This window comes from Amblyomma americanum, chromosome 1, assembly GCF_052857255.1.
Source record: "Amblyomma americanum isolate KBUSLIRL-KWMA chromosome 1, ASM5285725v1, whole genome shotgun sequence".
Taxonomy (NCBI): Eukaryota; Metazoa; Arthropoda; class Arachnida; order Ixodida; family Ixodidae; genus Amblyomma; species Amblyomma americanum.
In genome coordinates, this window is record NC_135497.1 from 89,810,586 (window position 1) to 89,882,674 (window position 72,089).

General features: G+C 46.3%; 1 protein-coding gene, 1 long non-coding RNA gene and 1 pseudogene across 3 annotated transcripts in view; 2 read left to right on the top strand and 1 right to left on the bottom strand.

The window, feature by feature from the left end:
- LOC144110965 (uncharacterized) overlaps nt 1-3,797 on the bottom strand; it is a 5,720-nt gene extending 1,923 nt beyond the window's left edge. The window contains exons 1-4 of the mRNA XM_077644075.1: nt 3,756-3,797; nt 1,536-1,616; nt 1,278-1,460; nt 844-898 (exon numbers count right to left, since the gene is read on the bottom strand). Of these exons, the coding sequence (XP_077500201.1) occupies nt 844-898; nt 1,278-1,460; nt 1,536-1,616; nt 3,756-3,797 (361 nt within the window). The remainder of the gene's footprint in view (nt 1-843; nt 899-1,277; nt 1,461-1,535; nt 1,617-3,755) is intronic.
- A 12,007-nt stretch (nt 3,798-15,804) lies between these two features.
- LOC144111046 (uncharacterized) lies at nt 15,805-17,268 on the top strand (annotated as a pseudogene).
- Nucleotides 17,269-38,362: 21,094 nt separating this feature from the next.
- Nucleotides 38,363-53,380, top strand: LOC144113204 (uncharacterized). Of its 2 annotated transcripts, none has more exons than XR_013310694.1 (3): nt 38,363-38,593; nt 40,246-40,397; nt 53,211-53,380. It is a non-coding gene; the product is annotated as an uncharacterized LOC144113204 (long non-coding RNA). The 2 variants fall into 2 exon arrangements; XR_013310693.1 differs by having other exon boundaries at nt 38,368-38,593; nt 53,194-53,380.
- Nucleotides 53,381-72,089: the final 18,709 nt, after the last annotated feature.

Genomic DNA, 72,089 nt, shown 5'->3' on the forward strand with positions numbered 1-72,089 from the left:
CCTGGCGTTGTAGGTCTGCCACTTTCTGAAGCATCAAAATCCAAACAAATGTTATGAGTACATCAGTATTAAAGCAAAAATCGGCAATAAAGTACCACTTTAGCCAAGCATAGACTGAAAACCCATACGTCGAAGGACAAACGCGGCCATTATTGTATGCATGCACAAGGCTCAAACAAGCTTTTATATAACTATCCTCCAAAAAGTGGTCTCATTAGTGGTTGTTTTAATGGCGTGTGGCTTGTAAATGCCTGAGAATGGGCAAAGTGCCGACGTAAGGACTGAGAAGATTATTTATTCCGCTGACTATTTTCTTTCTGGAAGTCAAAAATTCTAGCAAATAAACATGCAATAACCATTTCCAGACCAATTATATTGATGCCAGCCCAGTTAATTTCATGTTCATTCAGGCATTCTTCTAGTATTTTAAGTGTGTGGTCAGTCAAATCATTGCCACCGTGCCTGTACCTTTGATTATAGTTCCCTTATTATTTATGTATGGTGAACTCCACTCCCAGCATGGGGCTCTCTATACTACACCACGAAAAGTGGTCTGCTTGCTGTGGTCATCCACTCTAGACGGTAGCAGATCACACTGCTTAAGAACACGAGGCTAACATGCACATTGCGCTTGCTAACCATTTTTATAGGTCATTTACAGCGATCAAACTCAAGCGACAACATAAATAAGTGGAAGAAAGTGATAGAAATGTAAATGTGAATGCAAGCTACAGTGGCTTACCTTTCTAGGTGAGATCTGTTATGGTAGGATCAATGAAGGCTCATGGGATCTAGTGGATGTGCTTGCTTTGGAATTGGTTTCTTTGAATTGGTTTCTTGAACAAGTGCCCAATGACTCACTGGATGTAGCAGATGCTCTTAGCATCAAATTGGCTGCCTGAAGGTCAGAAAAAGCGCCAACAGTCACTATACGACATGACAGCTTGAATAATTTGTACAGAGACAAGAACACACAACTGTCAGCAGGGCTACATAGTTTCATGAGCACAGAATCGGCAGGAGAGGTCGTTGGGCTTGAATCAACCTGAAGTGTGTAGAGTAGGCTTGTGAGTATATCCCACAGTCAAACAACTGATACTAGAGGAAATCATGCAGAAGGCTCAGATGATGTGGCTACTGTGGAACCGAAAAGGCTGTGGGAGGAAGCTAGGCTTCAGATGCATCTGGAGTACCCTGCTGAATTTAAAAAGCATGAACTAAATACCACAAAGGCAGACAAAAACAACCTTTCGTGATAATAAGCCACAGTAGCTTACCTCTTCAAATAAGGACTGCTTTGGCAAAGCATCCATTATAAGAGGCACTGTAGCAGATGACTTCGGCACTGCATGGCAAGTAGCATTTGTGGAGTCCCTTGATTCTCCAGATGGGCACTGTTGAAGTGAAGTGGCCTCGGGCATGGAGGCAGAATCAGAATTGGGAAGCAGCGAACTGCCCGGCTGAAATGCGCAGTATACCTATTAGAACGTGCAACTGCGAAATGATTCAAACAAGAAAAAAATCAGGTAGCTCACCTGCTGTAATGGACAAGTTCGAGACGAAGCAGATTCAGGCAGAGGCATGGCTGCATAGGTGCACATCATCGAAGTTCTTGTCTATAACAGAGAGTAAATGCTGCAGCATGAGTACATGCCACAGGAAAACCAAATAGGCCCTCAGAGAGAACCAAAAGCCACACGTAATCTAAATAGGTGTGGCATCTTACATTTTTAAGCAGGCACTGCTCCAAATCAGCTCCTACAGGCACAGTGCTTCGAACTGAGATGCTCACTGTGAAAGTACTCTGCTGGAGTAAATACACAGACAAAGGTAGCTGAATGAATACTGAACAAATTAAATATCCAGACAACTTAGCAGAAAACATTACTGAAAACCTAAGATGTAAACAGCAGCAAACGTGTTTAACTCTTAATTGCAATAATAAACAGCACAAAACTGACCGGCACCTCGAAGGCTGTGTTGCCAATATTTAGTGTATTTCCTAAAGGAGGCGAAGGCAGTCTCGCAAAACAGGCGTAAGCCTAGCAGTAGCATTATAAATGACAGAAGGCTAGCTGCTCATTTAAATAGTAGAGCAAGGAATAAAACTCCCAAAACAGCAAATACATCTCATTTGCCATCAGTCGCCATATCAGTGGGTGTAATATGTGAAGAGGACCGCTTTGGATACCGCAATTAAAAACAAAAAGGTGACTGAAAAAAATGTCCAAATTTGACGCCGTAACCGCAAATCAGTTGCTACTTGCACCAAGAGCTTTAAATTCTTACTGCGTTGTCATTAGGCCTTAGACATTGTAAAAACAGAGAGAAAAAATCTGCGACCAAAACAATAAATCCAGGGCCGGAATGGTTAAACGCAAGAACTCTTGAGTCATAAGCGGCAAAGCCATATCACTATAACTGAGTCCACTGAGTTACTGCAACAAGCATGCCCTGCGAAGAGTGTTTGCTTATCAAGCAAGATGCAATCACTGCTGTAAACAAGCTGCGATAACGACGGCACATCATATTTACCTATCTCTTTTTTGGCGGTTTCCGCTTCTGCTTGCCAGAGCAATGCGAAATAAGCGTCGGTACTGCGGTGGACTTCAGCTTTTTCGGTCCTTTGCGAAGTGGCTCAAACTGCTCTGGCTCGAAGTGTACGTGCATGTAACAGGTGTGCACACAAGTACGCAATGGATGCGGGCATAATTACACCGACTAAATTTCACACTTACCTCGCAAAGGTGTGAGTTATCATTGGCTTTCCATTTATCCCGCTTCGTTCGCACTTCCGAAACGCGGCGCCGTGCTCGGTTCTTGTCGCCTTGAGGGAAACAGTAAAGTGCGAACCCTTTCTTCTGCGAGTTCGAGCAGCCCACTGCGCTGCAGGCTCCCATTGCGATCTCCGTGCTGGTCCGCGAAGTGTTACATGGTAGATAAGCGCACGAATAAGAGCAAAGATGCAGCAGGTCGGTCACAAGAAAAGCACAACTGCTGACAGAACCGTCGCAAGCACAGCCATGGCACAGCACACCGGGGAACCTCGGCACAAACTGGCGTTGGCGGGGCGGAAGTGATGGCAGTGATGGGTTGCCAGACACGAATGCAGCAGTTGCCAGACTGGCGGCGAGATCAAAAAATCTCCAAACTCTCCCATAGGGAATACACGGCTCTGCCACCAGTGATACAAAGGGTACAAGCTTTCCCCAGGACTGCTGCTCGGCTTCCCTTGGGTGAGGTGCTTGGGAAAATTCGTCTTTGACCCCAATCCCTAGTGCGGACAAAAAACACACTGTGCCATGGCGCGTTTTGGCCAAAGTGCCCTTACGCAATTAAAATTCATCGTCATCGTTATCAAGCTAATGCACGCTCTGTGGCTCCGCGTCTGCTCTTCACCTGCCACGCTCGATTTCCGCCGTTCGCCATATTCCAGGCTTCAGCGCGAGTGCTTTCTGGCCATCGCTGCATCTTTCAAAGCGAAGACGGCGAATTTCCGCCCCTGCGCCATGGATCAACTGCAGCCGTGGGGAGAGCAGCGGCTGGAGGCCGATGGCACGGGATTCGTAGGCGTCAGCATGACGTACTTGGAACGCGGCCGCAGCCGCCCCTCGGCCGCGACCGCGGGCAGAATCGACCCGGAGTTCCTCACCCTGACATTGGGCCAAAGCTGCTCTGAAGCCTACTTGCGCCTGGTGTTGCTGGGATATTGGCACCAGCCGCTGAGACTCTAGACGGAATGTCCCGCCACTTACCTGGAGTCCTGCCTGCCGCTGGAGCTGATCGTCGCTACCCATCGTTAGCATCTGACACTTCGAGCATTGCTTGTGTACAGTCGCAAGCTTCAGGACCAGGTCGGTGGCCGTTCATCAGCGTCGCTGCCTGAATTTGTTTTTTTTTTCACTTGAACGTTTCTTTGTTCTATACCGCGCTGAGCAAGACAGTTCAGCACTCAGAGAGACTTCGATCAGGCTTCTGTGTAACGCATGTAAAAAGTGGTCTGTGTGTCTTCTTCGTATTCCGGCGACGGAGTGGACAAACTTGCTTGTGTGAAGTAGAATACCGAGTCAAGTCTATGCGTTGATGTCTCGCCGTCTGTGAACTTTGATTTCTTCTCTTCAGTGTGCACCTGTGTGTTTTAATCTGCTCTCTTGTGCAAATTAAAGTTTTTTTTACCAGGCACTGCTGTGCGGTTTTCGAGTGTTTTGTATCTTTCCTTTATAAAAAAAAAACTGTCCCCGGCATTGCATACAAGAGCGTGAAATCACGTTTTAATGCGGCGGATAGTAATCGGAGCTGGTTTCAGACAGAGAGGTCTGTCCGCAAACTTGAGAGGAGCGATAAGAAATGCATCGTCGTTAAAAAAAATGCAAATATGTGACTGCAACACAAATATCGACGCTAAATCTGGTCATCGTGCTGGCTGATCAGAACCATCCGCGTTCAGTCGCGGCCGCAATAATATAAAAGCACGCTTCGGTGCTCTATGCCACCTCACGCATTACGAAAAAGAACGAAAGGTTCTTACCGTACATGCGCGGCAGCAACAGCGGAGTTTGTTTGCTTTCGTTTTTGTGAATTTGAACGTAACGTGCAGTACTTGAAAAAAAATTGGAGTAGGAACGCGAAAGCGTGCTGCAGCACAGTCAGGGTCTCCACGGAACGCCATCGCCCGTTCGGCGCGACGCCTTGCCCGTTAGAAAAATCGCTCTGTTATACCTACTGCGAAACGGACGCGCGGACCGGCAGAGCACTTAAGAAGCGCTGCCAGACGCCTTGCCGAAACGTGCGGGACTCAAGTTGCAGTTGTAGTTCGTCGGCACGTCGTTCTCGACAAACCCGATGCCACGAACGCCAGCATAGCTTCCGCGCCGAACGAACGGGCAGCAAGCCGCAAGCTTCGTGGTGAACGCGCTTTGGATGTGCGCTGCGTTGTTCGCTGCTCAGCGCGTGATTCCTGCGTGCCCGAACGAAAGACATGTCAGACGCGTCACTTCCTTTCCTTAAAATCAATTTTCTTTCAAGTTACCTTCCCTTGCAGCGCGGTCCGGGTTGTCCACCGAAATATGCGACAGACGTCCCTTCCTTTCCTTGCGTTGCCACCGCGCGCTATCTGTTGGGACAGTGGCGTACATTGCGAGAAGGAGGAGGGATTTTTCGCTCACGGCCGACGCCGACGACACCGGCTTTTCTGCGACACGAGCTAAGGGCTCATTCACACTTGAGAGTCGCAGAGGTCGCGCGACCAGCAGTCGCCTGCGATTACACTGCAGTTCGACAACACCGATGTTCACACTTCCAAGGGCGACGACCTGCGGGTCGCCTTCTCGTTTGAAATGAGAACTCTTGGGAATGACGCCGTTCGCGCGCTTTCGAGAGTTTCGTCTGCTTTGGCCGCGTCTCCTGCGCTCGCGCTTGGCCCTCGAAAGTCCTTTGGTCCCTCGTTATTAGCAATGTGCTGTGAGCGAAGAGGAAGATACAGTGACAATGTGCACCGCGGCCGTACAAGCGTCCTGCCAGCCAGCCGCCAGCATCAGAAAAATGCGCTAGTATGTTGTTTGTTCACGTTCATACCATGCTCTGGGAAGTCGAAATTAAAAAAAAATGAATGAATTTTGAGGGTCGCTGGCCCATACCGAGCTGCTGGATACAAGCAAATTTCTTCTCATAGCCGCTTTGCTGCTGTTGCCCAAAGCGGCTCGATCGCCTGGCGCCTGCTTTCTCCGCTGCTGAAGGCGTCGCGGAAATCGAGCATATTTTTATATTATCATGAGACGGGGTTCACAATAAAGCCGTGGCGAAAGTAGAACCTTGGTTACAGCGCTGGTCAGTTCCGAAACGCCCTCATCGATGTGAAACCGGCTAGGCTTAGCGATGAACGGCGCACCCGCGAGCGGCGTCGTTGCCGAAAGCTTGGCTCGCTCGCTGATTGGTTCAGCGGTTTGCGACTCGCAGTCGCGGGGCTGCAAAATGGAGCAGCGAGCGACTGGCCCGCGACTGTCGCTTTTCAACAAACGCGACCGTTTGCGACTGTCGCTTTTCGACCAAAACAGTCGCGCGACCTCTGCGACTCTAAAGTGTGAATGGGCCCTTACGCTGTCGCGTTCATACTTTTTCGCGGCCGCTATTGATGTTTGTGGCATTGAGTATGCGGCGGCGTGAGCTGGAGGTTGCGGTGACATTTACCAACGATAGCCTTCTTTCATTTTTGTTTTTGTAGCGAAAGCTACATTGGCCACGAACTCGCAGTTTCGCCGTGCTCGCGTTTCCACCAAGGTAGATGTACACTGGTAGCGAAGGCTCCATAGACGCCCATTGGTCCAAAAAATGGCGGCTCGTGGGCACTCCAGCGCCCCCTGGATTTTGGGGGGCAAACTACGCAAACGTGACGTAGAATGACGTCACGCATACGTATGCTTTTGGCGCGAATTATAAAGCGGTCTTTCTGTAGAACCCGCGTTTTCGAGCCCCTCTCGAAGGTTGCTGCCTTTCAGCGCGCCCCAACCTTTGCCAGTCAAATGTGCTCGCCTTGTGTGCTCGAGTTCCTGCTAGTTATGGCCTTGTTAATGTGCAATTGGGAACGCAATGAAAGTGACTGGTAAAGGAGGGGCAGCATAGAAAGGCAGCAACACTTCCAGACACTGGCGTGGCCGGGTTAGCCGGGTATCGAAAGAAGGCCTGCAAAGACGCGCTGTAATGCACCGCACACTCATGAATAGGGGGCAGGTCAAGAGTGTTGCAAAAATACAAAATTTGCCAGGTTTTAATAAAATGACTTACCTCTTTCATAAAACAAGGTGCTAATATATTTTTTTCTTTTCTATTGGTAGATTACATTCCAATTTTGTAGCTTTATCATTTCTTTATATGAGTGTTTTGCCCCCCATCCTCTGGTTGTGCTGCAGTCGCGCTAAACCACTTTTCGGCCCAGCCTTCGCCACCACTTTAAATCCGCCTTGTTTCCACCGTGGTCGCACCGCACCACGTGACAAACCACGTGATGGTAACGTGACCAACCGCGTGACGAAGCACGTGACAACAACTAGCCAGACAATCAGACTAACCTGGACTTGATAACAGAAAAAGAGGAGCACTCGCCAAAAAAAGAAAAAAGGAAAAACAAATACGTTTCGGGGCCCGTACGGGTCCCTTGTTCACAATGGCAGCGGATGGGCGAAGGTGGTTACTTATGTACAGTGCAGGTGACGTAATGAGCATGCGTAGATCTCAGGAAGATTACCCCTCGTTCGGTTTAATACATGTGGTGTCGTTTGGATGTGAAGTGATTCTTGAAGTAAACGGGACGATAAATACTTCTCCGTCGCGATGACTGAGGCGTTGTTCCAATCGATGGCATGGGATGCAACTTGATAGTGTTCAGCCAAGGCATTTTCTTTCGTGCGGCCTTTGACGACGTCATTTTGATGTTGTTTTAAGCGCCTGATAAAGTTGCCTGATTCGCCGATGTATGCAGCTTTGCAGTCCTTGCAGGGGATCTTGTACACCACTCCGGGGAATCTGTTTCTTTCAACCCGGTCTTTAACTCTGACAAGTTTTTGCTTCAGCTTACTTGGTGGAACGTGGGCGATATGGACATTGTAGTCCTTGAAGACCCTGGCTAAGGCCTCGCTCATTCCTGGAGCGTAGGGGATGTTTGCTCGCTTGCTTTTCTCGGTGGCCGTTGTTTCCGCGTTTCGACGTGAACAGCGGCGTTCTGCAGTGATTATCATATTTTTCGGGTACCCGTTGTTGGCAAGACCCTTCCTCACAATTTTTAGTTCGGATCTGAGTGTCCTCGCTAGACGGGATTCCGTCAAACGCTCGACTACCAACCTGGACTTGCAATCAAGATTAACCAAGGCTGACCAAGCGATGCCTTGTCTTTCGCTATGTATATCCTGGCATAGCCGGGCTAAGGCACTGCCAATTTTTTACTTTAAAGAAATAATGCTTCTGCATCTTTATTTATTTACATATACCTTACAGGCCTCCGGAGAGGGGTTGTGTAAGGGGGTTAAATACAGAAGTTTGTGCAAAATAGGTTAGAAATCATAAAAACATAGTAAAGTACAGCAAAACACAAAAAGCAGGTGAGTTGAAAATTTATTTCTCCACACACATTACAGTGGAAAAAGGGGACACTGGGCAAAGAGCTGCATAATGCAGCTTGAAGTAGCACCCAGTGCCCCATGAATACAACGACAGCAGTGTGTTTCGCGAACATCAGGCTGAAGTTGAGCTGAATATCCCCATCAAAACAAACAAAGAAAAAGGACAACAATAGACTAACCCTGACCGTGTACACAACGGAGATGCACATAAACAATAGGAACAATAGACAATATAATACACCAAACCTATTTACATTGATGACACAATAGATACGAAAATGCACATGACAGATAATAACTGTTTCTTTGAGATGTCTTCTATACAAACATTATTCTCTGCCAATGTGCTGAGGTAATTTCCTAGGTTATAGGATAAGGACTGTTTACGGTATAAGGTACGGCAAAAGGGTAGAAGCCAAGGTAAAAGACATCGGGTATTGTACACTGGTGTGTATTGATGTAGATTAAAGGCTGCAAGGAACAGTTGATTGTTTTAACTGCATTTTTGTATGCACATAACAATATGAACGGGTGCAATACATCAACAGACAAAATACCATATTGTTTAAAGTAAGGAAACGCATGGGAATGCCATGGTACATTTGCAATCAATCCGACAGCACACTTCTGTGCAACTAAGATCTTGTGTTTGTTATATTTCGTTGTGGTACTCCAGACACTTATACAGTAGGTAATGATTGGAAGTAAGTATGCATAATATATAAGAATCTTTATCTTTGTTGGAAGTGTGTATCTATGGCGACACAGGGCACCATTGACTCGGTTCATTTTCTTGCGGATAGTGTTTATATGTTTGTCCCAACTCAGGGTTTCCGTGAGCACCACACCAAGACATTTTATAGTGTCTACAATTTCAATTCTAGTGTCACCCAGCATGAGGTCAAAACTCATTGAGATAGGCTTGTTCTTTGGACGGAAGAAAATGGCATTAGTTTTCTTAGCATTTACTCTTAAGCAATTCTTTCTCGACCATTCGCACAAATAATCTAAATATTGGTTTCCATACAGTAATAGATTTCTTTCATTATCACCGGGCAAAAGCATTGTGAGATCATCGGCGTAAGCTATTAAAGTCACAGGTAAGGGCATGTAAAATATATCATTAATATAGATATTTAAGAGTAAGGGGCCTAAAATGCTGCCCTGTGGGACTCCAGAAAAAAATAGGTTTTAATGTTGACGATGTGCGGTCATTGACAACCATTTGCATGCGGTTTTCTAGGTAGGATTCCATTAAGGATAAACCTATTCCTCTGATTCCATAATGGAGTAGCTTATGCAGTAGTAGACGATGGTGGACTAAGTCAAACGCCTTTCAGATACGATATCGCAATTCACAAAGAGATAACAGTTAAACACAACTATGCGTCATGTAACAAAAATAGGGGAAATGCACAAAAAGTTATACAAAAGCAAAAGAGTATATCAGGCATACATGAGGAAAATTGCGCATCAACGGAACCAAAGAGGCAATAGTCTCAAGCAGCTGAAAACGAAGTTATATGCATCTTGAGTAAAAAAAAATGACGTGCTAAGCGTTATCAATGAAGTGCTCGAGCAGATATTGCGAAAGGTGTCAGGATTAGCCTGCTGGGCGATGCAGTCCGGAAGATCGTTCCATGAGACGGATGGCACGCGGGAGTGATGAGAAGTTGAAAGCATGAGTGCTGCCATAAATGCGGGCATAGCTGTAGTTATTATGTAATCTATGTGATAAGTAGGAGGGACGTTGTAGATGTGCTGGCGGTGAATCAGAGGCATGGACGTATTTGTGAAAGATAGATAAAAGGGCAATGTCACGACGAAATTGCAACGGATGGAGCGAAATTTCGATCTTTAGTTGGGATACACTGGAAAGATAATTGTAATTTTGCGAAATGAAACGACAAGCCCTATTCTGGACAGCTTCCAACTTCTCTATTAGATATTTCTGATGAGGTGACCAGATGGATGAAGCGTACTCTAGCTGCGGTCTGACAAAAGCAATGTAGGCTTGTTTACGCACGTGAGCGGTAGTGCATTTCAGATCACGGCGAAGGAAACCTAGTGACCTGGAAGCATTAGCGAAAATGGTGTTTATGTGTTCAGCCCAAGAAAGGTTTGGTGAAAGATGGACGCCTAGATACTTATACTGCGTAGTCCGAGCCAATGTATCGTTATTAATGTGGTAGGGAAAATCCTAATTGACTGATTTTCGGCTAAAAGAAATTATCTTACACTTAGAGATGTTTGAGGTCATTAGCCACGTTTTACACCAGTCGTTAATGCGATCGAGATCACTTTGAAGTGCAAGGTGGTCGTTAGTACTTTTCATTGGTCCATAAATAATGCAGTCGTCAGCAAATATGCGTATCCAAGATGAGATGCTTACTGGCAGGTCATTAATGTAAATTAAGAAGAGCAATGAACCAAGGACGCTTCCTTGCGGCACGCCCGATGTAACGTCGGAGAGAGGAGAGGAATAATTATTAACGGTGAACTGCTGGCGATTAGAAAGAAAATTACGGACCCATGACAGAGTTAAAGAATCTAATTTGAGCGCAGAAAGTTTAGATATTAGTCGGCAATGTGCTACCCGATCAAATGCTTTGGCAAAGTCCAAAAAGATGCAATCAGTTTGTAAGTTACTGTTCATGTTGAAGTGTAGGTCGGTTGTAAACTCAAATAACTGCGTCTCACACGAAAAGCCTTTTCTGAAACCATGCTGCTTAGTGAAAAAAAAAATGATTAGATTCAAGGTGATTGTAGATGTGCGATGCGAAAATGTGTTCAAGTATCTTGCAACAGATGCAGGTAAGTGAGATGGGCCGGTAGTTTTCGTGCGAGTGTTTGTTGCCACTTTTGAAAACCGGTACCTTTCCTATTTTCCAATTGGAGGGCAGCTCACCTGTAGATATTGACTTCGTTCTATCAACATAAACATTCGCAAAGGCTACATATATGACGTGCATATGTCTTAATTGAGACAATGCAGCAGAAAAAGAAAAACATTATTTATCCAGGGCAATTAGGTTTTACCTTTACAGATTTTTATATTGAAAACCGTGATACGCACAACAGTGTATCACGCCCCTAGCCGCTCGCGCGCAAGCCCCAGCGCGCGGCAGCTCTTGCTCTCATCACTGGGCTGTCGTGAACTTCGTAGCTACGGATTCATGGCAGCATTCCCGCGCACCTCGGCGTGCCCACATAATTCCTTTTGGAACTGATGCAGCGGCGCGCGGCGCATCGCAATTTTTTCAGCGCAGCTTCACGGCCCTAGACCATAATGGCGCTCTTACAGGCGTCGTTCGCGGCAGCGGATTTCAAGGCAATGGGCGACTCCTAGCGCGCACTCTGCATCCCGCAGCGCCTCCGACGACTGTGGCGTGTTGTTGGGGGCAGCGTGGCCGTCCACTGCGGTTATAGGCGGAAGAGATCTTCGGAAGCCCACCAGACTCTTGCTGCGAGTGCCCATGGATTAACCTGCTCTACCTACATTGCCGTCCTGTCGCAGCGGTATAGTTTGTGTTGTGTTCGCGTCGCTGACTCCCAACCCACCCCCACCGGATTACTTGTGCCTTGATCTCGAATCCCACGCCGTATTGTGCCGCACGCGCGGCCTCCTATACCATGGGTGCGGCGCGCCAGGGCTCCTACCTCAAGACGTCCCCCTTTCCATCCGGCTCTGAGCAGCCATATCTCCACACTAAGTCACAAAAAAATAAAACGGGGGTGTAACGAGGATGTAAGGCGTGTGTTTGAGCGTTCGATGTGCCGTGAGAAGGCGCAGGACAGAAGGCTGCGTTGAATTCATGCATATATAGTTGCAGCATTTTATTTCATCCCCGGGTTTCCGTTGGCAACGTCGTCAAGGTATGTTGGTTTATGCTCGTTTTTTTATTTTCGCATCGTAAATTTTTTCCTTTTTTGATAACACGCTCAAGCTTTCTCCGAGGCTCATGCGAGAGCCAAAGCCAGAGGGAGGCTTCACCCTGCAGAATATCCGTGACCTGAAACCGCGTATCTGTATCGTACGCCCATATCGTCTTTTCTTTTGGCGCCCAGGTTGCTCTTTACATGCATTTGCTTTTGCGTGTGCATATATGCTTTTGTACCCTTTAGAATGTTTGCTTAAGGTGCATCAACTTTCAGCCTGTATTATGTTTTATTGCTTTATTTTTTAGATTTCTCAGAGCTAGAGAAAAATTTGGCGATTATTATATGATGGTGCTGTAGTGCTCCGTACATTGTGTGTTAAATGGTGCATACATATGCGTCTCCTGTTTGTATTCATTTAAATGCAAAGAGCACATCTAATAAACTGAAATTACATCTGTATTGCGCTGCTATTTCCTCTTATATGGGCGGGATCGGGCGACTTTTTGAATTAATATTTTCTTTGTGTGTAAAATTCTAGCACATTTCATGTTCTTGTGGCGGGAATCAACGCTGACTAACAGCCAGATTTTTAATACACGTTTGATCGAATATATACATCTTGCTCGTGCAATAAGGAAAGAACAGAAGCATGACAAACGCATAAGATGTACACGTGGTAAAAGATTAAGACAACGCACGCAGATAATCAATTTCGCTGTCACGAAACGCTATCGAAAGTATGCTGACGCATATACGTCGCTCTTTTGTCGATTGTTGAAGGCTTCTTCAATCTCCCTGGTCCGTTGATCAAAATGTGACGTGATGGCCATTGTGTTGCTAAGCTGCAGGTCACATTCATGCTCTCTGCAATGTTTTGCTAATTCGCTGCTGATGGCGCCTTTTAGGGATCTTTTGTGCACTCGAAGTCGTTCATTAATTCAAACAGAGCCCTGTTTGACTAATGTAGGTGTGTCCGCATGACAAAGGTATTTTACAAACCCTCTTTTCACACATTTCACATGTTTTTTTCCGGTGCTTTTTCTTTCATTGATTTTTCTTTGCTCGCTGTTGACTTTGGCGCACAGGCTTCTTAATTGGTTGGGTGTTGACATGAGCACTTTTACACCAGCTCTTGCGCCTACCTTTTTGAGACTGAGGGAAATGTCATTAATGTAAGGAATGACCGCGTACGGCTTCCTTTCTTCTGATGTGGTTCTGACATATTTTCTGCCTCTGTGCTTGCAGAATCCCTTCTGCGACACTGGATAGCAGTCTCGTCGGGTAACCTGCTGCTTTCAGCCGACTTTTCTGGGCGTCAAAACTGCCTTGAACTTCATGATGACAGGATTTCGTCAATGCGGCTCTCATTGCTACTTTTGCTAAGGACTAGAAGAACTAGGACTAGAAATAACAAGTGAACTCCCAGAAAAAAACGTTATGCGATTTCTTGACTTGACGCTAGCCTTTCTAGGCGCTCACATATGCTGGCGGTACGGACCACGAAGCTAGAAGGGACTGCTCCCCTACACATCTGCGCACTCCAAGATCATCAAGCGGGGGTAGAAAAAAACAGCAATGAGAGCCGAATTAACGAGATCCTGTCATCATGAAGTTCAAGGCACGGTTTTGACACCCTGAACCGTCGGCTGAAAACAGCAGGTTGCCCGACGAGACTGCTATCCAGTGTTGCAGAGGGGATTCTGCAAGCACTTGGAGGCAGAAAATGTCACAACCAAATCAGAATAAAGGAAGCCGTACGCGGTCATGCCTTGCATTAATGGCATTTCCCACAGTCTCAAAATGGTAAGAGCAAAAGCTGGTGTAAAAGTGCTCATGTCAGCACCCAACAAGTTAAGAAGCCTGTGCGCCAAAGTCAACAGCGAGCAAAGGAAAAAATCAATGCAAGAAAAAACACCGGAAAAAACATGTGCAATGTGTGAAAAGCGGGGTTTATGAAATACCTCTGTCATGCGGACGCACCTACATTGGTCAAACAGGGCGCTCTTCGAATAAACGTCTTCGAGAGTACGAAAGATCCCTGAAGGGCGCCATCAGCAGTGAATTAGCAAAACATTGCAGAGAGCATAAATGCGCTCCGCAGCTTATCAACACAATGGTCATCCCGTCATATTTTGATCAACGAATCAGGGAGATTGAAGAAGCCTTCAACATCCGACCAAAGAGCGACATATGCGTCTGCATACCTCCAATAGCGCTTCGTGACAGAGAAATTGATTATCTGCGTGCGATGTATTAATATTTCACCACATGTACATCTTGTGCGTTTTTCATGCTTTTTGCTTTTCCTTCTTATACGAGGGATATGTATATATTCGAAGAACGTGCATTAAAATTCTGGTTGTTATTCAGCGTCGTGTCCCGCCTCTCTTTTTTGTTTCGTGCTGCGCTGTTCCCGTCACAAGATCATGCACCAACCAGACGAAATTTTCACCTTGTTAAAGCGCATTTCATGTAAACAGGTAAGTCTGAATGGCCTAGCCATCAAGCATTCACGCCAGTGGACAGATGTATTACACCACCTGTAACGTAAGCATTTGCCTGAAATTTGGCACATATGTGCGCTTAGATGCCTGAAGTATGCATGAAAAAGAATAATTTTATTGCGCCAGAGCCGAGAAATCTAGCATTAACCTTTTGGGGCCGTCCCTAGGACGCACATTTTGGAAACGGCTAGTTGTAGGGACGTTTTTTGGATGTCTTCGGGAAAAATGAGCACCTCCTGGGGACATTCCAAATGTCCTGATGGGATATTTCTGGGAGATTTGAAGGTTTTGTGTTTGTTGGGCTTAGCTGGGATCGTGCGCAGGGTGGAGCCCGAGATCCCCGCAATCGGGCTGGGCCGAGGCTGTCCGGAATTCGGCTTGCGTGGCGTTATGCTTCTCACCAATCGTCGCCTGCTGTTGCAGGGAGGCTAGACTGCGTGTCCCGCAACGTCCTGGCTGCCGCTGGACTGGATCGCAGCTCCCGGTCAGTGGCAACTGGCATTTCTAGCCTCTTGGAACAACCGGATTCTTCAGGACCAGGTCGGTAGTGGTCAGCCGCGACACAGACGGACTCGTTGACTTTTTTCCTCCAGCTTTTTTTTTTGCATTAAGCAGGTGGTCCGTCCAAGGTGGTCGTGGAACAGTACTCGTGTGGTGTGTGTCAATGTCGGGGTTCCAGCGGGGGAGCCTACCAACTTGCATGTAGAAGTATAGAATGCTATGTCTCGAGACTTCCTCAGTGTGAGAAATTTCAATTCTTCCTTCTCTGGTCAGCGTGCGCCCCTTCCCCTTGTGTGCTCTAAACTCTCTTCGCTCAAAATAAAATGTGCCAGGCAGCCTATAGCTAGAAAAAAGGGTGTGATCCTCGTCTCTTTGGGAGGTGAGTCACTTGTCGCTGAGCTGACATCTTTTTAGTTGTAAGGTTATGCTATTTCTTGGAGACTAAGTATTTATGCTTTTGCACATAGTGTAATGTTACGCTTCTAATATCATAAACTTGCACTGCAATAAGAAGAGTAACTTTAAGCCAGCTAGGTATAACATCACGCCTTCCTAAGAGCGGTTTCCATTGGGCGAACAAGAGCAAGAGCAGCGAGCAGAGCAGCGTGGACGTGGGTTCACGTCTCGCGACTGGAACATTCACGCTGTTTCGAGGGCAACGCAGCGATATAGTGCCTAGAATATTATATTCTAGGCACTATAGCAGCGATGAGGAGGTTGTGACGTCATGAGTCACGTGGCCAAACTTTTCCCGCGCTGCCGCCTGCATCCCGTCTCTTGCGTTCGTCGCTGCGTTTAGCATGACGATGGGTGAAGGAGCACAACGGCTGTTCATGACCACGATAAAGGAGTCACCGCTACCCGCAGCACCAGGTAAGCGCAGTCTCTCCCAGAAATAAGGTGTGAAAGATAGCAGCGTCAATCTCATTTTGTGCTCACCACAGCTGTCGTCGATGCCTTGGCCACTCTTGAGAACGTTGGCGAGATACCCGATGGTAAGCGACAATAACTACTATGCATGGGGACATATTTGAGGATTATTTTCATTGATTTCTTTTATTACTTACCATTTTTTGCGGCGAATGGAGTATTTAGAATAACGGCCGGGTACGTCGCGGCGTGATCCAACAACGGGAGAGAACGCAGCCGTTAATATTCGTACTGTAACATTACTGGTCATGATGCCGCACCTTCTTGCTCTACTGTCATCTGCGGTTTACCGTCACTTCTGTCTGTTGATGCTTTCAGATTACTGTATATGCCTGTTTTACTGTGCAGCATCTGACCAATCAAAGCAAGCCTCTTTATTTTTGCCCACGGCAAGGGCTCGTGACATGCTTCGTCCGTCGCAAACATCAGGCGCTTAGTAACCTGAAGAAAAAATTTCAGGTCGCACAGAGTAGGCACCTCGGTACAGTTTTTATAGTTGCAACTTTTATGTTCACTTGCAGAGAACACCGCTGCGTCGGATGTGGGCGAGGGGACCGCAGCCAGCGCCAGAAGTGAAGAGGCGGCGGAGGTGAGCTTGTAAAACGGAAAGTTGAGCTGTTGGTACATCTTTGAATACAAAAACAGTGCTACAAGAGGAGTGCGACAGCGCTTGTCCTCGTTCATAAAAAAGCGCCTCTCCTCCTCAGTTGTCCCGTCTCAGCGCTATTTTAGTATTTAGTGTCGAACTTCTGCTGCCTGCATTTCTTGACAAATTCGAAGCTTTTAGTAAAGTATCCGCATTTATATTTCAGCTCCCGAATGGACACCAGGAGAAACCAAACTGCTATTAGATTATTATTACAAGTACTTTCCGCAGGTGAGCCCATTCAAAAAGTTAAAAAAATATGCTTTTCAAGCAGGTTTCACAGGATTTGGCTGAGGTTCTTGGATGTAACAAAACACCACAGCAGTGTGAAAATCGCTATAAAACAGTAATGAGGCAGAAGAAAAGGGCAAGTGACAACAAAAAATCAGGTGCTTCACCTCATCCTGTCCCATTTGACGATGATATGCGAAAAATCCAAAGCATTGATGACAGTCTCAAGCCAGAGATTCAAAGGGACTCTTTTGGAGTGACCCACAAGTCAACATCATCAAGCTCTGACAGCTCAGCTGATCTAATTTCCCCTATGCCTGAAATGTCCAGTACTCTGTCGAGCAATTCAGAAAATGGTGAAAGTATGAAAGGGTCAACAGATGTGAGGAAAAGGGAATGCCATGCCAGTACTAGTCGTATGCAGCAGATGCAATTTTTTTTTATGAAATGAGGGCTATAAGCGCAGAGCGAATACCTCACAGGGATAAGCGAGAAGAAAAAGAGAACAGGCATGCTGAGTGGTGAGCTGAGCGCATTCAAGAATGCCAGGAACGTCGCAAGATGCGCAAAGATAAACTTCAGCTCATCCGCGAGGCCTTGGGGCTCAAGCAATAAAACAGTGCACTTTGGATGAACATGTTGTTATGAGTGTTTATTTCGCGCAAGAAAAAACGTTTCTGTGCATAGTCTTCACGAAGCATTGCTTTGAACATATGTTTAGCCCTGTGTTTGCATCACTACAGGCTTTGTGGGTACCTCCTCTTCAGTCCAATCTTGGACTTAATTTTTTCTCGTTTAACTTCTGCAAGTGCCCGTAAGAGGCTCTCTTCTCTAGATGTTCCACAGCAGACTTCATCTGCAGTAGGGCTCTGATCATTGTTAACCTGGGAGCTCAAACGCATGTCCTGAAGTGGACTATGAAATGAATTCCCGTTGTCGATGCAGATGTTGTGAAGGACACGAGAGAATAAATTTTGACATGTTGTCTATAGTCATGAGGTCCAAGCGCTGTAGCTGCCTAAATCTACCCTTTAATTCCCCAAATGCATTTTCAATTAGCACACGGGTAGCTGAAAGTTCGGTGTTAAATGTCTTGTCAGAGGCATCCAGGCTTCCATAGTATCGAATGGGAGTCATCAAAAACTCTCAAGATGGGTATGCAGCATCCCCAAGAATTTGGTATTTTCCAGCACAAAGTTGAGGCAATTTCTTTGAAATGTTTGAGAGCCGAAAGATCCTAGAGCCGTGAATTTTACCAGGTGCACCAGCGCTGGCATCAAGGAACCTCTTCCGGTTATCACATATCCCCTGCAGCATCAAGGATGGGTAATAGTGCCTATTCACGTACACTGACCGCACCTTACCAGCAGGGCACCTAACAGGAATATAGCTCCCGTCAATGCAGCCAATGGTGTCTGGAAACCCTGAAACCTGGAAGTTGAAAAAAAAAAAATGTTACGAGAAGACGGATATTGATAGCCGTCATAATAGCACAATTCATGTACAACACATGCATAATGTGGAGGTTGTGGCCTCAGCTCTCATCGGTGGCAAGTTACTTTTCCATTCGCCTTCCTCCCTTCTCTTTCTCCTCCTTTTTTTCTCATTTCAGCTTCAAACACGGCTCATGTCCCTATGCTTTCCTTGGCCGTTGGCTTTATATGGTTGTAACAGTCTGCTAACAGTTGTTAACCTGGGAGCTCAGACGCATGTCCTGAAGTGGACTATGAAATGAATTCCCGTTGTCGATGCAGATGTGAAGGACACAAGAGAGAATAAATTTTGACATGTTGTCTACAGTCATGAGGTCCAAGCGCTGTAGCTGCAAATGATGATGGCCTGCAAGTTGCCCAGCATAACCGACAAGCCCAATGTTCACTCAGTTATATTAAAACAATGGCCCTCACCAATACGGAAGCATTGTTTGCCAGAACCTTACTGACATACACATGCATGCCGCAAAGCAATCTTGGCATTAGGGCAATATGTGAAGAGACTGCAGCTAATGGTCAGTGACAGGAGGTCAGAACATAGACACCCAAATTATAAGTAGTATATAGATGTTTTTATTTAGTTAGGTATGTTAAGTCCCCTCGAAGCAACATACATCCATTGACATTGTTACATGTATAGGAAGGCATGAAATGCATCCACAGTTCATACATTCAGGCTTTTTATTCATACACAAGGGCGTACGTACAAAAGGCCAAGGAAAAAGCCATTCTAGGACGGCTTGAGGAGCCCCTGGCCCCCAACAATACATTAGCAGCAGAACACACAAAAAGATAGTGAAAAAAAATTATAGCATAGTGACAACAAAGATCAAATTATTAGTGCGTAAGCATGCACAAGTAGAACAAAAAACATTCAGAGTTGGAAGTGTTTCGTGAAGGAAAAGACAGCTTTAGAGGGTAATATAGATGGCAAGTGACATGCTGGTTTGATTAACGTCAAAGCCTATGCACGGCGCAAATTAGAAGTAGAAAATTTTTGGTCACCTGCACAAATGCATTAGCAAGCTTTTGCAAGTCATCTGGGAAGGTCACGATGCGGGGTGCGATGTCCAGAACAAACGCCATGACGCGGTACATCATCCTGTGATGCGTGCTTTCCCCAACCTCAAATCGCCCTGCAACATCCCGTATGCAGGATTTATTGGCAGCATACCTGCAAGAAATGGGATCATTTTTTAATAATGCAAAATTGTTAAACTAGCACCTCCTGTTACCATCAAGCAGTGCAGCGAAGTATAGGAAAAATTTACATCTGCCCAGTTCTCTGAAAAAGCTTCACGTGTGTTCATCAGGCACCCTTGGTACAGCCATGCGGTATTTTCCCCCTGAAATACCTTTAAAAACCATAGGCAAGAACAGAAATAAAAAAAACTGGGCACACTGAATTAAAAGTGTGATGAAACCCATTTATATTCACAGGTGGGAAGATTGAGCCCTTGAGCCCTTCGCATGCAGAAGAGCAGTGACCTGTAAAAGCTATTTCCAGCCATCATAAGCATTTGAGAAATCGGTTGGTAAACCCTCGTGCAGTGTATTAGTGCATTCAATTTCATGCTTCGCACCAGGTTAGATGTGCTGTGACGCTTTTGTCATCAGATGCCTCTAATCACTCATCCTAAATCACAACTCTTCTCTCTTCATTAGCAAATAATTTCGATGTTATCACTTAAAACCGGCAGCAGAGAGGAACCAGACACAAGAAACACACAAACGTGAACGAGCAGCTTCGTCCACGTCTGTGTGTTTCTTCCGTGTGTCTGGTTCTTCTCTAATGCCGGTTTTAAGTGATTGATGCACCAATTAGCTCAACAATATACCTTATTAACGTTTATTTCGATATCTTACCACAAAAAGGACAGCACATGCTCTTGAGGCGACTTTGAGGGCAGGCCTCCGCGATCAGTTCTTGAAGGGTAGTGCGGCGATTTCGCGAACTCAGCAGCAAGGGAATCTGCAGCCGGCCGTGACAGTCGGAAATTTCTGCGAAACTAGTGAGGTAAAAAGAAAAAAACAGGTCAGTTATTGATTACAGGTTCTAACTAGGATGCAACAACTCACCTCTTCGTCCGAATAAGCGGCGACCGTCTTTTCCACATAAGACTCAACCTTCGGTCGCTTCTCCAGTGGGGTAAAAAGCTGCTCGAACATCTGCTCATACAATACTAAATCCTCGTCGTCGCCGCTGCTGCTGTCCGAAGAGGAGCTTGTGCTCGAATCTGTGCTACAGCTGCTGTCTTCATCAAACAGCAACAACTCTTCATCCTGACGGCAGCGCTTAGCTACTGCCATTCCGCTTGCTGGCACCGGCCGACTGTCACCGCTACCGCTGTTCGCCATTTTTTTGCAGCTTTCCCGGAGATGAAACCAGAAGTGACATCAAAAAGTCGTGTGACTTTCTTCATTTTCCCATCTACTCTGCCGTTGACGACGGAGCACCGAAGAATGCTCTTGGCTGCTCTCGGCGCCACCAAAGCGCGCCTCCTCTGCCAATGGAACATGACGCTCACGCTCCTGTTCTACCAATGGCAGGCACTGGAACTCGCGAGAGCACTTTGAGTGCAGTTTCGAGTGCTCCTGTTCGCCCAATGGAAACCGGTATAAGAGGGGCAAGTGCTAAAGACAGCATAAACACATCCTAGCATGACGGGTGCAGGTTTGCACCTTCAGCAGGTAAATTTATGCTACGTCTAGAAGTGCAAAGCTACTTTGTCAAAGACTAAACTTACACTGACATAAACAGAGCAAAGTTTGCACCCCTGTGGTGCAAGCGTATACCCTCAAAAGGTGGATGTTACCCTTCTAGGGGTGTAAAGTAATGCCCAATTGCAGAAGGTATCTATGCACTATCCGGTGGTGTGTGTGTGTGTGTGTGTGTGTGTGTGTGTGTGTGTGTGTGTGTGTGTGTGTGTGTATAGACATCCTATACACAAGAGCCCTATTACCCTTTACCCTTCTGTAGCGTAAACCAGCCCACTGAATGCAGGACTAAAGCTGACCCATAGGGTGTAAGCCGTAGTCATTCTGGAAGTGCAGGCAGTGTTGAAATCTTGAGACAAATCTTTCATCTGAGATAAGCTATGTCATCTTGTGTTCAGGTGCAGGTACTACTGCAGAATACACATGCTGCACCATAATACAGCAATGGCCCCGGCAGTCTTCTCCATACAGGTGGGGGCAGTACGCACCATGTAATTGACCTGCACAGAGAAGAAAACGTGTAGTAAATTTTCCAACTACAAAGCTTAGTACGACGTGACCATGGGCTTAGTTCATGTCTAAAAATGTAAACTGCACAAAAGGCAGGAATAAAGGAGGATGCATGAAAACAATGCCACAAGTGCAGGCTTCTAACTGCTTATTAATGAGAACCTTAATCAGAAAACATGCATAAAAAACAAAAAGACGTCCCAAATGACAACTACTTAATTGCTCGCATATGCTCACATAATCGCAAGTACACTGGCTTCTCAGGAAAAAAATTCATGCTGTGGCCAACAAAACAAAAAACCACTAAGAAATCACAAAAATCCAGAATATTGTTCCCAGCTGTAGGGTCAAACTGTGGGCATCCCGATCGACGGACTACTGGGAGGGTTGTGTCAAGAAAAAGACATGTATAAAATGGAAATTAGTAAAAGGTGAGAAAATAAAATGCAATTGAGCAAATCCTTCTTTCCATTCTCATGCATTTAGTTCTCCATATTTTCATTTGTTTTCATTGTTAAGTAACTCTTATTCTCTCACCTGCACTTCTGCTCGTTTGCTGCTTTTACATTCCATCATCTACGAATTTTCAATTCTGCTTTGAGAATTTGCCTTCCCAGTGGTCTGATTTCTAGAGTGGCTAAGGTTTTATGCAGCCCCTGATAACAATATGGCTCTGGTCTCTCATGCCACTATATGTTTTGTAGCACATGGTGTGAATCAAAAGAGAAGTGTAGGTGATTAGCTAAGTGTCAGTGATATCGCCAGCTGTAATTATCAGTATGTTCTGCTTTCCCTGCATACATTACCTGCAAATTCATTTCCTATTAGTAAACAGCAGGAAGCTTGTGCCTGTGATGGCATTTCTGGGTGCATCCCATTGTCGCTACCTTTTGAAACAGATTAAATTCCTGGAGAAAGGCTTGGACATGACAAAAAGGCTATGCACTATAAACTATAATAAGGAAGGGGGCACACTCCTTTGTCAAGCCAATCAAATACCCCTGTCACATGGAAATCCTCAAAGGAGCGAAAGCTTAAAGGAGCTGTGACGCAGCTACACGGTGCAGCTCAAAGGTGAAACTCGTTCAGGCTTAGCACCCGCTGCTGTGCTTGAGGCGACTGAAGTGAGTGCTTTAAAATTAAAGTGGTGTATTCTGTTCATTCGTTGAGCTCGGACAATTTTTTTCATTCTAACTGCTTCCTTAAAAGAACTGCAGCAGCTACTCTCATCAGCAGCAGCAGGTTTTGTGTATTGCCTTGGCCACCAGGGGCACTCGGTGTTGCTGCAACTTTCACTCTCTTAAAATCTAGGCATAAAATATAAACACCCGTAGAAAAAGCAAAGCCAGACACACCTTTCGTACTTAAAAAAAGATGTTTCGAACATTGTTGGCTGTATCTATTTTTTTTATTGCTTTTACTTTTCGACGTTGGGTGGCACTGCGATCGCAGATTCCCGAAGGCTGTGCATTTGGGCTCCAGAGGTCTCTGAGGGGCGCCTTCGCCTCAAAGGCCCTTGGCGGCAAAGGTGCAACATTTGTGCTGTGTAGCTGCACTCCTTACGCCTTTGGATACAAGGACCTCATTCTCAAAAGCCTTTGCGGTGCCCGTGAGACAGGAGGCTTTTTGGGTGCACCTCCTAACATCACCTAATGTTGAAATAAAGGCATTTGTATCTGTTTGTATTTTAGGGTACCGCTCCTGGAAAACAAGGAAAAGCTTCGGGCTAAAAGCGAAATAATTGCAAGTCCAGCTTACACATCTAAAGTCGTCTCCACTCATGTAGTAATGAGGTGACATCATACACACAAAATTATAGGGATTATTATAATAAATGTAGCTTTAGTTCAGGTTCATAGCTGCATGGCTTTATACTACACCTCTAAATTATGCCTGTGCAAAAAGCTTTGCTTACTCAACCAGCCTTCACTGAAACACTACATTAATTACACGTGCAGCATAAAATATTCTCCTTCTAAAGCACTATTTTTGCCTGAGCAAATTATGCACCTCAACTTTTTATATACATAGTGCTGCTTTATCCAATGCTTGCAGCATATGCAGCAGCAGTAATTCTCATGAATTACATTTTGCCAGAACAGTAGAATGCAACCTCTATATAACATTTTTTCAGATGCTTAGCATAATGAAATTGCAAATTTTGACTGACAGCATGAGAGAATGGCTATTAAAACAGTTACGTTCCATATGTGCTGTCACATGCAGGCCACCTGAGCTTAATTAATTTTTAAGTTCACTCCATTGTGAAAATGCAAAAATAATATGGGTTCATGTCAGCTATTGGAAATTATTCACATCAGTAAACATCACATTCCTGCTGAAGAAGGAAGTGTTCACTGTGCAAAGAAGACAAACAGTCTCACACAGCTGCACATCACATTTGGCTTTATATACATAAACGGTGCTAGTCATATGTGCTTGGTAGCATGCCAGCCTGCCAAGGATTCTGTGCGTCATTTTTTTCTGACTTTTCCCGAACATGAATTGCAGGCAGCGCCCCTCATAATTCAATATGAAACCTTTGCTGAAGCCCAGCCAGTTTTTCAAAAAAAGAACTGCATTGATACTTCACACAACAAAAAAAGATCACAATTATTCAAACCATTATTCAAAAATTCCTTCACAACTAAGTCCTCCAAAATTTTGAATGGCTCCAAAATCTGTGTAATAGAATGTCTGTAGCTGCACAAAATAATATACTACGTTCACTGATGGACATCAAGCAATGATGAACTTGCTACAATATCATAATTACATAATAAATTACATACCACACAAATCTAGTCGACTACTTGTGCTGTTTTAAAGAAGCCAGGTTGAACTTCAGTGCCAGGAGTGACAGTCCTTGTGTGCCTTTGCATCCCTTCTACTGCCAGGAGCACTGCAAGAAAGGCACCATAGATAGCATTAGTCTAACGGTTGGTCATAACTTGTATAATCATTAAACCACATAATGGCAGCACACATGCTCAAGAAACAGCAGGAATATTTTGACAGTGAGAAACTACAACATTTGAATCCAAATCTTTGTCCATTCGAGCACTTGTCACGTATTTATGAGACGTAATTGACGCAGTGCACTAGTTTATACCAAACAGCTGCTCGCACAGTAAGCATAGACAAACTTCTACACCACAAATCGCTCACTACCAGTGAATTGTCACTAAGTGCCTAACATAATTAACTTATTGTCTAACAACAGCAAGTGCAGAAGAAAGAAAGAACTATATTGTTAAGCGGTAACCGCATGAGGCGAAAATTCACGGCGACACGTCGTGCGATGGCATTGCGCGGTGGGCTGAGGGCCGCCGAAGCGCTGTCGCTGATCGCGTCGCCAAGGTTCTGGGTTTGTAGAAAATTTTGCCCATCGCCCGGAAGTGCTGTGCGAGATTAGCCAATGACGGTAGGCCTTGCGGGTGCGTAACTTCCGATTTGTTTTGCACGCAAAAGTGTTTTTTTTTCTTCCGGCGGGCTTTCAGCGGATCAGCAGCCGACGCATCCCTCACCATGACAGGTATGCAAGAGTTCAATGAAAGGCTTATTAATGAAGTCCAAGAGGAAAGGGTGCTGTGGGATATGTCCTACACGCACTATAAATCGCAGCAGCACAGGAATGTCGCCTGGCGCCGCATCGCAGCGACCCTTGGGTCCACAGGTGAGTCGCAAACCTTCCGCTGTTATTGTTGCTTCTTGCACGTGTGCTTCACGCGCTGGCTTTTTTTTTTATCCTGCGTAATTACGTGTCTATACTTATATTCATAACTGGAACGTTGTCAGTGTGTTTGGTTCATGATGCTCAGTGGAATGCAAATATATGGAGTATTTCAGCTGCTGGCATTTCGTTTAAATGTCAATGGTATGCAAGTGCTTTTTCAGCGAGTAGCGTGCTTATCGCCCGCGGTCACGGCATTGAACTTGACAGCCTGGAGTTTAGTTTGTGGATTGTGAACATGACTGAGAACAGCGCGTGGATGCCGGACAAGCGCGTTAATTACGGCACCGAACCACAAGAAACGTCTGACTTGTACTGTAATCATTGCTTAACTAATTAATCCTTGAAGCATTCTCTGCTTAGCGCACACTTGCGAGGTTATAAGTATAATCTACACTTTGCAGTTCCTGATGTGAAGGCCCTCTGGAAGAACCTACGATACGTTCCGGAGGTTGTATAAGGCCCGCAACCCCACACCCAGGAGTAGTGCTCCTGCAGAAGACGACGACGAAGACTGCTTTGATGGCGATGACGCTGCTACGAAATGTTTTTTTTATGACCGACTGCTGTTTCTAAGAGACACAGTCACTGGCCGTCCGTAAGTACGCTGTTTTACTTTTCAGTGTACAAGATGCTGGGCAGTGATGTAAACATTTTGTCGTCACTAATCTGTAAGCTGCTTTTATCACTCACAGCCTTTATGTGCATTTTCCTACCTGTTCCTTTTTCATTGCAGTCATCAAGAAGTGGCACCTATATTGCATGATCAGCTATAGCTATAGATTTGGGACAGTTATCACTCCACTGTGATCAAGAAGCTGTTCGGTTGGTCTGAAGCCGCTGCCAGCTGACGACTGTGCCAATGGCAGTGAAACACCACAGCAGATTTTTGCAAGCATGTATGCAGACAATGCAACATGCACGGACACTGGTGCTGGAAACAGTGATGCAGGCTCCACAACAGTGATGCAGACTCCACAGCCGTTAGTTATGAAATTGGAATGTGCTTCTGGTCCTAGCGGCATCGCAAAAAGAAAGCGAAAAAAGGTTTATGACGATGAAATTAATGCCCTTTCAAAAATAATAACTAAGGAAGCTGATGAGGTTGAGCATTATGGAATGCTGATTGCTTCCTATGCCAGGCAGTGCCCAAAAAGACTGCATGTACAAATGCATGCCGATGTGCTTGCGACAGCAGAAAAGTATGTGCAGTTCTCAGACTGACTTTTTTTTATCACTGTCTCCGTGTACATGCAAACATAACTGCTGGTGGAATTTTTGCTGATGAAGTCGACTTCAAAATTTCAGCAAACACGCTGCAGTTTTGTGTGCTGACTACAAATATACCATTTGATTTCTTGTAAAAGAGGATTTTGTTCACTGTGCAATATATTATGTAAATATTTGTCGACAGCATTTAGATATATTCAAGGAATGGTTTTGCTTATGTCGGTTTAACGTCTCAAAGCAACTCGGACCATGAGGGACGCCGTAGTGAAGGGCTCCGGAAATTTCGATCGCCTGGGGTTCCTTAACGTGCACTGACATCGCACAGTACACGGGTGTCTAGAATTTCGCCTCCATTGAAATTCGACCGCCGCGGTTGGGATCGAACCCGCATCTTTCGGGCCAGCAGCCAAGCACCATAACCACTTAGCCACAGCGGCGGCTGTGTCAAGGAATGCAATAAAGGTGAAATTATCATACTGCTTACCAAAGAACTAGAGTTATAGGGCTTTGAAGTTGCCACTTCAGAAACGTGAAGTATATTTTTTATTCCCATTTCTGAAATAGCAAATTAAAAACCTTGTCAATCAGGTTTTATGATAGGTAGGATGGTAATTGCATTCCTTGATGTTCCAAAAACTAATGGCATGAATATTGGCGAGTTATCTGTAGCAAAATTCTTATCAGCTGTTCACAAAAAAATTATATACCATGTCTCATAAGTGCACAAGGACTTGTTACACGTGAAATCAAATGGCATATTTGGAATCGGCACAGAAAAATACATGTTCCCTGAAGGTTTCATCATTGTTACTTTACGAGACCGTCTTCCATCCCTACACGTTTCATCTCATCTGTCCATATCTTGTATACATTCTCCCGAGACCTGGCTATGGTAATTTTGTCCAATATATTGGACACTGGAATCACAGGTGTGGCAGCCACTGAAGCCATAGACTGTTTAATGAAGTGTAACAAAAGGCTGTGGCTGATTTTGTTTACTGCTGTGGTTGGTTAGCAGAGCAGTACAGTACTGTGGACCATGGGCTGTTGTTGACAACTGCTGCTTATTTTTAAACTCATGCTTTTAGTCAGGTAGACTGACATCGTGGCGAGTTTTCGAGTGCGCTGTGCAATATAGGAATGTGAAATGAGTGGAACTAACTGATGTCCATGACAGTACTATACTTTTTGTCACGAATTCTACAGGCAGAACAATGTTTTCTATTTAAGTATTACATGCTTGTACTAATTTACAGAGGCCTCCACTACGGCGTCCCTCATAGCCTGAGTCGCTTTAGGACGTTAAACCCTCACAAATCAAATAAAATCTATATTGTATACTCTTTCATGGCAGTGATGAGCACTGTCAAAATGGTCCTAATTATAAACCAGTCAGTGCTGAACATGTTTGTATAACTGCAGCTTATTTCCTATTTATAATTCATGATTATGCTGTACTGTACAACAAAACCAGTGGGCTTCAAGTACCTACAGGTACAAATATGCAAGTAGAAAGCTTTTCATGACTTGTGACTGTTGTATAAATGTTTTTAGTCAAGTTGTACCAAAGTGATATGTGCATTTTTACTTCATGTGATATTTACTCGACTTTCTGCATTCTGGTTTTTAATGCAATACATATGTGATGTTAACTCAAGAAAAGCTTGCAAGTTTTGCATTTTTCATTTCTGTTATGAGATGTTAAAGTAATGTGTACCTTTTAGTTTCTCTCGCATGTGATTTGCTCAGGACAGGCATAAGTTACTTCTGCATTAAATTTGCCCTGTACGAGGCAGGAAGAGTTTTTTTTTTATTTCTGTACTCAAAGCAGCAGGTAATTTGTTTCTGGAAAGAGACTTTTTCCCACCGTGCTGCATCTTCATGCTCTGTGATATTAAAATGAGTGATTTTTTTTCCACCATGCTGTATCTTCATGTTCTGTGATATATTAAAATGAAAGTGATTTTTTTCCACTGTGCTGTATCTTCATGTTCTGTGACATATGAAAATGAAAGTGATTTTTTTTTCCACGATGCTGTATCTTCATGTTCTGTGATATATCAAAATGAAATTGATTTTATTTTCCACCATGCTGTATCATCATGTTCTGTGATATTAAAATGATACAAATGGCAGTGGTCCAAATGTTTTCATCTCTAAACAATAACTGCTCTGGCGTTTTCAACGCTGCTTTCCTGAAACGAGGCATTTTGTTATCGAGCCCGCAGGCTGCATTTTGATGGAGGTAGGAAGCAACAATGCCACCACAATAGAAATCAGCTGGATGTTCAGAGAGCATAACTGTAATGACATGACCGATATAAATCAATCAATCACTTTATTTTGCACTAAGAAAAAACAGTTTACAAGTTCAGGCCTGCCAAAGCCTCATTGGGCTTTTACAGCAGCGCCTGGCAGACAGCGAAAAGTCGCGGGCAGTGCTTTATAGAAATGAAGGATATACAAGTACAAAAGCAAACATAACAGTAGGTCAGAAAGACCGAAATTACATGGGACCGAACACTACATGAAATAAAAGGACAGGAAAAAGTGACCACGAAAGGGCCATAGAGATGAGAGAGGCAAGGAATTGCTGTATAGCAGAAATCTCTAACATACAATTGAAAGGTCAGGGGAAAACAGATGAACGCAATACCTTCTTTAGTTTATAATTGGTATTCATAGACGAAGCATTTGACAGCAACAGCACAGAAAAATATATCTATCTTTCGGCCTGAGGCATCTACTCGGAATATACTGAACTTTACACAGACTTGATCAAAAATGCTTCAGCACAACTGTTTCAAATAGGAGAGAGAGAAAATTTGGAAGCCTTAAAAAAACAAAAAAACATCACATTCCTTAGAAATTTTAAAATCATAAGCACTGTTTTCAACATTGAGCACAAGATGGAGTTGAGTCTTTTTTTTTTTGCCACCGAAGCCTACCCTTCAGCACTCATGGCAGCTGCTGCTGCACTGGCCTCTGTACTCCAGGCAGGTTCCATTGCCATGGCACCTAGCCCTCGCTAGAAAAAAAATGGATGAAATTCCTGCGGACACTGGCTGTAGCTTGCGAGCTTTTGCGCGCCCTTGTGCCTTACAGCTCAAACATCCCTGTTCGGCCTGGAGCCTCACTTCTCCACGCTCCCTCCAAAACATTGCCAAATACATCCTCAGCGTCTGCATAGCCGACAGGGCAGTATTCTGACTCTGAAGCACTCGTTCCGCTTAAAAAATTGTGTAATATACATGTTGCTTTTACTACGCTATCAGCATTGCTTGGCTGCAGGTGGATGGTACGGCCATAAATCTTCCACCGTGAAGCCAGAATGCCAAATGCATTCTCTGCACACCTCCTGGAAAACAAAAAGTCAGTTTTCTTGTTTAAAAAAACAGCATTGTTTCAGCAAGAAAAGCATGCAGGTACACTCACTCTGCACTGTAGTAAAACTTCTCTGGCAGTAACAAACTGCACAAACAAGTGGATAGACATTTCACTTGTGTCATTACAGAAGACAAACTGCACACCATAGATGCAAACAAAGGCAATCAACATCTCAAAATGACAGGACTTACACCAATACCTCTTTGTTAATTTTCGTTTGTTTTCTATACGTTGCAGACAGAGGACTTTTCATGATGTAAAAAATGGTGCAAAGAAAATGCAAAGGGCAGACAGGATGACTCAGAGAAGCACTAATTAGAGAAAACTCGAGAGAGCCTGCAATTCGGGAGGGCAAAATCAGTAGCGAAGATGCCAGGAAAACATCCCAGCCTTACAAGCACAGGGAAGAGTGCCGTAATGACTGCAGAGTCATTAAAGTTGAGGTTGTTGGATGGAAAAGAGCCCACTGAACTAGAAATCAGACTAAGTAAAGCCGAAAGTTAGGCGAGTCCAACTCGCGCAAACTTTTGGCTCTACTTAGGAGCACTTTTCTGCTGTTGTTTAAAAAAAATTCATATAGAAAGGCTCAAAGCAGCAAATTTGTGCCATGCTGTATATACCTTGCACGGCTCAGGCGGTAATTGAAGATCACCTCTTCATTGCTCGTCCGGCTCCCAGGTAGCGGCCGCAAAAAATCTGGACGAAGCTGAAATGCCTCGTCGCCGATAAACACGTGAGGCAAAGTTGTAGCTGATCCTGGCAGTTGGGCTTCCCTCGGCAAGTTCAGCTTTCCCTTTTCAAGTCATTTCCCAATAGGGGAATCCTTGAATATTCCTCCGTCGCTGAGGCGTCAAGGTGCACTGACATCAATGAGCCTGAACTGGTACCTGCTGTCAACCACTGCCATCAATACAATGGAGTAGGTGCCCTGTAAAGACATACACAACTGCGGGTAATGCATGCATTACATTGCACATGATATCGCAGAGATGTTAGATCCTTCAGTACTGTAACAACTTAAATAAAGCCAACACTGCCATACCTTGTAGTTGAAGTAGAGACTTCCAGACTTTTTCGGCCGCTTTATATTCACATGCTTGCCATCAACTGCACCTAAGCAGTTCGGAAATTGCCACCAGTGCCAAAAACCTGCAGCTATGTCCCGCCATTCACTCTCTGTTGGAGGCTGTAATAAGATCAGACACGTGTTTTGTATTGCTACAGTACATAATAGAGTGCATCATGATTGATGACATTCATCATACAACTCCTGTTAGGTGCATTTACTGCAGTATGTGATGTGGACCTTTGGTTCATAGTGTGCCTGCCAAGTGATGTTTGAGCAATGCTAACCATATCCATGCACAGTATAACAGGAACCTGCAAGGCATCAGCAAACAAGGAAAAATATTCGTGGCATAGTAAAGATATTCAAGAGGGTCAATTAGCTTATATTTTAGTAAGTGATCTATTACATGTGCAGTAAAACAGGAGAATACAGCCTAATGCATTTTTGTGTCATGCTAAATAATGTATTACACCACATATTTCCTACCTTCATGTACAGAGGAGAAAGCACGTCCCACAGCACCCGGCAAGTGAGGTGTATAGCCTCCCTTGCCGTCTCAATTCCAATCCGGAACGCCATGGCGACGTCCGGTATGGGCATGCCTGACGAGAGGTACCTGCAAATGCGCATGTAAACATATACTCATGCGTTCAGATGACATATAATTTACGACATACAGTACATAGCCGCACGCAAGCACACATACTAGAAAGCTGCTCAACTGTGATGCCACCGCCGAATTGCAATCAAAGGAGTCTGCACATAGCGTGATATAACGTGCAGTGGGCAATTACGATGTTTAAATTACTCACCGCAGCGTCAAGGCAAGCCGTTCACCCAATGAGATAGAGTCTCTGCACAGCCACTGCTTAGATAACTTCTCGTCAACCATGCTGTGCAGCATGTCGAATATCTCCGGAGACATTCGGTAATATTTATGAAACAGGCTTTCATCCCCATTCTTCATGAGCTGCATCTGAAACAACGTTTCAAGGAAAAATGGAACCAGTGCGCTAACACTACAGCATGTCCTGACTTACCGCTGTGAAGTATTCGCTCTCGTCCGCGCGGTTTTGCCACACAGGACGCACCCAGTGCCTGCGAACTCCAGTCTGCAATTGTTTCAGACCCAGCAAAGTTCTAAACATTGCCATTTTCCGGCGGCATGCCATGGCAGACGACGATGGCGGAGGCGCGAACAGTAGAAAGAAAAAAGCGCGCGCTTTTCTGCATCACGTGACTTTGTGTAGTAGACTAAAAATAAAATCAGTACCTAAATATTTTTTTCAGTGTTTTTAATGTGTTTTTATCTCGTATGAAGCCTTAAGAGCGTTGTTCAATGCGTTTTTTCAGTGTTTTTAATGTGTTTTATCTCGTATGAAGCCTTAAAAGCGTTGTTCAATGCGTTAATTAACGCAACATGACTGAACGCTGAAGCTGCCGCAATCGAGCAACACTGAAAACGCGCCGCTCCAACGCCGAGTCCCGTCGCTTCGTGCGGTTTGCGCCAGCGACAGCGATGGGCAACGACGGCGTCATTGCGTGACGTATCGCGAAGGAATATCGCCTTATGCGGTTACCGCTTTACTGCTTACAAGGTTCAAAATATTCCTAACACAGAAAGCTTAGAAACTACACTACAAAGTCTACACTCTCCCACAAGGATTGCACGCTGAACTGAACTTAAGAGAATACAAGAGCACAAAAAGGTGACAGACTGTATGCTTTTGTGGTCAAATGTTTGGTCACCAACTAGCCCAGACCTTTTCACTTGTAAAAAGAACTAAAAAAGGCCAGTTTTCATCATTAGTTCTCAGCCTGACTGAAGGACAAGTTCATATGAACTTAACACCATTCGCACACGCACCTTCCATTCGAATACAGTAAAACTGCTGGCATGATAAGTCACTCTCTGGGTTAGCAAAGAATATTGCAAGGTGTGTGCGAAAATGGCCGCACGCTAGGAAACGTAGAACACAAATGAGCTGCGAATTTCTTGCCTATCAACGTTCCACGTTCACTGTTTTTTTCGTTTGCTTTCTACTCCATAGTAAAAAAAGAAAGAAGTGTCTAGCGTTCCGTCCAGACGGAACATTTGCTGCTGCTGCAGTTCCGTCCAGACGGAAGTATTTACTGCAGCTAGAGTTCCGTCCATAAAATGTCCGTACTGTCCATACTACGGCTAGTGCATACCGTCCTAAAGTGTACTACAAACATTTATTGGTGCACGCTTATATTGCTTTTATTCTGGTTTAGAAGCGCTCAGGCGGACGCCTTTGCGATGATGATGATCATGACGATGCGATGCTCCTATTTATGTATTTATAAATATATATAGTTATAATATATATTTATAATTATTTATTAATTTATATTTATAATTATTTATAACTATATAGAAAATGGGGAAGAAATGAGACGCTTGAAACATAGGCCCCAACATCCAATCTAATCCAATCCAATCTGAAGTGGTTGTGGTTTGTAGCAGCGGTAGCACATGGTCAGACATCGCGTTATCCGTGTTGTCGCTACCACGTGCCAGCACCAGTTGCGCTATGAAGGTTGGCGAAAAGTTTTCGACGTTTGAGGAATTAGAGGATGCCGTGAAAGCGTACAGTGATGAAAACTACGTACAGTATTACAAGCGGGAGTCACGGGCCGTAGCAGCGGCGAAGCGGAAGGGAATCAAGCGGTACATCAATGAAAACATACTTGTTTATCAAGTTCACTACCACTGCATCAAGGGCGGCCGAACCTTCAAAACGCGAAGCAGAGGTGAACGAGAAACAAAGTGCCGCTTTTCACATCCATCGCATTAGCAGCGGAATGTATATGAAACTATTTCATTTTTGCTTCTCCACAGGACATTTGTAGATGGTTGCCCGGCCTATTTTAAGTGCTGCGTGTCAGCGGATGGAGAGCACCTGGAGGTTATGTCCAGCCACACGGAGCACAACCATCCCATATCTCAGGTATGCATCCAAACAAATTGATAAATTTTGCAGCTTTTGTGCTGTCTGTATTACTTTAGGGCGAAGTTGCGGACAGCAGTAGGAATTCGTAATCGTTGGAAACCTTGAAACAGTGAAAATAATCTCTTCACGCTCAGTAGTGTTCATATTATAATGCATTAAAATGGTACCTTTTATTCTTTAGGCCATATATGAACAACTTCCTAAGCAGCGAGCGCTACCGGAAGCCGTAAAGGTCGAGGTCCGGCAGCTGATGCAGCTGAAGGCAAATAAAAAGCTTCTCAAGCAGAAAATTCAGCAGGACACAGGCAAAGTCGTCCTGCTGAAGGACCTCAGCAACCTGGCCAGCTCTTTGAAGCCGGCAACGAGGAATGACCTTGATCAAACTGTGCACTTCCTTCAAAAGGATTATGGCAAGTTTCATGTGCATTGCACACCATCAGTTGTAACCCAGTATGTTTGTTGAATTGCATACAGATATACTGGATGTTATGGAATATCTTCATTCTCACATTCGTTTCATTCCTTATTTTAACTGCATGTAGGTTCTGACTGCGATGTCCTGGTGGATGACAATAACTTCCAAGGTCTCCTTATTTCCACCCCTTCAATGCGGAATACAATGGCTGCATATCCAGAGTTTTTAGGCATCGATGCCACATACAAGCTTTTAGATGTCAGGACACCAGTGTACGTCATTCACAATGAAGATTCGAATGGTGCTACAGAAGTAGTCTGTGTGGCCATTCTTGTGAGGGAAGATGAATGCAGCCTGAAGTGGCTCCTTGACAAGTTCCAGGATCTCAATCCCTCTTGGACAAAAACAAGATGCATCATGGCAGATAAGGATCTGCTAGAGCGAGATTTGCTCAAGAAGTCCTTTCCCCAGGCTCATGTTTTAATTTGTGTGTTTCACACGCTAAAGACATTTAAGCGTGAAATCACCTGCGCAAAGATGACCATGTCAGCAGAACAACGTGACCATACCCTCAAGCTTCTTCAGAGGATGGTGTATGCAAGGTCTGATGAAGAGTTTGCGAGGCTTGAAGATCAATTGGACTCTACAGCACCAGAATCTGTACTGGAGTACTATAACAAAAATTGGCGCAGCATTAAGAATGAATGGCACAAAGGACCACAGTTTTTAGCTGGGAGCTTTAATAATACAACCAACAACCGCCTCGAGAGTATTAATGCAAAACTAAAGAGTGTTGTCCCTCTGTACTGCTCTCTTGAGCAGTTTGTTCCAGCACTCTTCAGTATTCTGGCCACAATGCAGCAAGAGAGGGACCATATGGCTGCAGATTCGGTATATAAACGTCCTGCACGTTTGGAAGTGGAGGAGCATCTCCAGCAGTATCAGCTGACTCTGACGCCCTATGCTTTTCCGTTCATTAAGCAGCAAGATGAGCAGTCAAAGAATGTTACTGTCAAAGCTGACTGCCAAGATCAGTGGCGATGCCAGTCAAGCTCTGGTGAAACTGTAACAACATTGCACAGCTGCACTTGCTCATTTAGGCTTTCAATGATGCTGCCCTGTCGTCACATCCTTGCAGTAAGGAGAGCTGAAGGCCTTAGTCTTTATGAAGCAAAGCTTTGTAATGAAAGATGGAGCAAAAAATATTACCACTGCAAACAACGATTGTTCACTAAAGAGGCACCGAACACTCCAACCATATCTGTCACACCAGTTGCGAAAAAGCCAAGGCCAATGACGCAGCAGCAAAAGTACAAAGCTGTGTTTCCACTCTGCAAGTACTTGGCTGAGCTGGCATCAGAGGAATGCAATGATCGGTATTTGAAGCGTGTACAAGCTTTAAAACTATTGATAAAGGAGTGGGAAGGGGAGCAGTCTGATCAACAAAACTCCCATCAGCAGTACAACTGCACTGAAGCGGACTCGGCATCAGATTGTTCTTTTAGCTCTTCTCCATTTCCAGAAGAACATGAAGGGAACGAAGCGCCAGTCACTCTCTCTGAGCACCCTGACACAGTCAGTCCCATTGTTGAAGACGAATCAGCCCCAAGCCCAGTGAAAACTGCAAGTCAGCTACTGCTGGAAATGGTACCTGGCCATGTGCCACCATTCAATGAAGTTGAGAAAGCGGCAGCAGTAATGTCTCTAAGCCCTGTGCTTACAGTTATGTCAGCTGATAGTACTGAGGCAGCGAACGCTGCAGAGCTGAGTGCAGTCCAAATGCCTAAGAAGATTAAACCTCGCGGTCGGCCAGCGGGGTCTGCAGTCCCTGTAATCAGACTGCCTAAAAGGAGGAAAGCTCCAAAAGCCTTCTCTGATCTCAGTAAAGCTGAGAAACAAAAGAAAATTCTTGGTTGGCTAGTTGGGGACAGAAGTGCCAGACTTGCCTTGGAACAAGAAGTTTGCCTGGGTGAGTGAACTTAAGTGTCCTATTCCAATCTTTCCAGCTCTTTGTGGAAAGGGGCTAGGTGGGCATACACTGTGCAATATGGTCACATTCTACATGGCTGGCTGTGTGTAGCTATACATCAGTTCTAAGCCCATTTTATAGCAACGTTGCCTATTGAATACTAAGTGATTTAAATTTTGTGGTGATTGTTTTGGCTTAATACGATGGGCGTTTTTTTTTTAAAGTGGCCTTTCAACTTATGTACGGTGAATTCTGCACCTACTGAGGTGCTAAGAATAGAAAAGTGCATTTGGAGGCTTCATTACAGTGTGCTCATGGTCACATGAATTTTGTATTGCAGGGGAAGACAAGGTCGAGACCATCCATTCAAGGCTGCCAGAGTCCATCTTGGACAGTCAGCTCAACGTTGCTGTCGTGAAAAACTTTTTCACTGCCGATGGCTGGTGTGCTGTGCAACACGTGCTTGATGTCAAGCGCAAGAATATGAAGTGGAAGTGCTATGCTTGCAAGGACCTGCTAAGTGAAGCACCATCAATTGTTTGCGAAGCATGTCTTTGCTGGTACCACATGTGCTGCCAGAATGTTAAAGAAAGCGCTTTAGCAGAAGCCAAAGCATGGTTCTGCAAAAATTGTGCATAAAATGCGAGACCACCTAATGTGATGCCTTTTCTTTTAAAATAAACAAGTGTTTGCATGGCTAAATAAATTTCCTTTAAACACACTTCTACATTTCGCACATTCACTGAACTTGGTGTTCATGGCTGCCCCAACTGCATAATTTGAGCAAAAGGGCCATAATCAATTCTAATTGGGTCATTTCTCTACAGTACAATGGTAAGTTGGCCTAGTTGATATGCGTTCATTCTGGGTAGAAAGCAGCGCGAACGGAACAAGAACGAGACCAAGGAAACGCAGACGAAATTATGCAAACGGATTAACGAACCCAAGCCAAAACACGTTCTATTGACATTTCTCACTACTTGGAAAATAAAATGAACTCTAGCCCAAATTGTAGTTCCGTCTGGACGGAACTCCAGCGCAAATTGAAGTTCCGTCTGGACGGAACTCTAGCCCAAATTGTAGTTCCGTCTGGACGGAACTCTAGCGCAAATTGAAGTTCCGTCTGGACGGAACTCTAGCCACAGCCAAAAAAGAAATGACGCCGTCCATCCACCCACGAGAGAAGAAAAAAAGCGACCTGACCGGTGGAGTCTTCTTGTAGCGCTAAAATTACAACAGGTTTACTGTCCAATGAGGATCAGATACAGTGCTGCTGTATATGTGAGCACTTCGCGCAGTACGTCGAGCCACAGAAGCGTGCACACTAATTTACTCGCCCTTTTTTGAGCAGAGACTGTGCTTTGGACATACCTGATCCTGAAAGGTCGTCAGAAGGGACAAACACGTTGCGTTTAAGAGACGACAGGCAATATTCTTGCGCGGAGGAGCCGAGGGGTCAGAGCCTGCAGCGAAAGAAAGCAGTGAGAATGATCGTGCGTTGTACACGAATCGGCTCCCTCCGGCCGCTACGCAGTCGGCTCAAAACAAAAAACAGCAACAAGTACCGGCTCGCGCACACAATCAGTGATAAAACACCGTTATTCAATACGGCATAATTTGATGGTAGGTGAAAACCACGTAAGTACATGTGCGGTTGAAATTTGGCGCCAAGAATCCGTACGATGAGCTCGGCGCGACAATCTGGCGTGCGCTGTTTCTTTCAGACGTTGACTCTTTCGCGAAGATGTCGCTCACTGCAGCGTCACACATCCATGAAGCGTGCACGACGAGGTAATCGCTGAGCACAACCGAATTCAAAAAGCATTGTAAACAGCTAGACACCTACGGTGGCTACGGCTAGGGTCAGCAGCAACAACGGGGCAGTGACTGCTACAACCAGCAAGGTAGATGTACACCGCCTTGCAACCAGATCGAAATAACGCAAGCGTTATTTCAACCCATGACGTTGCATCCGGTTTGAAGAAAAGACGTCACGTCCGCCAATTTTTTTGCTGTTTGAGCCATGTTTGAGCCGAGCCGAGCATTGCTTGTCCCTTAGGCCGGTCGGCGGGACGGGCGTGCGATCGTGTTGCACGTGAGTAATTTGTTCTTTCTATCTTTTGGCATGCACATACTGAGCAATTGCCTGTTATCTGACACTCGGCATTCCGTTGTCAACTTCCTTGCGCCCGAATATTTTGTGTTAGCAGATAACCCAGGACTAGCACGGAGCCCGCTTGCCCGCCAGTGGACCCAAAGGCCCGGAGGGAAAGACTCATCTGTTTTATCGTAAGTTCTGCTCAAAAGTTCTGTGCAGGTCTACGGAAAAGAGCAAGCGCTGAGCGTGTTTTTATATCTTTTGTCAGCCCAGCCCAACGTAACTCATGGTAACGCATAATTGCCAGCTTTTGCGTGCTCCCGAAAAAAGGCGGGAAACTTTTGACAACAGTCTTGTTGAACCACTAATAAAGCCGGTCGTCAGTTGAAAGGTCTCCTCGATTTGGCTGCACTTTCTGCACCAGTTCAGGAAGTGCGGCACTCTCGCACTCGATTTGACAGTGCAGCTAGTGCCACCTGCACTTCGGCACTCGATTTGGCCTCGTGCTGCACGAGTTCTTCTGCACTGCTGCACTAGCCTCCCGGCGAGTTCTCTTCTCGTGCAAGTAGTGCAAGGTGCTTGGCGCGCTCCGTAGCAGACGGCTCCGCGGCCGCTTGTTTTGTGAGCGGCGTTGAGACTATGTTTGAGACGGCCGCGTACCCGTGAAAGACGCGTCATCTGCGCCGCGCCCTCACCAAACAGCTGAAATGACAGTGCGCGTATACGTGTGTGTACGCGCGCGCATGTGCGCGAGTCTGTGTACGCGCGTAAGCGACAGGTTGGCATGGCGCACATACGGAAGTACGTACTGCGTATGGGTTCGCATCTTTCTGTCCAGCCTCGCACGTTGCTTACACCATTTCTCTTTTGTGTGCAATTATTATTATAGACGCAGCACGATGGAGCGCTTCCATAAGAGGCAGATTGTGAGATGTTTTATTATACGTGGGCGATCGCAACGTTTGTGGCTCGCTGCGACATCAGTACCTCTGCTTACGACCGCGACTGGGCTTGAGGTCGCCGTCAGCCCACACCTTCGGCTGCCACTTAGCCTCTGACAGTCACGTCGCCGTCACCGTCCGCCGAAAGTGAACGCGATTGAGTTCAAATATAGATCCGGCAACTCTTGGCGGACAACCGTAGTCACTTTTCGATAGGACGGAAGCAGCCTGAATCACGCGTATGGACTGTAAAAGATCGTCTCGAGCGGTAATCTGAATAACCTGTCTAATTAATTGTTGCCTCTTCGAAGTACCCGTTGAATCAGTGACGGTCGACCGGCATGCGCCCCTTTAAACAACGCAACGGAATGAACGGTGTCAAATTCTTCACCACTTTTTGAATTAACAAAGTTCATAGCCGCTCCACGAGATGTGCCACTTGGAGCAAATACACAGCGTCCAATGCAGCTAGCACAATCTCGCGCATATGTGAAAACACGCGACAAACACCAACACGTACATGGCCGCAGCAGACGAGTTTCTGCACTTCTGCACTCGATTTGGCCGCTGCACCGACAGCACTAGTGTCGGGCTACACTCGCGCCGCAAGAACTGGCACTACACTGGCACGGCACTTTTGTGAACTAGTGCGGAAAGTGCAGCCAAATCGAGGAGACCTGAACTAACCGTTTGTGCGATGAGTTTTGTACGCGGTCCGATATTTTGTGGCCCCGCGGCTGGGAAAGTCTGTTGAGTGTTGACTTAATTGCACTTTACAATTGTGTGCTCTTGTTACAATTCGCTTTCTAAAACAGGTGCAAAAATTGTGGCGAGATAAGCGATTACGCTTTGGTGTCTGCAGAGGGAAACATGTTCTTCTTTTAAATTCATATTTATTTCAGACGACAGCACTTGAAAAACTTGCAGGCAGTTTTCTGGTATGCACGGGCCTTCCCGATTCCTGCTTCGAGTCCGGCGTTCACTTGTTGGCGCAGAGGCTGAACAAATGGGACGTTAAAATGCTGAGGCAGCAAAGGCTTTAAGGCGCCACAAGGTGAGCCCTCCACCTTCTGTGCTGATTTTAAAATGAGTGCTGTGCCACCTGCACCGAACATCTGTTTTACGTGGGGAAGGTGTTTGGACTTAGGTGGCCAACTATCATGGAGGCAACTGGAAAAGCATGCTTCCTTTTAAGGCCTATAATCTTAAGACCTTTTTACAGCTGATGTTGTAAAGAGGCCTTAAAGAGATTAACACTGTGGACAGTGTGCATGATGTCCTTTGTTTGGAAGCTTGTGAGGTGCATAAAGCTCACAAGGCACTGTTGTAGTGTGTGACAGGTCATTGTGGTGATATTAGAAAAAGACATAGTACAGCACAATGGGACAGAGAAAAGGAGCACACAGGATAAGTGCTCATCCTGTGTGCTCCTTTTCTTTGTCCCGTTGTGCTGCGCTATGTCTTCTGATATGCTATACCAACAAGCCCAAACTACCACTTTGCTAAGATTGTGGTCATGATAGGTTTCTTTGATTTGGCTGCACTCTCTGCACTAGTTCTGTGAAGTTCCACGGTGGTGCCGGTAGCATGCAGTGTCAGTTCAGATGGTTCAAATGCAGCTTGGCACTGTCCGCTTCCAAAACGAATGGTCGAGTGCAGGCCCGATTGATAGCCTTGCTGTTGTCACGAAATTGCAGCCAACTGCATGCTGCCGACGCCAACGACCACCAAAATCCTGAAACACTTGGAAGAATTTTCAAGCAGCAAATCGCAAAGAAGTCTTACCATGAACCTGCTCTAGGAAATCGTCGTTTCACATAAAAAAAAAAATTGTTTCATGTATACACACAGGCTACTTACGAATTAGCGCTGAAATGCTGCCCATGCAACTGGACTTGACCGCTTAGGTTTTCATTATGATGCCTCAAACAGTCACTCAATTCTTCCATGTGTAGGTCGAAGAAGCAGAGAAGGTATGGCACGTGTTATTTAATGAAATGATGACAGTTATTTGCTGAAAGGTTGTGGGGGTTTAATGTCCTAAAGCAACTCAGGCTATGAGGGACGCTGTGGTGAAGGGCTCCGGAAATTTTGACCACCTGGTGTTCTTTAAGGGAGCTGCTGACCTGAAGGACATGGGTTCGATCCCGGCCGCGGGGGTCGAATTTTGATGGAGGCGAAATTCTAGAGGCCCGTGTACTGTGCGATGTCAGTGCAAGTTAAAAAAACCCCAGGTGGTCGAAATTTCCAGAGCCCTTCACTACAGTATTCCTCATAGCCTGAGTCGCTCTGGGATGTTAAACCCCCATAAACCAAACCAATCTTCTTTGTAATGAGGTGTAAGGCATTATTATACACGGATTACACGTGGTATGCTCCTACAGCTGCTATATAATTTATAACTGAATTTCTTTCTCGTGCTGTTTCAGTTTCAGCAGCTGAACGATGACTGTGACCTTAAAGAGAGGTTGTAGGTCATGTGAGGCGTGAAAAACTGCAATATAATTGGTGCTTCTACATTTGTTGTCATTCCTCCTCTAGAGGAAGGCTGGCTTCAGCAGTGCAGTAAATAAAAACGATAAAGCAGCAATTATATCGCAGTTTTTCTATGCCTCTAATGACCTAAAACCTCTCCTTGTCGTCACAGCTCTCATTCGGCTGTTTAAACTGTAACAGAATGACAGAAAAATTCGATTATGAATTATTTAGCGGTCGTAGGCGAATACCAAATCGTGATTCATGCATTGTAGTGTCTTCATTATAAAGAAGAAAATATGCCACCAATATTAGGTCTCTATGCTCCATTAACATGCACTGACATCGCACAGTACACGGGCCCCTAGAATTTTGCCTCCATCAAAATTCTAGAGGCCCGTGTACTGTGATGTCAGTGCATGATAAAGAACCCCAGGTGGTCGAAATTTCCAGAGCCCTTCACTATGGCATCCCTCATAGCTTGAGTCACTTTGTGACGTTTAAACCCCCATCGACATTTCAACAAAGAACTGTCATCATTTCATTAAATAACTAGTGCCATACCTTCTTCAGTTCTTCAACCTACACATGGACATTGCCATACTGCTGCACCGCAGCTGCGGTGCAGCAATTCGGCTTTCATTTCATTCATTTCGGCCAGCCTAGAACTCGTGCCGCACTAGTGCAGAAATTGCAGCCGAATGAAAGAGACCTTATGATTATGTGGCTACTTCCGTTGCATTTGGTGGGCAACAGTTTTTTGTCCTAGCCATTACATAGAAAGAAGAAAAAAAAGGAAACGTGGGAACATTCACTATTAAGACAACAGCTTTCACCTGCAGACCCCAAATGAACAAAGCCTGCCTGTATAGTGAACAAAGCAACTAGGCTGTCACGTATCTAGCAAGTTATAATTTTGAAGGTGGGCCTCCTGCTGTGAAACTGGCAACGTTTGTGCCCTAGAGACAAGCAGTGGCGAGAGGCGAGAAGTCGCAGACGAATGTAGGTAGGACAGGTAGCTGAACGAGGAAGTAGTTCCCGTAATTGAAGAATACAAAGAAACACAAGGACGAGACATGTTTATGTTCTTCCTTCTATGTTTGTCATTTTGTTTTCACAAGTTAACAGTAGATGTTCGTTGTAGTTTCACTTTTTGAGGAAAATGGGGAAGGGGTTGTTCATCTTGAGACATGTAGCCCAAAAGACGGAGCACAGGAATGGCTCACACATTAGTGCTTGCGTTTTGTTCCTACTGTTCTGTGTGCTTGCACCCCTTGCCCCCAAATGAGGCATTGACATGATCTTACGTGGTGCTATGCTGGTAAAGGGTGTCTGCTGCATGCATATGGGTGTGTGGCATTCAGTTTCAAGCACCAACACACGGCTTCTAGTGCAGTAGGAATTATGGGAGCAAAAAAACCTCAAGGATGTGGATGAATAGTTTAGCTCTTCTACACGATAGCAAGGCGGGCGAGTTGGTGATACATATTTAAAAAATTAACAGCGCGGAAAACGAGGACTTCAAGGGTAGAAAACACAGGACAAGCGCTTGTCCTGTGTTTTCTACCCTTGAAGTCCCCGTTTTCCGCGCTGTTATTTTTTTAACTCTCCAGTTTGCCTTTTCTGAAAAAATTCTGTGACAGGAGTTTCTAATACATGTCAGCCCACCCCTCATGTAATACTCCCTTGTGGGCCTTTGAGGTAGAAATAAATAAAAAAAAAAGTAGTGCCCTTTCAAACAGTATAATTTGCAACTTTGGTGCAAGATTTCCAGTGGCCCCTTCAGGGAGTGTTTGTCCAGTGCTTGTAGTGATTGCTTAATGTCACTTGGTCCCAAGAACCAGACAGTTAACCAATTGCCCTTGTGCCTCTTGATGAGAAAATCTGAGAGGTAAAAATGAGTTTACCATAGCTGTGAACAGTAATGAGCTGGATGTATTGCCGAAGAGAATCGAGGTCATCTGCTTGACAGTTGTAAGAATTTTGGGTTGGTTAGAGCATAGATGGCTTAACATCATCTTCCGTATCTTAATAGATGTGGCATTGTTGGCGTGTGTAATAAAAATTTGTTTCGATGTGAGCTGTCAACTCGGGCGTGACGAAGTTGTAAGCTCGACCAGAAGTACCTGTGCTGTTTGAGCTCAGGGCAAGAGCTTTGAGCGAGGCCACTGCACTACGTCCTTGTTGTACATTTGGCTTTCATGGTGCTCCAACTTTCTCCTTCCCCCACCTCTGTTAGGAATGTCGCCATGGGGCCGAGCGAAAGTGGTAGGGTGTAATTAGAGCAGTGGCATGGCCATAAGGTCCATCCTAACAGTACTGCGTAAGGCTTGTTTGCTGGATTGGCCCCGCAGTCAGAACTGAGGTGAGTTATGAGTGGGCCACTGTGGAGAAAGATAGTAGAGCAACGGAAAACATGCCACGAATGGTGCAGAGCTATAGTTTGGAAGCAACCTTTGATGCCTTTGATGCCTTTGTTGCCATTGTGGTCAAAGTTATCTGTGAGACCATCAAGGGCACCACCTGTTTTTCATGCATCGCATAGCAATAGATCAGGGCTTCAATTTTATAGTTGAATCATGGGCTTTACTGCAGGAGGTGTATGAATTGGTTCAGATTTCACATTGAGGCGCATCAAATTCAGCAACGTTAGTACTCACAGGTACAGTAAAACCTCGTTAAGGCATACCTCGCGGCACTGTGGAAAAGCTGTGCAAAGCAGCAATATTGTCACGAAGACGACGAAGCTGGCAGTGGTGCGGGAACGGAAAAGTCACGTTATAGGCGAGCGGCCATTAAAATCATCTCACTGCCATCATTCATCGCCGCTTATTATTCGGCTGGTCACCACTTAACATTTGGTGTGAGATGCGGGGTATCATCCCCATCCTGGTCCTGGATCTTCGGAGTCTTCTGCCTGCCGTTATCGTCGGCCGTGTGCACCTGGTTTGCCCCGCTGTGCCCCAGCCCGCCGAACCTGAATCGACCTCGCCGCTCACCGCAGTCCCGTCCCCTGCCCTGACCACGACCCGAGACGCCGCCCACACGTGAGGACACCACCCCCCTGCCCATGCCATTCGGTGCATTCAAGGGCTTCGTCCGTTGGCTACTGGTGACCTGTGTCCCAAGCGCTTCATCGACTAGAATTCACTCACACATATCTTTCATCGTGGCAGCCAGCACTTCCCCCCATGCCATTTGTGTTGTACCGTCCTCCTCTGAACCCATCTCCACTGAGCCATCTCTCCGTCAGTGTGTTCTTCTATTCACTATCGGGATGATCGCTCAGCAGCCCCGGGTAGTGTCACTGAAACGACGAAGCTGGCAGCGGCGCAGGAACAGAAAGGTCGCGCTATAGGCGAGGGGCCATTAGAATGATCTCACTGCCATCGTTCATCGCCACTTATAATTCGGCTGGTCGCCACGTAACAATATGCCCAAACTGAAAGCAGCCTGAGTATATCCGTTGACCTGGTAAAAGATGATACCTGAGGCATTTCAAAGAATGTGCAGGCAAAACCTTTTAATCACATAGCTACGAGTGCAGCCTCGAAGGTATGTAAGCCAGGTCCTGTGTCCCAGCTGCTTTATTAGGCCGTATTTGAGTGAACAAGCAAGTGTCTAGCACGCATGCAGTTTTTTCCAACAGTACAAGTTTAGCTGTCTTCAGCTTCCATGTAGGCGTTACTTTCATTGGATGGCGTTTTGCCAGTGATGGAAGCAACAGTGTCAATACCAAACTGTGCTGAAGAAGTCTTGGACTGCATTGTCTAATCCATCACCAATCATGCAGAAAAAAAATGAGTCTCCGCAATGCGTCCTCTGCAACAAAATACCTCCTGTAAACAGGACGTATTTAGGAATACCTGCTCTATTCTGAGGCCTGGATTGGGAAAAGTGGGGATAAGAGTTAATGGAGAATATTTTAGTAATCTGCAATTCTCAGGTGATATCGCTAAGTCGCTCAGCAGATGAGCTGCAAAGCAAGATCAGTAAGCAGAATGATGGGTCTAAAGAATTAAAGGCGTATAGACACTTAACTTTTGGGTGCGTGTTTTTTGTTTGTAACGATGCATAAGGCGTTGTTATACGTGAATTACTACCTGGTATTCTCCTATAACCAATAAATAATTTATAATAGCATTTCTTTCTCGTGCTGTTTCGGTCTCAGTTTCAACAGCCGAATGAGGACTATGACGCCAACGTGTACTTACAGGTCACGTGAGGTATGAAAAAACTGCAATATAATCGCTGCTTCCACATTAGTTGGCATTCCGGCTCTTCAGGAAGACTGGCTTCAGCAGTGCAGTAAATCATAACGATGAAGCAGCGATTATATGGGCGTTTTTCGATGCCTCACGCGACACAAAAGCACTCTTTGACATCACAGCAATTGTTCGGCTGTTGAAACTGAAATAGCGTGACAGAAAAAATTCAATTATAAATTGTTTAGCGGTCATGGGCAAATATCACATGGTGATTCATGCGTAGTAGTATTTTCTGCATCGTTGTAGAGAAGAAAACATGCCACCAAAATTACATGTCTATAATCCTTTAGCACGCAGAAAACCAAATGGAAAATGCTCTTGGCCATTCCCTCCAATGCAAATGCTGTGTGGTGTATAATATTGTTACGTGGTGGCTCTCCAAAGAGTGAGTTGCGATGAACGATGGCAGAGATATAATTTAATGGCCGTTGGCCTAGCGCGAGTGCTCTGTAACGCACCACAGCCAGCTTCGTCGTCTTTGTCACAATATTCCATTTCCTCATGAACATTGTCACTAATAGGAAACTGGGTGGTGTGTCATTGTTTGCGTAAGAACTTAAGGACACTGAGAAGTTCCCTAGGCAGCCGCTGACCACACACCATACGTGGCAAAATTACTTTTGAAAAGTAATTAAATTACATTACTAATTACTTTCCTATAAATCACAGAAGTAATTACATTACAAATTACTGGTCTCAAAGTAATTGCATTACATTACAATTAGCTGCCTTAAGTAATGAAAATTACTTGGTTTCGATGCTAAAATGTTGCGCATTGGCCATAGTTTGTGCAAAATTTCCAGTTTTTTGTTTTTGTTTGCACCGCCACTGAGCTTGAAAATGGGCGTCAGAAATTTTTTCCCTTTTTAGTCAATTTGAACTGCCGCTTTGCTGATGTAGATGAGGTCTTTGTCATATCATTCTTCAATCAGAAGTACATTGTTCATTGTGTAATATGGTCCCACCATCCTGATTTTGAAGAATTTATCATCCGCGTAAACAGCGGGAGTGCTTTGACCGCTTATCCACGCATCATCCCAGAAGTGCACAGGCGCGCGAGAAGCTGCCAATTCTGCTGTTCAATTGATTTGTTCTGGAGGCAAGTTGGTGGAAATACATTGTATGTCGCTGGGACGCTGTTGCCTATCGTGCCCTTGAGTTAGAAATACGGCCTCAGATGAGGCCACAAAAACCCGACAACTCGTGGCCAACTTTCTTATGCATGTCAGTTGAGACTTTTGTCAGTGTCAAAGTACTCAAAGACGTCAAAGTACTTGCTCAAGCACTCGCAGTGCGTCTGCGTGAAGGTACCATATGGCTTGCCTTGGTCATCGAGCTCTCCTCGTGGCCATGCAGTGCGCTTGTGTGTGAGACCTTATGCAGTGCAGGGAGATGCGTAGCAGTCCTGTGACTGATATGCAGACTTCACCAAGGCAGTGCTGACGCCTGCGCGCACCTCTCGTCCACGTGCTTCCCTGGGGTGCAGGCTATTACTACTTGCACGCTTTTAAGGCACAAGCCTGAAGTGGCACATTAACATCGATACCCGGCATTGTTGTCGATGTCCAGGAAAAGTGGTCCATAACCCCCAATGACATAGTCAGCAATGAGAAAAATTTCTTCCAAGGGTGCAGAGAATTGAACCCAGGGCCTTCAAGTTACAAGGTGATCACACAACCCATCGGCCACAAAACCGCGTTGTTTCTTGGCAAGTAATGATTCATTTAATGTATGTGTTGCCCTATGACTATAAGCTAATGAGTAGGTGTGTCACTAGAAAGGAAGGAAACAATATAAATTAAAAAGTGAATGTTTTTCGCCTTCAAAGCAAGAAAGTAGTCTCTAGTGTGTCCGTAATTTATTCTTGCTTTGGGAGTCGCCGCGGTGGCTTATTGGTTATATGGTGCTCGGCTGCTGACCCAAAAGACTCTGGTTTCATCCCGTCTGCGGCAGTCTCATTTCGGTGGAGGTGAAATGCTATAGGCCCGTGTACTGTGCGATGTCAGTGCATGTTAAAGAACCCCAGGTGGTCAAAATTCCCGGAGCCCTTCACTATGGCGTCCCTCATAGCCATAGTCGATTGCTTTGGGACGTTAAACCCCCATAAACTGCATCTTTGCTTTGTATACGCTAATCTCCCTAACGCGAGGCCAAAGCATGGCAGATACAAGGAGAAGCATGGACTCTGTATGCAGCAAAAGTAATATTGCTAGTAATTGATTACTTTTCTGTGAAATTACTGCTTGAAAGTAGTTCATTACATTACTAAATTGCCATGCCACAAAAGTAATGAATTACATTATAAATTACCGAGAAAAGTCATTTAATTACTGTAAATATATTACAGTAATTTATTTGCTGGCTAATCTGCCACACACTGATTTTAAGGTGATTGCACACTGCTTTTCAATGAATGCGAAATCCTGACATGATAGCTTTTGCAAATGGTACTAAACAATGCCTTTTGCATATTTAAGGCAAAGGTTTGTGCCACCTTCCCTTTTATTTTTTTTCTCTCCCCCCCCCTTTCCCCCTTCATATGTTTTTTTTTTTTGATGTTATGAATGCAATGTTTTAGCAATAAGCTTGAATTAGCCCCTATGAAAAATTTTTTTGCTGGTCTGCACGTGACTGTCTCTATGTCCAGGTTTTGCGCCATTTCCTAGTCCCTGGCATTTATTAGCACTTTCACTTCAATAAAACTTTTGTGAATGTGCTGGCACAAATTTTGAAAAGTTCCTTTGCTAGCACTTGCAAGTTGTTTCCATATTTTTGTTTTCCATGGGGGTGAAGTTTCATGGCATGTCCAGTCCGTCAACTATTTCTTACCGTTCTCAGATTTGTCCCGTTACACTTGTGCATTGTGGAAGAGCCGCAGCTGCTCTTAAGATGCTTTGTGTCCTTGCCTTTGTGCAGGGCAGCAGCGGCGTCTTCTCCGCAGTGCTCAGTTGCATGTAGGCAAAGCATCCAAAAAAATATGACTAGCTTGGCTGGCATTTTCTCTTGGTCTCTGAATGCATCATGTGGTCAGAATTTGGCAAAATTATGGACATGTATACCAAAGAATCATTTCAAAAAGTTATCCAGGATTTGTATTGTGAATAAAAATAGCACAACACGCATAATTTTTCGTTTTGTGATACTGCAGATTACACGAACCAAGAACAGAACAGCAAGGTTCTACTGTATTTCTTTGAAGGGCTGTGACGGTTTTAAAGGTAGTCTAGCAACCTACAATTCTCCAGAGGAATTTCGTTTACCTGGAAAATTCTGGCAGTTGTGGGGGATACCATCAAGAAAGTGGTCAAGTCTCGGGAAAAGGACGGACTGAAATTAACGCAGAGGTCTGCTGCGAGTTTTAACGATATTGTGAGTGTCCAGCACATGGTCCGTTCTTATTGGCATGACATAGTTTTGCTTCTAATGAGTATTAGGCATGGCAGCCTGTCTGTTTTAGCTGTATTTTTCTTGTCTTCAATTAAGTGAGCATTGTATATACCGTATTTACGCACATAATTTGCACACTTTTTATTCAGAAATTAGGGCTCTAAGAAGGGGGTGCGCAAATTACGCGGGGATTTCGCGAGCGCAACTTATACTCCACAAAGGTCATAATGCACAATATAGGTATATTGTATGTTGCTGCGTACACATCAGCACCCGGACCCGCACCCTACGCTGGCGGGCCCCCGAAAAAAAAACCAGCCATTTGTTCGATAGTTCCAGATTCCGTAAGTTTGCTTTCGCAACTTCGTCTGGGAAAGCAACCGCGAATCAATAAATCAATTATCAGACCACACAATTCTTTAACAGTACCGCGCGAGTATCGACCAAACTGCTTGTCAGCGCCTTATCACGGCGCGCAGCTGAGAAGCCAGCAAGAATAACCACATGCACACAAGTTTGCTGACACAACGATTGTCGACTGTGGACAAACTTGTGCGCACGCGGTTATTCTCGCTGGCTTTGCCGCTCCGCGCCATGATAAGGCGCTCACAAGCAATTTGAAACTTGCCGTATAGTTGTGATATCCCATCTCAAGACACGACCGAACAAACACAAGCCGTCAGAGCGACAGAGAAAAGTGTAGCCGGCAGTCGAGTCACATGCATCAGCCAAACAAACAGCGGTGTTGGCTCTTCTATCAGCTACCGATCCTCCCTGAAAGCGCTGCTGGCCGTTCCGAGTGGCGATGCCGCTGGTGCCACCGCAATTGTAACAGCGGCCCGACACCACCATGAATGCCCAGTGCACAATAGATTCAAAAGGCCTTCCGAACAAACACGCGGAATAGCCGAATGCTACTGGGTAGAGCCCGCGTGCATGGTGGTGGTCTAGCGCAGCACGGTGCGTAAAATATGCGAGTAAAAAATTTTTTTTTGTAAACCCGAGTGAGAAGTTAAGGGTGCGCAAATTATGCGTGTAAATACGGTACTAGTTGGTTCTGTACAGGTTGCCACACTCCTCATTAAGTTTGGTCTGGTGCATATCAATAGACACAGCTACGTTCAAAAGTATTTTCTGTGGAATAAGCCGTAGTCATAGGAATGTGCAGAATTCATGCGCTTTCAGTATACTGATGCGAGGTGCCATGCCACCCCAATGTGGCATCAAAATCGATCTGTAAATCTTGCTCTCAGGCCTCGTCAATCTTGTAGGCTATTGCAGAAACAAACAGAGGCTAGTTTCTCTGCGGTTCGAGCTGTGATGATGAGGTCGTAAAAAGCTGTTACTTTTTGTGGAAATGCTTGGTGCTTGTCCTGTGGCATTGCTGCTATCGAAAGGGGTGCCAGAGTGTGCCTTCATTGGAAAGGCAGTAAAAGGCAGTGCTTCTCAGTGATGAGCAAACCAACCTTTGTCAGCCTTCTTGTTCAAGGGTTCCTTCTTGAAAGCCTGAAATATTCTTTTGCAGTACAATGAACAGTGTATGGAGTCCCTGAAAGCATGCATAGTGTTCTGTTTAGAAATTTTCCAGAATTTTCTCAGAGTTTTGTTTCTTTTGTGAAAGCAGATGTAATGTCAGCACATATGGCCACCACTCTTATGAACCATTAAAAGAAAGCAAGAACTTGTGAGCATAATTTTAACAAACTTCCAAATCTAAGAGTCCGGATCAGTCAGGCACTTTTCGTCCAGTGAGAAGGAAAACAGCTGCTGAAATTTCAGCACAGATTCCTAGTTGAAATGTGCCAGCATCTGTGGGTCCGTTACGGCCAGGGATTCCAGTGTGGTGTTTCCATACACAAGAGTTAAGTGGGCCATGTCCCATTAAGAATGCTGCATCTGGGGCAGCATTCCACAGCTGGAGGTGTCACAAGAAAGTGTGGAAGAGGTCGTCTTGTTAATGCTCTCACACTTGTAGCTTAAGCTGCTGTTCATCGATTTTTTGTGTCATTAATGTTTCTCAACAATGCCACATCACGTCATGCGCCTTTTCAGTGTCTGAACTGTGACAAGAGCATCTCCACAGCAGCCGTGGCCTCATGCTTGAGTGCTCACCTCGGCTACGGGAGGTCGTGGGTACGATTCCCGCGGCCTCCGGTCCACCAGCCAATTAATCCAATAGGAACAGGCGGTCCCCCGGCCTAGTGCTCGGCTCTCCACGGCTGCACTGCGTGGGAAGGATAGCCTGCGCCTCAAAATTCCCATCAAATGCGGGCACAAAAATGTCTCCACGTGGTTAAAACCCGCAGTCCAAAACTCTCGCCTTGTGCCAGTTACAAAACTCACAACGTTCACTTCTCTAGCTTCAAGATAGATGTGCCATAAGCACTCTCCGCTCACAAACCCCCTTCAAGCAAAGTGTGGCGGTATTTGATTGTTACCGTTGTGGCTGGCTCACACGCATCAGCAGGTGTGCATGACAGGTTAAAAAAAAAGATGGGTTTCTACCGCACTAGGTGGATTTAGGGTTGCTTGACGGCGGAACTTATCTCTGATCCATCAAGGCAACGGTTTGGTCGGAGACCCTTCTCTCAAGCATCTCACCCTAGATGAGCCGAGCACCATGGCGGGGAAATCTCAAAACCGGTGGGTACCCGGCGGCACTGGGAATCGAACACAGCACCTCCCGAATGTGAGGCGGATGCTCTGCCACAAGGTCGCGCTTCGGTGCTATGATCTTCGCCAAAAGGCCGAGAAATGAAAAGCCGAAAGATTGTCGTTCGGCAGCTTACAAAGTCAAGCTGTCATGTTTTTTCCTGAACACAGTTATGGCTCAGGCTAATTGTACCATTCTACATGATTTTCCCTCATTCATTGAGATGCTCAGTAAGCTTTAGGATGCGATAAATTATGAAGAGGAATGAAATATTTGTATGAAATGTTTCTTTTCATCACTGCATTTTGTGGGAACGTGTTTGTATTGTAATTTCAAATGTTTTATAATTTGAACTACTCGAAAATAAAGCATATCGCAGTACTGACCGGCATTTCGAAACGCCCTGATATGCACACCATGTGTACGAGAGCAGACGCAGCGGTCCCTGTGTCATTACTTTTGGAACCCACATGACCAGGGTTGCTGCTCTTCCTCGGGAGTGACGTCGTAATGCACCCCGACACTCGGAAACCGAAATCGCTCAGTATAAATAATGCGGTAATATTTAATGTTCATATTTAAATTGCGGAGCACGTATCACGCACCGGGTGGGAGTATGCAATGCTTGAAACTAAGAACACTCCAACCAAAAATTTGATGTCTCCGCTCCTTTAAGGTTTTGGGTTTAGCATATGGAGCTTGTGAGCTCTTGTGTGCCAGCTTCAGAAGCCTTTCAGATACCCTTTCGTTGTTTGTCTTGACTGTTTTTATTCATTCTTGGTCTCTGCCTTGTACACACTTCTTTTTGTGTGTGGTTTCTCTGGCACATCTTGAACAATGTTCCTTTTATTCTTTTTTTAAGGATCTTTCTAATGTCCATACGCAAAACCACTACAGGAGTGCATGGGCTGCTGCTGTAGCCTGTTTGGAGATCTCCTTATCTTTTTCCCTCATATGCATTCTATTTTTTGTGTATTTGTTTGTGGGTTTCTCTTAGTGGTTTATTAGTTGCATTTTATTGTTCTGAGCTTGCATACTTTTTTCTGTTTTCATGGCATCCAACCCAGTGTATGACTGACACTAGTGGAGGGACTGCAGCAGCCGACCTTGCATGGCGCGGCAGTCTCTGGTCCAAGGCACCTATTCCCCGTTCCAGGCTATTGGCTCAAGGTTGTGCCACAAGTCTGCACCTTGGCCTACAGGCAGAGTCGCATTAGGCCCACGTCAGCCAGGACTTCCTTGCCAAATAAAGTGTTCCTACCGACACGCCTTGTCAGTAATTGATTAAGCGTATGAATAAATTAGTAACAACTTTGTTGGCCGTATAGAAAAACCGTGTTACAAACCAGTTTTTTTAAGGCCATACCCAGCCACCACATTGTTTCCTCTGAGCAACCTACTCATCTTTGAGGTAAGTGCTTGCCGTGTGTCGCATCACAGTCTGAAGTGTTGCTGCAGAACCGCATATTGCCTTCCTGTTTATGCCATTGCAGCAGGAAATGCTTCACAAAGCTAATGAAAAAAAATAAATTTTGCCAACATACTGCTTTGAGACAACCGCTAAACGGGTGCCGAAGCCCACTGAACATCGTAATTGAGGCCTATTGAATTGAATGTTCTTTGTAGGCATTTTACAAAGGCAAGATAACAGTCCTAGCAGTTTTGGGTGCACAAACTGGGTAATATCAGGCTTTAACTGCTAACAAGAGGCCCTAAATATTCGCTAAATTTGATTTATAGTCTTCTCTTCCTGTTGTAACCTATCTTTCCTCAAGCAGAACGGTAGCTGAAGTGAATTCGCATCACCTGTTAATGTCAGATTTTTTTCTTTTCTCAGCTGCTGAGGGCCATTATTGCCAGAGGGGTATGTAAGGTGTGTACTGTAGACAGGTAAATAGCTTAATTCAAACCGACGGTATTTGCAAACTGGCACTTCGCTTCCAGCCCCGCCGCGGTGGCTCAGTGGTTAGGGCGCTCGACTACTGATCCGGAGTTCCCGGGTTCGAACCCGACCGCGGCGGCTGCGTTTTTGTGGAGGAAAAACGCTAGGCGCCCGTGTGCTGTGCGATGTCAGTGCACGTTAAAGATCCCCAGGTGGCCGAAATTATTCCGGAGCCCTCCACTACGGACCTATTTGTTCCTCTCTTCTTTCACTCCCTCCTTTATCCCTTCCCTTATGGCGCGGTTCAGGTGTCCAACGATATATATGAGACAAATACTGCGCCATTTTCTTTCCACCAAAAACCAATTATTATTATTCGCTCCGGAGTTCCCGGGTTCGAACCCGACCGCGGCGGCTGCGTTTTTATGGAGGAAAAACGCTAAGGCGCCCGTGTGCTGTGCGATGTCAGTGCACGTTAAAGGTCCCCAGGTGGTCGAAATTATTCCGAAGCCCTCCACTACGGCACCTCTTCTTCTTTCACTCCCTCCTTTATCCCTTCCCTTAGAGCGCTGTTCAGGTGTCCAACGATATATGAGACAGATACTGCGCCATTTCCTTTCCCCAAAAACCAATTATTATTATTATTCGCTCCCGTCAAAGTCGTGTATTTCAGTGCGACAAAGCTGACGGCAATATAAGCATACGCAACGGCCGTACAGCTTACCTGTCCGGACCGATGAAGCATGGCAATGCAGCGCGCTGCATGCGGCCATCGTGGAGAACCACTCGTCCACTACTACCCCTGTCACACGGTGCTTTCGAAGTGCAGTTTCTCTCCCCAGCTGCGCTCCTGTTCCTGCCACGACGTGGGACCAGTTTATTTTACCGTATGCGGGGCCTATCGAGTGGAATCGATGAGGCGCCGCTGACAGTGCTGATGAGCATGCATAATGAAAAGACCCGTACGATACATAAGAATGAAAAGACCCGTACCAACCCATGGTCGGGCTCCCAAATTTATTCCGAACTCTGCGTAATAATAATAATAATTGGTTTTTGGGGAAAGGAAATGGCGCAGTATCTGTCTCATATATCTTTGGACACCTGAACCGCGCCGTAAGGGAAGGGATAAAGGAGGGAGTGAAATAAGAAAGGAAGATAACGTGCCATAGTGGAGGGCTCCGGAATAATTTCGACCACCTGGGGATCTTTAACGTGCACTGACATCGCACACGGGCGCCTTAGCGTTTTTCCTCCATAAAAACGCAGCGGTCGGGTTCGAACCCGTGAACTCCGGATCAGTAGTCGAGCGCCCTAACCACTGAGCCACCGCGGCGGGGCCGAACTCTGCGTGAAGAACTATTTTCGGTTCCCTTACCCTTTGTTTCTAATCAGCATAGTTTGAACAAATTTCCGGTCGCTTAATAGTTTGAAGTATCGAGGCGCCGAATGCCTGACCATTGGTACGTGGCCACGTACATACTTCCCATCCATGGCGCGCGCACAATTTGTCCCTAAACGTAATGGCCCTTGGATATATTGTCTTCATGTTCAAAAGACCTGTCGCAAATCTCTAAAGGTTATTATAGCGGCACATTTATATATAAGACTGCTCAAAGGGAGCACGGCTACAAAACCATTGCCGCACGCCGCTCTTAATTCAGTTCCAATAGATTGACCGAAAGTTTGAGCTATAAAAAGCGAGCACTAAACAACGAGAATTCACTGTGCAAGTGTGTGTTTGAGGACGGATCGCGCATAAAAGGTTTTACCACTAAACGCACTGATCATAGTGCTTGCATGCGGCACAGCGAAACGGTGATATCAATATAAGATGGAATTCCGCATCTGGCGCATCTAGCCCTCGCAATGAAAAGAGGCAGGATTAATTTTTCCCTTTGCAAAACAAACATCTAGTAGAACCCGCTGTTACGTTCGCGGTTGCTGCGTTTTTCCCGGTACGTTTTTTTGTATTCATATGAGCCAGGTAGTCCAGCTGGCACAGAAGCCCCTTCAACTGAAACTCGATCGCCTATATCTGTTACATAATGCAATTGTTGCATAATTCCCTTGTCGTACTTCGCGAAAGTCATCTCACGATGGTAGTTTACACCATCCCGGAATTCGTTCAATGCGCGCGTAATTGCGACGCCGGCCAGAAAAAGCGATACTATACACGTACTCTATATAGGCACTTGTTTGCCGCTGCGTTCGGCGACGTCTGGAAGCACCCAGGCCAACGCCAACATACAGACCATGTGATTTTTTGTGCATCTGTTGGCGCAGTTACATCGACGCTGCGACGCTAGCGCGAACGACAGCACAAAAACGAAACTATGCCGCGGCAGACGGCACAAACAGCGCTGTACGAAATGCGCTTGCGTGGGTTCGCTCCGACAGCTTTATTTCTGCCATCCGCTTTATTCTTGTCGCCTGCGCCTTAAAATACACAATTTCTAGATTCCAATATAGCGATGATTCTATGGGATTAATGAGGCCACCGCGATAGCAGCGAAGAAGCGCACGCGTACCGCATCTTCGCACGCTCCGGGTATGCTCCCTCTTCATTGCTAAATACCTTCCACAGACAGCTGCTCAGGCCAACTGAGACTCGTCGCAGTGCGTTTCTGAAGGACGGTATTTGCTTATGTCAGCTTTTTCCCCCTTTCCCTTATATATCATGTTCATTCTACTTGATCGCCATTCATTGGGGGCTTTGCCATCCACTACCATTTTTTTTTTCACTACCTCTATTAATGTTTGCTTGGATTTTGGTCAAAGCTTCTTTATTAATATAATCGGAATACCATCTGGTCCTGTCGACGTGTCACTAGCAACCTTCTCTTGTCATAACGCCAGCGCATGGTTGCGCTCTCTGGAGGGCCACCGCGTCCGACACGGCCGCGCATCGAAGCGAAGTGGCAGATGAGGCGAAGCGCCACGCGCAGGTCCAACTTCTCCTGCGCCACTCGGCTGCGATGAGTGGCCGTGTCGAACGCAGTGGCCCTCCAGAGAGTGCAGCCACGCACTCGCGTGTTCAGGGTGGACGACCCTGTACGTATGGGACCGCTGCTCGCTTCGACCGACGAATGCCTCGGGGACTGCAGAACCACCGTGCCTGATCACGTTGTAAAGAGTTCACATTACTAACTTGCCTATACTCTGCCCAAATCAAGGATGAAAGCTCGGAACTTATGAGCGCACATATGCCCACTCGAACAACCCATAAATTACACGAAATGAAAGCGTATTTTCATACGGCCAATTACGACAAGATTTTCCTGAGAAAGCTTCGAAAAGACTCATTTTTCTGGAGCGCCTTCGAAGGCACAGGCACTACACAAGTACGAGCACACAAACCACACAAGCGTCCTTTCACAACGAATGTGCCACACCACACGTCCAGAGCATCCAGAGGCCGACCAAACAAGCAAGCGATGCAAAACGCCCGCGCCCGCACGACCGCGATCCACAAATCACAAATGACGATTTGGCTTGGCTTTCCGTTATTTTCTGTCGAAATAACGCCGGCCCAACCAACAACGGCTTCGTCTTCGACTTTAGGAGAGCAAATAGCCAATCCAAATAGACAGGCACGTGACCTAAAAAGCGAAGGGAAAACTACAAAATGTAAAAAAAAACAGTGCTTCGCGTCTTTTGTTCGGCAAGGAGCCGCGCTTGCCCTCTTTTCTTTCCTCCTCTGACGGAGGAAACGTCACTCAACATATTTCCCAGTAGTGCTCCACGGTCACGCCGCCCACATGCGGGGCGACAGGCTTCAGCGCTTTCAATGTGCGGGTTGCTTGCATTCTTCTTACATACGCAAAGGTGGCTAGATTGGGAAGGTGTGAAGACCGCGCGCTTTCCGTCGGCCGCGCGTGACCCCTCTTCGCACCGATGTCGCCAGGAGGAATGTGGCGCTGCTAGTAGCGGCGCGGTAAGCTCAGCCGCGTCGGCCTTGCGCACCCCGTAGCAGTTAGTCAGTTCAGTAACTTCAGTTCGTTTCGTCGCCTGTACTGGAGTGTCTGTAGCAGCGTTTTCTCATCCCAGGGCGAGATGCCTTCGACAACAAAAAAGAAGACGCAGCGTTTGTGATTTGCGCCTGCGTGTGGCACGGGATACAGAAAAACAAAAACTGTTCCGTGCCCCTGCCTGCCAGGGAACGTTTGCCAAGTGGTCCCGGACGATCCCAAGTGCCGACAAGGCCGTCAGTATCATTTTACAGTATTGTCACCATCCTTGAAAACGAACTTGCACATGCGTTCAGCCGAACGCGCTTGCATGTCGAAGCTGAGGAAGAGGTATTTTACTGCCAATTAGAGATATGTGCCAAAAATTAGTCGTTTTGAGCATTATGTTGTGTTGCAGCATCAGCTGTACGTTTTTATTGCCTCACAAGGATTTTTTTTCCATAAGGGTATAAATCAGTAGGATAGTGAGAAGAAACGAAAAACACTGAAGCTTTGTGTGTTGTAGATCAAATTCTGAAAAATTTTCTCCCTTGTAAATAAACGATTTCATGGCCAGATGTGCTGCTTCATTGCTAACATGAGCGTCAAGATGGCATACATGCTACATGTTCGCAAGAGGCAACAAAAACCGGTTTGCGCGTTGGGGCGCCTAGTTTGTGCTTTGGGGCGCCTTCATCCTACCCGCCGCGGTGGCTACTAGTGGTTAGGACGCTCGGCAACTGATCCGGAGTTCCCGGGTTCGAACCCGACCACGGCGGCTGCGTTTTTATGGAGACAAAACGCTAAGGCGCCTGTGTGCTGTGCGATGTCAGTGCACGCTAAAGATCCCCAGGTGGTCGAAATTATTCCGGAGCCCTCCACTACGGCACCTCTTTCTTCATCTCTTCTTTCAGTCCCTCCTTTATCCATTCCCTTACGGCGCGATCCAGGTGTCCGCCGATATATGAGACAGATACTGCGCCATTTCCTTTCCCCAAAAACAAATTATTACTATTATTGAATGCCGCCATTGTCAGCAAACATGCAGAGTTTATTTCCCACTATGCCTTGAATTTATGCACCTTATTTATATTTATTCTTACAGTTTGATGCAGTGCATGAAGTGCACTGCTGCCTATGGCATCAAAAATGAATTTCTTGCAGCCAGACTAAAATAAAATAACTAGATTGCCAACTCAGCCTTCAAATCTTGTAGCGCTGACTGCGAGGGCATAAGGTAACGTATGCATGCGCAAAGAACAGATTTATCAGCGGTTCCTGAGTTGGATATAGGCAGACGTTAAAGGTAGACGGTGGTTGTTATTACGTCCAAATGTTTGAAGTAATAAACTATAACGGAGGCAGTGCACTCCTTTTCTCCAGCTGTCATTACGTCCAAATGTTTTAAATAATAAACTATAACGGATGGATGGAAACAACTTATTAGAAGAAAAAAAGAAAGAAAAAATGCTCCAGTGTGGTCTCCTACTGGTCCAGGAGTCCACGGGCTTGTGCCTCACATAAGGCCCGATCCACCAGCCATTTCTGGCCGGTGGGCTGAGTGGTCCGTAAAGCCTCCCAGGAAAAATGAGTGGGATTGGGGATGGGGGTACTGCCTGTGGAGAAGGACATTCCCAAAGGTAGTGGAAAAGTGTGGATCTGGGCACACAACAGGTGTTACAATGAGGAGGAAAAGTGGGGTGAAAGCATGAGAGACGGTAGGGTGAAACAAAGCAGCCCGTCTGTATAATTGTCGCCATGTGGCGCTGGGTAAGGGCGACAAAGTACCGTGGGGTGGTGGTAATGTCATGCGGCGGAGTTGGTAGAATGCGTTGATTTGATGATATGTATAAAGGAACAATGGGGCCTTTTGCGCAGGGATGGGTGCCTGATATTCCGGGGTCCGGGAGGAGAGTTCTCGGGCCAACGCATGAATGCGCTCATTACCGGGGATCGAGGCATGCCCAGGGATCCACGACAAAGTAACCGTTCGGTCGAGAGAGGTGGCTGTGGCAAGAATTCGGTGTGTGGCCGGCGTCGCCATGCCCTTTAGGTATAGTGGCGGTATGCGGCCTGGGAATCTGTGCAAATTTCGGTTATGTTTCTGTCAAGGGTGGAGTGGGCCAGCGCAAGTGCGATGGCGGCTCCTTCCGCCTCTCTGCAGGTGAATTACTTCGAATAGTGGCGCGGTCCCCACAGTAGCGTCATCATAGGCTGCGACTGCCGTGAAAAATCCTGCTTTAGAATTTTATACCGTGTCGACATAAAGGATATCGGAGCGGTTGCTGTATGTTTTGCTGTAATAGCTAGCTCGAGCCTGCCGCCTACCCTGATGGAGGCTAGCGTTCATATTGCGCGGTAGAACCTTCTGATGTATGTGATCCTGCGTGCGCAGAGAAATCATGCAAGGTGTAGGACTTGTTGGGATGGGAATGAGTGGATTGAGACGGAGCTGTCGCAGTAGGCATTGTCCTGTTTCCGTGCGACTCAGGCGGACTAATTGGTTGGTGCGTTTAGCCTCTATTGTGGTATTGTGGGTACCAGTGGCCAGGAGGCGTTTCGTGTTAACCGTCCGTGGAAGACGTATGGCGAACGTGACAGCCGTGCGTATTAGGATGTCTGCCTGCTGTGTTTGGCGCTGAGTATGTGGTATGGGAGGTGGTATGTAATGCGGCTGATGATTAATGCATTTGTCATATTGAGGGTCTCGCGTTCAGACAGCCCATGATTGCGTGCTGCCACCCGCTTTATTAGTGCAGACACCTGTTTGGCCTGTCTTTGCAAGAGCTGAAGGGTGGCGGTAGCATCAAGTGTGTTGTTAATGAGAAGGCCGAGAATCTTCACCTGAGACACAATGGGCACTGCATTCCCTTACATGTGCAGTTCAATGGGGGGGGGGGGGGGGGGGTCACTGGGCAGGGGTTTCAGTTGCAAGAGTTCCGATTTATTTGGAGAGCAATGGAGGCCTGTGTTTGCTAAATGGGTGGTGGTGATGTGTATGGACGATAGCAGGATATCCTGGGCTGTTCCAATAGATCCTCCCGTTGTCCAGAGGGTTATATCATCCGCATATATAGCTGTGTGGAGCCCTGGGATAGCAGCAAGGGCCTTTGCCAGTGGCGCTAGGACAATGTTAAACAGTAAATGTGTTGGACCGCCCCTTGTGGGGTTCCCCGGTTAGGCAGGGGGAAAGGCTGGGAGGCGACATCCCCAAGATAGAGTTTTGCCGTGCGTCACTGAAGGAAGGCCCGAGCATATTGCCATATGCGGGTGCCACAGCCGGTGGTGGCTAAACGTAGTCAGGATATGGTCATGGCTTGGTGTGTTGAAGGCCTTATGAATATCCAGGGCCAGTGCTCGCTTAGCGGCTGTACGGCGCTTAGTGTAAAATAGAGACTCTTTTGAGGGCGAGAAGTACGTCTTGCGCCGAGATGTTTGGACGGAAGCCAAATTGAACGTCGGATAGAAAGCCTGTTGTTTCTAGGAACGGTTGCAGGTGATTGAGAATGACATGCTCGAAGAGCTTGCCGACACAGCTCGTTAAGGAGATGGGGCGCATATTTTGAAGGGTGAGGGGTTTTCCCGGTTTGGGTATAAATCGCATGCTGGCATGGGTCCAGGCTGACGGGAGCGTCCCAGCGTGCCAGTGGTTATTAAAGAGCTCCGTGAGTTCCTGAAGCCAGACTTCGTCCAGATCGAGTAGTGCCTTTACGTTATTGCATCCGGCACCGGCGCCTTAGAGCGTTGAATACTAAAGAGTACTCGGCGGACTTCGGTTAAGGTAATGTCGGCATCAAGTTCCGGGTTAGGTAGAGGTAGATTGGGTGGATCTGCTGACTGAAGGAATGGGGGTATATAAGTGTTCCGTAGTTGGGCAATTACGTCTGTGCCCTTTTGAAGCTCTAGTTGTATTAGACGTTGTGTGCTTACTTGTGTGTCAGATTTAGTGGTTTTTGGATCTAAGAGAGTGCGTAGGAGAGACCACGTGCGTTTATTGCTTAATGTACCTTTGAGGTCATTACAAAAGGTTGCCCAGTTTGCGCGGGCTAGGGTGTTCGCGTATTCTTCTGCCTCACGAATGAGAGCGGCTATGCGGAGCCTCAATATACGATTGTGTCGCTGGTGACGCCAGCGCTTGAGAAGTCCCTGTCGGGCCTCCCATAGATGAGCCAGATGCGGATCAACCTGCGGTGCCGCAGGGGTGTTTTTAATGCGTTTGCTGTTCGCCTGGATAGCCTCCACCAGACGGTATGTCCAGTCGGTGACAGTACGGGGTTCGGTAGAATCAGCTGCCAAGTATGAGCGCAATTTATCCCAGTCAGTGAGGAGCTGTGAACGAGGGCTGAAAATCTCGGAATCGTAAGCCATAGTAGTGGAGACTGGAAAGTGGTCACTCCCAAGACTGTCTTGGAGCACCGTGTGAGATTTAACGATTATGTTCGGTGTGGCCCATGTGAGTTCGGGTGTGGTGTCGCGGGTGACACTCGTGCAAATGCGAGTGGGTACGGTGGGGTTTGCGATCAGGCCAAGGTTGTAATCAGCCATTGCGGTAGAAATGACGTTACCTTTGGGGGTATCCGATGTGTATCCCCAGTGCGTGTGACGTGCATTAAAATCATCCACCACAAGGAGCTTTGAGGAACAAAAGGAGCCCAGGATGCCCGGAATAACTCTGCCTTTATCTTTGGGATTGCTGTATATGTTAAGAATAGTGAGGCCATTTGTGTGCCCGGCTGAGCTGAGCTCTATCGTGGTATACTGAGTGTCCGTGCTTGCTGGCGTGTTTGTCGGTGTGCGGTCTAGCACCGGCATGGATGCGAGTGTCAAGATTGCCGTACGTGGCGTAAGGACTGCCGTGTGATAACCGCGGATATGAATGCGATTTGTTTCCGTCTCTTGCAGAGCGATGACATGGGGGGGGGATTAGGGGAGTTTGCTATATATGCTGCTTGTTGCGCTTGTCTTCGGCGTATGCTGCGACAGTTACATTGCCATATAATTGTTTCTTTTGGTGTAGTGGACTGGCGTCGCCGCCAACTTTTTTGCGCGCTATATTTGTGTGCCATGTTGCTGGTCAGGAGATACTAGATCAGCACAGGCAGCGTGTTGAACTGCGCGCTGCTTGCGAGACAATTCCTCATGAGGTACAAGCTCGAAAAGCTTATTAATGCCGGCTTCATGTTTTTTCCAAGCGTGTGTTGATCGTAGCTTCTATCCTGTCCGTCGTGGACTGTATCAGCTGTGCCTGTGCTTGTATGAGCTGTTGGTGCATCGCTCCGAGTTGTTCAGTGGATATAGTGTTTATTATGCTAGTGATTTCTGAACGAAATTCAGCGGAAAGTTTGTCTTGCTTTACCGCCTCCTGAGGTGGAATAGGAATCCCTTCCCTTACGACGCGGTTCAGGTGTCCGCCGATATATAAGACAGATACCGCGCCATTTCCTTTCCCCAAAAACCAATTATTATTATAATTATTTAAATTATTCCGAAACCTTCCGCTGCGGCATTAACAGCATCCCTCCCATCCTGGGCAGCCTCTCGAAATGTGCACGCACAAAACGCGCTTCAGTTCAGCTATGCAATGCAAACTCGGCTTGTGAAGCAGCACATTTCATGGGAATAAGGATGCGAGTTGACGAAACACTATTTTATGATAAAGATCCATTATTTGACACTAGCAGAAAACGCGCGATAAGCAAAACGGGCTCATTTTCACTTCAGTGGTTGAATTTAGCTTACGCGATGCGCTCATTTTGGCTGCGCGCCTTACCGCGCCTCTGCCGTCAGCGCCGCCGCACGGCATCGGCGCGCTGCGGGGCCACGTTTCCCCGGCCGGTTTTCATACTTTTCCAATCTAGCCACCTTACATACGCTCCCCTCTGCCCATGTTACCCTACCCATGTGGCATACATTTTTCCGCGTTCTCGGGGCGCCCATAGCTCTTCCGCTCTCAGGGACAAGGAGCGCGGCGAGACTTTTCTTTACTCGACTGTTCCTCATCTTCCTTGCAGTATGCGTTTGAAGGTTTTCTAATAGTAGTAGTGGTTTATTTTTTAAAAAGAGAAAAAAAGGGAAGAAAAAAAATGTTGCCGGGACCCAGGGAGAGGATAGCGAGGAGAAATATATAGCCAGCTATTACGCAGTATAGGTAAATACGCAGATGCTACCGTAAATGTGGTCTCATTTATGTCGCATACGGGAGGCACTGCGAAATGACTATCAATAAGTTTCCCTTTCTGTACTTCGAAGTTATTCATAGAACTGGCTAAAAAAGCGATGTATATGCTATAGCATTACTGATTGCACGTCCGATACAGTAACAGTTTGTAATATTGATATGAAATTTAAACTTTCTTTGTTGCTCATGGGCCGCACGCTTCAGGAGATTCCGAATAAAGAAAAAAAACAGCTTTGTTTCGAAGTAGTCTAGTAAACCCGTACCGAGTGTACAGAAGTTTGAGGCAAACGAAGGGAATTGAATACATTTGAACCTTTGGGGAAGATGGCGCAGAGGAGGGTTTCAAACGACAGTCGACCACTGCTTATGCAGCAGTTCTCACCTCTCATCGCTCGAGTGTACGCGGAGTTCTCGAAAAACTTTCAAGGATGGGTCTACTGAGCAGAAATTGAGCACTGCCAGCGCTCTGCCAACCAAAGCACGTTTAAGATGCTTCGAGCGGCAGGCGGTTCGGGGATTCCGTCTATTATACGCGCTCTCATTTTATTCAAAATAGGCAACTACCACCACTGAATTTATGTTGTTGTCAAAGATGGGTTCATTAGTGCGATACAATGCGTCGTTTATTTCAGTTTTATTTGTGCGTGCAAGATAATAGTCTCAATCATCCGAAGCTACTTACGTTGATGAAGGAAATCCTCTTTGTTTATACTCCAAAGCTTCACTTATTTTCGAGCTTGGGTCTTCGGGTTGCGCCTATCCAGTGCAATGTAGTGTTTAATGCTTATCATTACCCTTAAAAAGAGAAAGTTATTTCCTGACCCATGAGCCATTCCATCAGAATTCACAATGCACTGCCGTAATATTAGCGCCTTGGTTACTGTTTTTTGTGGCACCCAGTTTGTTGCTGAATTCAATGCTTTCATAGCACTACTATGCAACAACAAAAAAAAATGGAGACGGCTACATTTCTGCCCATCTCTACTGCTTGAGTGCATTAAAGCTGCGCGAAACAACTGAAAAGCTAAAAATGACGTACACGTACACAGAGTTTAAGCTAATTTCTACTCTTGTAAGCATGCAGCATTATTTCAGCAAGAAACCCGAAAGAGCCAGGTTCGTAATAGACTTAATTGCGTTGGTCGCGTCGCTTTCTGTTTATCAATTTAAAATAAACTGAAATCGAACTGATTCTGTGTGAAACATTTGTAGATGCCAAAACATGACCAGGAAATGCAGCTGTCTTGAAAACTGATTACTGTGCGCTTCGCTATGTACTGTAGAGAGAAAGGATCCGTAAACTTCTTGGACATCTAAACGTCTTTTACGCTGCGTTGAGGAGTTTCAGACATCAGCAAAACTGCAATGTTCAGTCCACATTCACAACGCACTTCAGCTGCCGGACTATTGTTTCCTCAGTTTTTGTTTTTCAGCGTTCTTAGTATTAGTGGTGAAGATGATGCATTTATCAGCGATTACGGCTCGTTTTTGTAGAAATGAGGCAGAAATATGAGAGTGCAATTTATTTGAGATTTGAGTTACATTACAATACATTGTCAGTTAACATAAAATTACTGCGTCAACAATATCGCTCGTTCGTGAGCTTTCGATTTAATATCTTGTATGCATGTTAACCTGAATCCTTTTTTGAATCGTCTGGCATTGGTGATATTCCAGTTAAGACTCGAGCGACTGTAACGAGCAACGCACTATCGAGGACGTTATCGAGGCGTTAAAATGATCATTTCGTTCAGAGCTGCAATTGGTCAACGGAGTGACAAAGAACCCATCATGCCGTCGGTCTTTGCCGACTTACTGCTTTTTTAAAACGATACCCAATCATAAGTACGAAAGCACATGCGCCGAATATTAGTTATTATTTTGATCGTTAGCAGCCAAGAGCATGCTTGCATGCGTGATGGTTGTCGTGGCTGGTCGCAGCATATGCACCTTTTTCCAGTAACGTTCTGCGCATGCGCCAAGTCTCCTCGTCCGCCATTTTTGCCGACCATGTTATGCGAAAATGGGGAGGAGATCGCTGCACGTGTTCTTCACGAAACACGCTTCCGGGCTTCAGTGCTAGCACCTTCTGGGCCCTTGCAGAATCGGGGAGGCGCGGTCAGTTTCGCCAGCGTCCCCTGAAGTCACTGATCAAAAGGATCAATGCAGGGGGGAGCATGCGTCCACAGATTACTCACGCCTACCTGCTCTGGCTAGGCGAAGCCAGCATAGTACTTAACTATTGTCCTCAATACATCCCGCTTTCGGGAGAGGGCCATCTTCGAGAGGGGAGGGGGTGCGGAATGCATGCTTTTTGTGCACCGTCTTCGCGCAGGGGGGAAAAGAGCTGGTTTTAAGAGTGTAAAATTTGTGTAAGTTTTCCGAAACAGACTAAAGACCTCCTCTTGGGTGTTAGGAGAGCGCACAGTGAGTCCATGCGTCTTCAGGTAGCGTAAATCGTGAAGTTTCACCCCTTTTACACCATTTTTTTTCTTCGAGTGAGCATATTTAGCATTGTACTTCCATCCCAACGCTTTCGTTTTCGGCACAGAAGCTGGCACTTTGTCGCCGTCGCTGGCACAGGTAGGCGCACTCACTCACGAGTCGACTAACCCGGGCTCACTAAGTCTAATATCCAAACCACGATGTGAGTCGTGATCACGAGCTCAGGCTCAGATATTGATGTGAGTTTATGCGGACACGGTAGCGAGCGTTGTGTTGGAAATTTTGACAGTTTCACCATGTCGCTGCGGGGGAGGGATGGAGGGGAGTGAGGGGGCGGGGGGTTGCCCACGAGAGAACTAGCCCCAAATGAGTCGTGAGTCGAAATGAGTGAGTGAGTCTAGGTGATTGGTTTTACGGGGTTTAGCGTCCCAAAGGAACTCAGCCGATGAGGGACGCCGTATGTGAAGGGCTCCGGAAATTACGACCGCCTGGGGTTCTTTAAACGTGCACTTACAATGCACAGTACACGAGCGTCTAGTGTTCCGTCTCCATCGAAATTCGACCGCCACGGCCGGGATCGAACCCGCGTCATTTAGGTCAGCAGCTGAGCGCCGTAACCACTGAGCCATCGCGGCGGATCCAGTCTATAGATGAGTCATAATTCGAAGTGAGTCGTAGCTAATTGTTAACCCCACGTGGCTATAGCGAGTCGAAGTGAGCCCAAGTGAGTTCTAAGCCTAAATTAGTTCCAGTGAGCCTGGGCCTGAGCGAATCTGAGTTGGGCTTGTCCGTAATTTGAGGAAAGTTCTCTGTGAGAACCTGAGCGAACACTCGGGATTTTGCGAGGAATGGTCGCTGGCGGCCAGATATTGTGCATTTACGGTATTGTATGTGTCGTGGAGCATCATTGGTAAATTAACCGAACAGCCTCAGAAGTAAGATTAGTGGGATCACTGTGGTCGAGCTTCGAGTTCACACACACCACCTCACAGAACGCGCAGGTATGTAGAGTGTTTTATTCAATTTATACAGATGTTGTCAACATAATCGAAATAGAAAGCGAATCAAAAATAACACAAGCGTTTGTCAAATACATTAAGTGAAAAGCTTGTGAATATTGAACGGAAGCCGAAGAGAGATGTTGCCGTTATGTTAAATTAGCGGAATACTCAACATTAAAAAATTAGGTGTGAAGAGCACTTATAATTTTCGGAATTCACGCAGCATCCTGAATTGTTGGCCCATATGCGCTTACTGTTAAACTGTGTCATTCTTTGCCCAGCAACTATTTTGGAGATGCTGCGCGCCGACAAGAGCAGGCACGACGACATGCTCGCTTTGCGATGAGCAAATGCATTACTGCGGACCCGCGACAGCCAGCAATGCCTTTCTATGTCATGTGCGGTTTCGAAGAAGCTGCATATCGGCCTCAACGATGGCTCCACGCTTGACGCTGCAAGAGAGAAAGGCGATCGCTCTGGTGGGACGAACGATGATGTCCCAGAGGCCACAGGACGTCCGATGGCGACTGTCAACAGGGTCTTGCAGGCCTACTACAAAGAGTCTTGCTGATGCCAGCCGAAATCTCCCTCGGAGAATTGCCACGGCAGAGGAAGGCCAACGGATACTGGCAGCTGCAGTTGCGGACCCCTTTATCGGTGCCCGCGAAATTCGAAATTAACTTCAGCCGGGGCATGTTTCCACGGGCACCATTCGACGCAAGCTTCACGAAGCAGCCATACACAACAGAGACATGCCTTGAAGACACACCTTGAAGAATCCCAAGGAGAACAGCGCCTCGAGTTGGCTTCCGCTGTCGAGGGATGGACGCCTGAAAACTGGAGGGCTGTAGTTTTTAGCGATGAAACAACTTTCGACACTCGTTGGTACCAGCAGAAACGGGTTTGGCGCCCATTCAGATGCTGGTGAGATATATCTTTATATACACTTTCTATTGTAACTGGTGTTGATGAACTTATAACCTCCGAGATTAAGTACAGTAAAAGCACAAATATGGATCGAAACGTTCCTGCTCTAACACTGCTTCCTAGCGTTAGGCATTCGTTAATTAGGACTTTTATCCCCTATCTTGTAGGTACGGTGAGGACTATGCGTGGAATGTGCGCTCCAGCGGCCGCACGTCAGTCAGCGTGTACAGAGAGCAATGAGCTACGAAGGACTCGGGTCCTTGTGTATATAGAATCGAAGGGAGGATGACGGCTGCTTCGTGCGTGGACACCATACAGACGGTCCTCATTCCCTACGTGCTGGACGGGCCATTTCCGGATGGACTATTTCACTTCCAGGACGATGGCGTTTCCGTCCACACTGCAAATGTTGTCAAAAATTGTTTGGAAAGCCTCGGCATCAATACATTGGATTGGCCGGAAAAGATTCCGGATTTAAGCATGATCAAAAATGTGTGGGGGCTTATGAAAAAAAAATCTTTCCCGACAGTGCGGCCTGACTACCGCGAGCTCGGACCAGCTAGGCAAGCTGTTCAAGGAGAGTGGGAACGTCTACACGGAGACCCCACGATTGTAGGACCACTTTGCGACTCACTCCCGAAAAGTTTTTTGAGTGTGAAGCAATCGAGACGAGCCACGACTATCTCCTAGCAAAACCTGATATTTTTTCGACAGGAACGCGCCTTGCCCATTACTTTATTAGTGAAGTGTCTTACTGCGTGTTTTATTGGCGTCTCGTTTTTCGAGCATATAGATACGATGTGTATAATTTTAATAAAGCAATCTAAATATCTGCATGTTCTGTGAGGTGATATCTCTCAACGCGATAGTCGGTCCGAGTGATAATCCTATCCAATTCCTCAAGCTCTTCGGCTTATTAAACGACAGTGCTCCACGGCACAGAAGGAAAAGGCTCCATAATATCCATGGACCCACCAGCGACAAAGTGCCATCCTCTGTGCCGAAAGTGAACACACGAGTCACAGAGAACAGTGCTAAATATGCTGGCGTATTGGGGAAGAAAATAACGGCGCGTCAATGTTACTGCATGCAAAAAAAAAAATTGCTGCAGCGCGCGCCGAGACTGTTCGGCGGCCTGCGCTCGTTTGCGTTCGCGGCTGTGGATAGCGCGCGCCGATAAAGGTGAAGGCATTGTCATCAGTGTGGCGACGCATGCTCAGATGCAGGCTATCTCAAACCGGGCGTTATTGGGAGGAGTTTGGCTGCATTTCCAGCGCTCTAGACAGCCGTGCTGACGACTGTACAATTGGTTTTTGGGGAAATGGAATGGCGCAGTATTTGTCTCTTATATTGTAGGACGCCTGAACCGCGCCGTAGAGGAAGGGATAAAAGAGGGAGTGAAAGAAGAAAGGAAGAAAGAAGCGCAGTAGTGTAGGGCTCCGGAATGATTTCGACCACCTGGGGATCTTTAACGTGCACTGACATCGCACAGCACACGGGCGCCTTAGCGTTTTGCCTCCATAAAAACGCAGCCACCGCGGTCGGCTTCGAACCCGGGAACTCCGGATCAGTAGCCGAGCGCCCTAACCACTGAGCCACTGCCGCGGGTACAAGCAAATAATGTTTATAGTGTTCGGGCCCAAACTACTATCCTCTCCTTGATGACCGAGCGCATGCGCTGCAGCACGCGTCGCCCTTGTGCATCATGGCTCTTCCGTACAGTCTCACCGACTACACAGGTACACACTGCAGCAGCCGGCCACAACTGCGTCTTTGCCCGCTGCCAAGTTCACCCAACGAGACAATACCACCGGTACTCGTATCGAAACATAAATACGCCGTGTGGTTACTGACCCGCAGCGCCTCAACGGAATGCCAAGATCTACGCTGTGGAAGGCGTCCACCAAAAAATAGTCGGCTGCAGTACACGCACCTCAAGATAAGATTTCATTTCAACACGCTTCCTGGAGATACAACGCCTGATTTATTACGCCCTGCTATTGCATTGTTTTGTCTGTGCGCGATCATGGCGAAGTCCTGCCTCCATTCAGTTTCTGGGATCTTTTAAGCTGAGATTTCAAGCCTGAGCGCGGCTGGTTTTCCTTATCGCGTAACAGCCGGCGCCTGTCTCAGGGAAATCCCGGATGTAGCGCATTCAACTCTGTAATATACGGCATAAGGGAGGTTATAACATGAATACATGTGCTTTCCGCGGTTTAATTATGTGCCAGAAATGGTTTATGTGGGTTTAACGTCCCAAAGCGACTCAGGCTATGAGAAACGCCGTAGTAAAGGGCTCCGGAAATTTCGACCACCTGGGGTTCTTTAACTTGCACTGACATCGCACACTACACGGGCCTCTAAATGTTCGCCTCCATCGAAATTCGAAATTATATATATATATATTTCTTGCCCTCCCTTTCTGACTCACAATCTTGTTTTTTTTTTCGACGCAAGGAATTTCAGTCGCCTAATAGCATACGTGGTAGTGGGCGTGTCAGGAGCATGAATTGAGGGTGGATGCTTTCAGCGCGCATGTGTGGAGCGCAGTGTTACCGAACGCAATGCCGTTCAGCAGATAGCTTCAACACAGCTGAGTCATCCAGAGTTAGGGACGCTGTCAAGGTCTATTGCGTTAGATGGGCGACACAAGACAGTCTCTGTGCGTAATTACACAAGGAAGCGTGTGCGTTTCTGTGAGAAAGAAGTTGATTGTGCGGTGGCACCGGTACAGCAACCGACTGTGGCCTCGCTTACATTTGCACTATACTGTGTCGTAGCAAACGATGACGGCCGATTACCTGAAAAAGCTACGTTCGTCCCTTTCAGAACTGACAGCGACTGAGTTAACCTGTCTGGACGATGTTGTTGCACCCTGGAGCAGCTGGCTCCCCTGCCTACGAGGTCTTCCTTTGCACCAAGTCCACGCCGCTGTTGCCGATGCCGCGGAAGCGACCTATCCAGAAGAGTGTCGCCTGTGGTTCATAGCGGGCCTCCACTGCTGGATGATGTCACGACGGCGCCTGCAACCATGGATACTCTATCGCATTAGCGACGCGCCAGAGTTGCATAGGTGTGGGCCTCTCCTGAAGGAACTGGAATCGCCTTTGCAGCTTCACGACCCCCGCGCAGTGCTCACTTGGAACGCAGTCGAAGGTGCGGTGCACTGCTGCCTTCTCACCCAGTATCCGGTATCTTGGGAGCACAGTGTGGTGTACATGGTCATCTGGCTTTGCCGGCCATTGATGGCTGTCCACGCTTCAGAATTCGCCGTTCAGTGCAGCATGCTGTCCTATCTTCGTGCGGTGCTGCAGAACAGCCCTCTACAGCTACAGGAGCGGCTTTCTGACAACCTGAACTCGGATCTAATTCCTGGTATGCGTCGCTCGGGTAAATCGCCACCGATACAGCCGGGGAGAATTTTTCTGCCGGCGCTACAGGAAGCTCCAGTGGCGCTTCAGGACGTATATCGAGATAGCCGTAGCTACACACTTCGTACCGGTGGTCATTGTTGGGCCGAATCGTCATCGGCGCAGGAACCGCAGGTCGCTCCCAGTGCAGCGCTCTATGGCGACCCCGT